We start from the raw sequence: 60,948 nt of genomic DNA on the forward strand, positions 1-60,948 counted from the left end.
ATGCAAGCGTTGCCCCCCAAGTCTTGACCAAGAAAAGGAAAATGATCACGAGGCGAGTGATCAAGAAACCAGCACCAACTTCCCCGAATCCATCAGAGTTTAAAACCAACCAGGTAACTCATTTCTCTGAAACTTCTTTATCTCATACATGTGCACTCTGGTTGAATGTAATTCTATTTTCAGGACGCAGCTGAAGAAATCCCCAATACAGAAAACCTGGATCAACATGAGCTAGCTGCAACCCCTGATGCACTGATAGATGTAAACAAAGAACAAACCAATACGGTCAATGTTCTCGATGTCAACACAAGCTCTAACATGACGATTGCTCCTGAATCGCCCAACACTTCTTCAGAACAGGTAACATCATAAAACCAATTCTGAATCAGCCAATAGCCCCATAAATGCATCTTGCTCTAACTCCAGATATGTCAATAGGATTTTGACATTTCAGGTTTACTTTCCTTTGACCCGACATCAATGGGTCTGACTCTCCCTGGAGCAGAAACATCATCTTTACAGCAATCGGCCAACTTGGCACACCAGCTTCAACTCATCAAGGATCTACTATCTGCTCCGATCACTGCTCTAGTTGATGATTCCAGCAAGATAAAGAATATCTTCGAGCAAATAGAAACCCAACTCCCGGAGCCGTTGCAAATCAAGCTCTGGTCAGCCAGCAACCTTCCATTCTTTCGGATGGAAGTGAATAAAGCACAACAACGAGTGGAAGCACGTCGCTCTCAAGCTTCTCTGAAAGCTGACATTACCCAAAAGTGCAAGGCCCTCAACCAGAAGAAGGCAACTCTAGATACCAAAGCTGACGTGTCTGCTAACAAGAAGCGACTCGACCTCCTGAAGAAAGAACTGGCAGAACTCGAAGAAAAGGTCTGTACCACCAAGAAGCTCATCCAGGCTGAAGAAACTTCCATCGCAAACTCCGAACAAGAGACCCAGGAAATAACCGAGCAGATACAAGCAGAGTTCGCAGAAATAAGCACCTTGAGTCAGCAGATAGTAACAGGCGATGACAAGGATGACGAAGCAATCATAGCACGAGCAGACGCCGTCCGTATAGAAGCCATCCATGTCATAGAAGAATTCCTGAACCAGTAGATAGGCTCAAGATACAATTAGTACTGCCTGTTAACCTGAAACTTGTAACTGTTTTAAAAACATCTTAAGTCGATGGTTACACATCGGCTGTTTCGTTCCTCATATATCTTTTTTTTACCGGCCAACTCAACGTGTTGGCCTATCTCTTTTCTTTTTTTTTCTTTTTTTTACCGGCCAACTCAACGTGTTGGCCTATCTCTTTTCTTTTTTTTTCGCGGCCAACTCAACGTGTTGGCCTATTACACTGCAGCCAGATGGATCTCATCGGCTTTTCGTTACTCGCCTTCCCACATGCTCGGGAAATACTTCTTGAGATGTTGGCCATTCACAGCAACAGGAAACTTGACGCCGTCCAATTCCTCGAGCATGTATGCATTGTCCGGCAAAACCTGATCAACCTTGTACGGACCATGCCATGTTGGAGACCATTTACCAAACTTTTTATCTTTAGTTCCTAATGGCAATACTGCCTCCCAAACCAAGTCTCCAACCTGGAAATCCTTAGGCCTGACCTTCTTATTGTACGCACGAGCAACTTTAGCCTTATTTTCTTTGATCTTCTCCAGCGACCAAAGCCTTAGTTCTGTCAGGTCCTCCACATTATCATTCATCAAGGCTGCATACTGTTCAGCGGATAAATCATTCTGAAACTTGACACGCCTTGATCCGGCCGTGATCTCCCATGGTAACACGGCGTCTTGGCCGTAAACTAGATGGTACGGCGACGGCTTGGTGGATCCATGACATGAAATACGATATGCCCACAAAGCTTCTGACAACACCTCATGCCGGCGCCTAGGATATTCATCGATCTTTCTCTTTATGAGCTTGATGAGGCTCTGGTTGGATGCTTCAGCCTGTCCATTAGCTTGGGCATAATATGGAGATGATCTGATCAGCTTAATTCCTATGTCGTCGGCAAACTTTCTGAACTCCTCCGATATGAAGACCGATCCTCCATCGGTCGTAATAGTTTGAGGAATTCCAAATCTATGGATGATGTGCTCTTTGACAAAGCTGATCACATCTCTTGACGTACTGATCTCATGGGCACTGCCTCCACCCACTTTGTGAAATAATCTGTAGCAGCTAGAACCCATTGGTGACCCTTGCTAGACGACGGGTTGATCTGCCCAATCATGTCCATGGCCCAACCTCTGAATGGCCACGGCTTGATGATAGGATTCATTACTGATACTGGTACTATCTGAATTTTGCCAAACCTCTGACATGCCTGACACCCTTTGTAGTATTTGAAACAATCTTCAAGCATTGTAGGCCAATAATATCCCGATCGCCTAATCAGCCACTTCATCTTATGAGTCGATTGGTGAGTACCGCAAGCTCCTTCATGAACCTCATGCAAGAGCTGATTTGACTCTGAAGGTCCCAGACATTTAAGCAGTAGTCCTTCTAAGGTCCTGTAGAACATGTCATCCCCTATCAGAACATACTTCAAGGCCTTGAGTCTTATCCTTCTGGGTGCCCCCAAGCCGAATCCTTCAAGTAATTGAAGATATCGGCTCTCCAGTCTCCGGGTTCTAGAAACTGAACCTCCACGTCAACTCCATCGGCTGTTTCCCTGTACCCGGAAGCCATCTGTGCCAAATCATTGGCTTCATTGTTCAGAGTTCTGCGTATCCAGTGAAAATTAATGTACCTAAATTGCGACATCAACTCACGGCACTGCATCCATATTGGGAAAAGAGCCTCGCTCTCACATCTATATTCTTCCGTGAGCTGAGAGATCACCAGCTTAGAATCTCCAAAAATTTCCACCGCTTCTGCACCAGCTTCAAGGAGCAGTTCCATCCCTTTGCGAACGGCTTCATATTCCACCAAATTATTTGTGCATGGGGCAGTCATTCTGATGGAAAAGGAGTAAGTCGCTCCACGAGGCGAGACCAACAGAATTCCCACACCGCACCCATCATCACAAGCCGATCCGTCGAAGAACATAGCCCAAGCACGAACAAATAGTGCAGCAATATCCGTGCTGATCCTGTCTGCAACAAGATCCGCCAGTGCCTGCCCTTTGATTGCTTTTGCAGGCTGATACCGAATATCGAACTCTGACAATGCAAACATCCATTTTCCCAGCCGGCCTTTCAGGACAGGAGCTGACAGCATGTGCTTTATGACATCCGATTTGCATATGACAATTGTTTCCGCCGAGAGCAAAATATGGCGAAGCTTTGTACATGTAAAGTATAAGCAAAGACAAAGCTTCTCGATCTCAGGATACCTGGTCTCGGCATCTAACATGCGCCTGCTGAGGTAGAAAACCACCCTCTCCTGGCCGTCGTGCTTCTGGATCAACACCAAAGCAATAGAAGTGTCACCCACGGATAGGTACACGTAGAACGGCCTATCTTGCTGAGGAGGAACCAACACTGGAGGTTTAGACAAATATTCCTTGATTTCATCGAAAGCTTGCTGTTGTTCTGCCCCCCCAGCAAAACTCATCATCGGATTTGATCTTTACTAAACCCATGAATGGCTCTATGCGCCCAGACAGATTAGAAATAAATCGTCTGACAAAATTAATTTTACCGATAAGCCTCTGTAACTCTTTCTTTGTAGTAGGTGGCTTCATCGTCTTCACAGCTTCTTGACTTTTCAGGCCAATCTCGATTCCCCGTTCATGCACCAAGAATCCTAAAAATTGACCGGCCGATACTCCAAAGGCGCACTTCTTTGGGTTCATTTTGAGCCCAAACCTTCGAGTCCGTTCCAGAACTTGACGTAGATCTTCTAGATGCCCTCCCAGCTAATTTGGACTTGACCACGACATCATCAATATAAATCTCTACCAACTTGCCGATGAGATCATGAAAAATGTAATTCATGGCACGCTGGTACGTTGCACCGGCATTTTTCAGTCCAAAGGTCATCACCAAATATTCGAACAAGCCGACCACGCCTGGTATTCTGAACGCGGTTTTGTTCACGTCTTCTAGGGCCATGAAGATCTGGTTGTAACTGGCATTACCATCCATAAAACTCATCATCTTATGGCCGGCAGCTGCGTTGATCAATGTCTCTGCAACAGGCATCGGGTATTCGTCTTTTGGCGTCGCTCTGTTGAGATCTCTAAAATCGACGCAGACACGCCATCGGCGGTCCTTCTTTTGTACCGGTACCACGTTGGAAATCTATTCTACATACCGGCATGGCATGATGAACCCAGCATCCAACATCTTCTCCACCTCTTTCTTGACTTCTTCTAGGACTTCGGCCTTCATCTGATGTGCTCGTTGCTGAAACGGCCGAAACCTTTTCTTGAGTGGGAGCCGATGCTCGACGATGCTTCTATCCAGACCGGGCATCTCAGTATAGTCCCATGCAAAGTAGTCCCGGTACTCTTTCAGTAGTGCAATCATCTCCTCTCGCAAGGCCGGATCCAACTTCTTGCTGATAAATGTCGGCCGTGGCTTATCCCCAAGACCGATGTCAACCTCTTCCAAGTCATCAACTGACGTGAACCCGTATCCGAGTTTGTCGTCGTCTGAAAAATTAGCTGCGAACGCAAGCGAGTCTTCGTTATCCACGAGATCAACGGCAAACACAGGAAGATGACAAGAAAAATTATTTGGCCAACCGCACGGGCTGGCCGCCTCTGTAAATCCATCATCATTCAAAACCAAATAGTCCATGAGTGGCCAACTGCCAGAGCAGGCCATCGTGTGTACATGGTGTAACAATTCCGAACCCAAACAAGATTTTGCTATTTTTTGGGGCCGATCACTGGGATCGGCCTCTCTATTTCTATTACATCCCGTAGCATGCTAGGATGCGTCTACTATGTGAGGCCAGTGGATAAGACCAGCCTCAATCCATTTTTTGTCGCCTCGATCCGATCACAGTCTTCCAGGGCGATGCCTGATATTGGCTCTTGCACATCTGCGTCCCAGGCATTCATATCTGTGAGTGAGACTTCGCTGGAATCGTCTGCAGGGACCACTTCTACTTCATCGCCATCCCATTGGACCAGATACTGATGCATTGTGGAAGAGATACAGCAGTTGGCATGAATCCAGTCCCTCCCAAGCAGTACTGTGTATGTACTCTTGCTATTGACGATGAAGAACGATGTTCGCACAGTCTTGCGACCCACTTTCAGCTCTACATTCAGGACGCCCATTGCCTCTGATGGCTGTCCATTGAAGTCGTTGAGCATCACATTGGTCTTGATCAGATCGGCAGGAGAGCGACCCAATTGGCGCAGCACGGAGTATGGCATCAGGTTGACCGCAGCACCAGTGTCAACCAACATCCTGTTCACAGGCTTGCCATTGATGAAGCCCTTAAGATATAATACCTTCAGGTGCTTGTAGATTTTCTCCTTGGGCTTCTCAAAGATGATCGGCTGCGGGCCCAGATCTAGCTGTGCGATAGCCGATTCTTTCGGTTGGGGTGCCCGAAACTCTGACGAGAGTACGAACACCATGTTCACATCAGCCGATGGCCTCTCATCGGCTTTTGTCTGCTTGGGCGCCATTCTTTTCTGGGAGGGCGCCTTTCCTCTCTTTGCGGTCGCCTAACTTGCTCCACGAGATCCGGACGCGCTTTTCTCAGCACGTCGAGGTACTTTGCTTCTGCCTCATCCAGACTGCGCAAGCGTTGTACTCTGCGCTTCTGCGACTGATTAAGCTCGTCAGGACACCACCATGGGCGATGGTACCTGTCTTCTTCTTCTTCTTGCTTGGAATCGCCCCTGGTTGGCCTCTTCATACGATCATCATGACGTGTTCCAAGCCCTAAGCGCCGGAACACTGATGTTTTGTCCTGCTGGTGTCCTCGAGGCCTGCACTCCAAGCAATCATCTATAGTAGGCAATCGGCTCATACCGGAATTCCAACAGTACCTGAAGAATGGGTAATGCCAGTGGTCGCGTATAGCCTGGCGTCTTCCCAATGTCCTTCCTGAGCGGTGCTCATACTCGTCTTCTTCCGATTCATATTCGCGCCGCAACTTGTACTGGTACTGGTACTTTCCCAGAAGCCGATTAGAAGCTGGAAGCTGATTGCGGATGTGACGCACCTGCTCTTCAGTCACATGCCGCTGTTCCAGCTCACGTTCATCCTGCGGCCGTTTGCCAGAAGCGGCCTCTCTCCTCTGCTTGTCATGGCGGCGCATGGGTCCCACCATGTTGATCTGGAATCTCAAATCCCGGCCCTCATATCCGAAAGCTGACAGCTCCACCATGTTAGCTTGCGGGAAGGGCTTCGTGTCAACCTTCATCGTGTGTTGAGCCAGGATTAACCGGCCTTGTTCGATAGCCGATTGTATCTGACGACGTAGCTCCTTGCATTCACCAGTGGAATGAGTGAACGAGTGTTGCCATTTGCAGTACAGTCTTCCCTGCAGCTCTTGGGCCATCGGCAACTTGTGATTCTCTGGGAGCTTCAGCTGTTTTTCTTTGAGGAGCAGATCAAATATCTGCTCCGCCTTGGTCACGTCGAAGTCAAAGCCCTTCATAAGTCCTTGCTGTTTGACCCACTTGCACGGGACAGGGTTTGCCCCCCGAGTCCACTCTGCCACTGTTACTTCTTGCCCCTCGCTAGAGTCGTCAGATTCTTCCGCTTGTGCCATGTTTACGTGGCGCTTGAACTTGTCCTGGTACAGCTCAGGATGGTAATGTTCGTATGCTGTAAGCTTCTGCACCAGGTGCGCCAGAGATGTAAACTCTAACTGAAAAGCCGCATCCTTGATTGGCTTAGCAAGTCCCAGGACAGCCAGATCGACTGCCTCCTTCTCTGTGATGCGCGACGAGTAGCATCGGTTTTTGACCTCCCTGAAACGCTGTATGTATTCTGACACAGTCTCTCCTCGCTTCTGCCTGACTTGGGCGAGGTCAGCAATTCCAGCTTCAGTAGCCTCCGAATGGTACTGGGTATGGAATTGATCTTCAAGCTGCCTCCAAGTTCGGATCGAATCCGGAGCCAGTGATGCATACCATCCAAAAGCTGGGCCTGTAAGGGATTGGCCGAAGAACCGGACCCTCAATGGATCCGATACCGAGATCATCCCAAGCTGCGTTAAGTATCGGCTCACGTGCTCGATGGAGCTAGCTCCTTCTGACCCGTTGAATTTGGTGAACTCAGGGAGCCGATACTTGGGTGGCAGTGGGATCAAGTCATAGTCGCTGGGATACGGCTTGGAATAGCCGATCGCTTTCCTCTTGGGCAGGATGCCAAACTGGTCTCTCAGTATTGCACTGACCTGCTCCACACTAAGAACTCCTGGGGCCGATGGCTCAGCACTCGGCCCAGTAGCGTACTTTGCCAGCCACGCTTGTTTTTCTGTGTCTGCTCCAGAAGCTCCTGGGTTCACCATCTGCACCGAGCGCGCTGGACTGGCACTGTCAGGAATGTAGGCGCACGTGTAGCCGTGCGGAATCTCCTTGGGTGGCTCGGTGAGGAACTGGCCTTCTCCAGGATCACAGCCGATCTTGTGGAAGACGTAGATCGGCGAGCTCTGTGGTCTGGGAGCTGCAAATGAGAATAGCAGTTGCGGCCTAGAATGCAGTGCAGCTTCCTCTATGTGACTCCCCAGGGTTGGCCCCGATGGAGAGTACTGGTTCTTGATTATCTCCTGGATGACGCGATGCGCCATGCGCTCGAGTTCGTTCATCAGGCTCTGAGAGTGCCGATGAAGCGCATGGGCCACCATGTAGTTCATCTCCTGACGCAGGGCTCTGGTGCGCTCTTCAGATGGTACAGATAGATCTACATTGTCAAGAGCGCCTTCTGGTGAGAACCCCTTCCACCTGATGCCATGGTTGCGAGTCTTCTCAAAAGAGCCAATGACATCGGCTTCCAGCAGAGCATTGATCTCATCATACTTCTTCTTGTGTTCAGGAGGAAGCTCTTCATACGTGACGGGTTTGGGAGCGGGTTCTTGATCTTGAGCTCCAGTCATTGTTGCAGTGGACGTTGTTGCCGAGAAAGCGTCCCACCAGGCGTGCCAGAATGTGTTGTCGGTCGAAACCCACCAGCGAGCAGCGACGGGCAACACGAAGAGCCGGGAGGTCGCCGGGGCGCTGGCAGGCACTACTCCCTCGTCGATGGCCCGCAATTCCGTCACGCGCCCGGGGAATGTGTGGAAAGCCGGACGTGCCACCTGACCTATACCCGATCAAGAGGGTGCGAACGAGCTCCAAACAGTTTTCTGCATACAAAGACACGTGTAAATGTAAGTCCGAGCCGTGGTCAGCTCCCCGGGACGACTCTTGCATCGGCTTTAAAGAGCCGATCGAGTCCCAGTGTCAGATTGAATCTGTTGCATCCAGATATTGATGAATAAAGCAAATAAATATAAAGCTGCTTCAATTAAATCTAGTTAATCTAATCCATGATGGTAAAAGCCTCACTGCTAGATCGGAACATCCTACACATGACTAGGCCTAATGAACGTAACAGATAACTAAACCAGAACCCAAAACAGAGGCCTAAGAACTAGCAAAAGCCGATTCCTGGAACAATCCCTATTAAGGCTAAGATAAAGCATCTACTACGCCACCGGATCATCCAATCCGTTTGCAAGGCCTAACCTAGCAGATATTATGCAAACTCTCAAGATAAGAGCAAACCATAACAGATTAGGTCTACTAAACTTAAAAGAAGCAGGGTGTTGCCTCTGTGCGACTAATTCTATGCAACAAGAACTAGCATAAGATTGAAACGTGACTGCACAAAGACAACATGATATTCGTAGATAATAAGCAACGAAGCACAACAGATCTATTAAAATCCATGCTACGAACATCAGGATAACTAGCATTACTCGCCATAAAAAATGCTTCAGTACGAGTAATACCAAGGTAAAAGCAAGAACGACGTTGCCCTGATCGCGAGAAGTGATCAGGGCAGCATGGCGCTTACTTGGATGAAACCCTAGGATTAGGGGTGGCGATGCACCGAGAGTTATTGTTTGCGAGACGTGATGACGCTCTCCTTTACGAATAACAAAGGATACATATTTATAGTCCGGAGACTTGGGAAACAATCTAGAATAATCTTGTCCCGATCGGACTCTATCTCTAATCTTAAACTAAATCTAAGGATACATGGCCCATATGGCCCAGATGCTTACGCAGGAGCCGATTTACAAGTCTTCTTAGTCTTCTGTTTTAAGCCCATCTTGCTTTCGGCCCATAAATTAATCCTGTTAATTTATGGCGATAACAATTAGAAACCTTGTAATATTTAGAAATTCTCTAGAAGGAGGGCACATGTCACCACCCTATGATCCGTCTAGGCCTACAAATTGAGGACCCCCTCCTTGCCTTGCCATCTATCTAAGTGATTGGTAGATGAGAAGTGTGAGTGCTGGGATAGCCACAAAGAGAGGGTGTGTTGTGTACTCTTGAGTAATGCTATTATGTTGTAATAAAGCAAGTGTTTTTTAAGTGTTAGTCTCCTATTTTCTAAGTACTTAGTCTATAAATTGTGATCTATCGTAGTCTGACTCTGCCACCCGGGATCACAAAGGGTCTGGGCTTCATCGTAGGAACGCTCTGCCTCCCAGAAGCCAGCTTCATCTGTTGGTAGGCTCTTCCACCCGGAAGCGAGAAAGTGGCTCTGCCGTTGAAAGAACCTTATACGCTAAATAGCTAAAAATTAAAAAAAGCTAACCGACTCTAGAGTGGATTGGTGTGTCTTAAATATAGGTTCTTAGCTTAGTGGGTATTAGGGCCACCTCGGTTCCCAACCATTGGTATCAGATCTTGATGGTCCGGGACCGTCTGGAGGATGTCTGGAGGAGGCTTTAGTGAGCATAGCGCACGGAGCAGTTCATTGCTAACTTCTACCGGCAGCTGCAGATGGAGCGGCAGGTGTCCGTGGGATTTGTGGCACCTGCCTCGCGCTGCCCTAGCATTGTAGAGTCGACACTGCCCATGTGCACCCTCCGTCGGCAGCGAGAGAACGGATGTGGATGGTCAGGATGAGTCAAAATTGGTCTCTTTTGTAGATTGAATTGATCTCTTTGGTGGATTTGGGGAGGTCGGGTTGTCGTCATAACAACAGTAGTTTGGCCGGCCGTTCGACCCGCGAGAGACGAGAGGTAGAGGGAATAAGTACCAGTAAAAAAAATAAAAATTGATTAGCTCACTGACACATGGGCCATATATGTCAGAGAGGTGGTAGGGATGGGGGAGAGGTCCCGGTGATACTCTGATGATTTGATGGCTGATGGGGAACTCATTAAGATGGTGTTATTAGATTAACCCTAGGATTATCTAGTTAACAAAAATGAATAGGAGCATGTCTGTCACACTTGGAGGATCTTTCTTAATAAAATAAACTAGTCACTGAGCAAACTACGTCTTGCGCGTTCGGCCTCCTGCAGCACCGAGACACGGTGAGGCTTTAGCCGTATCGATCTCCCTAACTCCAAGTGGTTTCCTTAACCCCTTACTTAGCTGATCTCCTCATTGATCAATATAGCTATGGGCTGACAGTGCATCTTCTGCTTCCGCATTTTTTGTTTGCCCAAGGACCTCCGCGACCACACCTGTGGGCACATCTGTGGGGCCTGTGGGGAGGTGGTTCCTCACCTGAGCACAAGTGAGCCAGCACAACTGCTAGAACACCAGGCTCAAGTTCTGAGTGGATGAGAAGCGTGCTCTCCGAAAGGCCGCGCAAAAGATGGTATCTCTTGAAATCCAGATCAGGATCGTTAGTTGCATCCATTTCTTAAAAGTTGCAACTTTTGTCTCAGAAAAAAACAAAAAGTTCATGTAATCATACGTTGGGTTCTTAGTGCTCATTTATTAACATCCGATGCCTGATACATAGATAAATAAAAAACAAACTTTTTATGGGAAATATTTGCAGTTAATAAGCTCTCCACTCCTGATTTTTTTTTATGATTGACTCTTTGTACTGAGCTATTGTTGCTGCTTACTACACAGGCCCGGTCCTGAGGTTTTGGAGGCCCAGGGCAGAACTAAAAAAGAGAGCTCCAACCTAAAACAATACTTGTGAATTAATAATAACACTAGCCCAATGCAATATTTTATATCAAACAATATATAAATATTACTTTAAAATTTCATCTAGCATTTCTCGATGCGTAATCATCGATGATGGCATTAATGTTGATCTGATCCAATAATTTCTAGCATTGCCCTAACGAATGCTAGGGAATCCTGGTGGATGATGGTTCTATCTCCAGTACGATCTGTGAAGATTTCAAAGAGGCAAATTATCAAGCCAGAGATAGAGGGTAGATGCATACAACATATAGATGAATTTTTTACTTCGAAGACCGAAGATCAATGAAGGGGGCAAGGTGCTAGTATCAGATCGACTTACGATTTCACAATTCACATCAGGCTCTGGCGTAGTCTTGGTCGGTCGCCGGTAGCCCGTGCATCTTGGCAATGCAAACAGATATGGAGTTCGTCAGCAAACCACAGTCGGTGATAGAGGCGAATCGCATGACGCATGTGAGATTGGAATCCGATCGGTACGAGTAGTCGAAGAGCTAGGACGATACGAGGACTCGAGGAGTCAGAGTCGCATGTGATGGAGCAACAGTCTGATATGCGAATCGTCAATTGATCTGACTGATCGGCCTGAGATTAGCTTGCTGCTTCTTGCTTGTCGTTTGGATATAATCCAATTGCAAGTCTACCATACCTATGCTGTGTACATTCATATGGAGGCCCCTATGTTTTGGGGGCCGGGGTGGCCACACGGCTCGACTCCCTTCAGGGCCGGGCCTGTTCCTACACATAGATGCAATACCAGTAAAACAACATTTTTAACCTGAATAAAGCGCAGATTAGGACATTTAAGCGGCAATGGAGGTTCATGAAGCACACCCCTCTTCCTGAAGCCTTGGAAGCAACATCTATGTAAATAGACAAAATCATATAATATATGGGATGGGAGGCCAATGTCACATTCTATGTAAATAGACAATCATATAATATATGGGATGGGAGGCCAATGTCACATACTTAAAGAAGGTTCTAAAATTTTGTTGTACTAATAATTTCTTGATTCAGCAAGGACCTTCTTCTCCGGATTTAAATGCAAAATAAAGCCGTGTCGCCGGCGGGCAGCTCCCGGACGTCCAGGTCAGCGAGCATGGGGACGGCGACCACGCGGAGCCTGTCGTGGCGCAGCAGCGCGGCGTCGCCGGGGGGCTCGAGGAGGACGTTGTTGTCGCCGTCCAGCGTCCGGCGTCCTCGACGGGGGACGACGACATCGACCAGCGCACGGAGGAGTTCATCGCCAACTTCTACAAGCAGCTGCAGATGGAGCGGCAGGTGTCGCTGCAGCTGCGATCCGTAGGCGCATAGCAAGATAGGATTGCGAGGTAGAGATCCGGTAATCCTGATCCTTTCCTTTGCGGAGGGCGCTGGGAATGAATTTAGATGGGTATTTTTTCCCCGTCATTTTTGCACATTCTCTTGTTTTGGACAGTACAGTTTGCGATTTCTTTTTGAACTGATGATGGTTGGGAGAGTGTGTGAATACAAAATACTAGTTGGCATTTGGCCGGCAATATTTAAGCAGATGTTCAGTTCTGAATTTTGGTCAGCAAAAATTATGTGCGGAAAGAAGACTATAAGAGCCAGCGAGCATTGCTAGCATTTCTGTTAAAATAGAAACTGTGTCATAAACAGAAATACTGCTGCAGAAGCCACGTTATATAAGTGTCTCATGGTCTGAATCCAAATGATGAAACTGTCTAAGCAGGAGGCATTTATCTGCACTGCATGCCTGAACTTGACCAAAGTAGTGAAATTTTTCTAGCTTTTTGTCATTTTACCGGTTCAAAGAACTGGCAAAGCCAGCTTGCCACGCCTAAGAACGGCTTCTCCAATTTGCCATGTGACACGTTGTAACTTTGATTGTCCCGCCATCTTGTCCTTTTTATTCTTCATAATATCAATTTCCATATTTGACCGTGTTAAAGGTCCATCTTACCCCTTATCTCTTTGCACGGGTAAATGAAATTGAGAAGCCATCGCCCTCTGTACGGAGGTGCTCTGCAGCCTCTGCTTGATTGCTCGTATCTGCTCCAACGGAAATTAAACTGCATCAACTAGTAAACCAAAGATGGGGATGTAACTCAATTGGTAGAACACTATTCAAATGCATGATAGAGGCACGGGGTTCAATTCCTCGCATCTCCAATAAATTAATCTTTTTTTTTTACTTTTTCTCTTCCTTGACATCCATAAAACTACTTCTAGTGTAAATTTAAAGTAATGTTTGGGTGCATGAATGTTACTCATGGCACTGCACCTTGCCCTACACAATTGTTGTCAAACACGACAGGTAGACTCATGTTGCTTCGCAGAAAAGGAGTCGAAGTTTTTGTGGCCGCATCAGCTGAAGGCCGGGGACTGCAACAGGAGCTCTGCTGCGTCCCGTTCTCCCCCTCCTGTGCGCACATAAGGCAGTCAACTGGGCACTTGCAAGTATTGAACAAACCCATCTATCTAAGCTTCGCTTCGATCATGGAGAGCAGCAATACTGTAACACCACATGTGTTAATCACCTATAATTAAATTAACCACAGTCATTAGTTCAAAACTCATGCGACAAATCACCAACTCAAACTTGATCCTGTCAGTTTGGATCGGACCGGTCTGGGCAACCGGTCTGACCGGTTGGGGCTGACTCAACCGTTTTGTTGGCCCCACATCATTTAAACCTCACTCTCTCTCTCACCAACTTCCTCAGTCTCACCCGTGCCCAGCTCGCCCTCCCGAGCTCTCTCTCCCTCCCCTCTCACCCAAACCCTAGAAATCCAAAACCCTCCCTCTACCCTTGATCCAAGGCCCAAGGGAGCTTCGAATCGGTGGAGGATCAACTTCCCCATATTCTCCTCCATGGGGTGACGCGGGATCGCAAGTTCTTCGTGGGGAAGGAGTCATTCAAAGTAATTTAGGAGTTTGGATCGATCTCTTGTTCTAGAAAGTTTTAGATGGTTTCCTCTGGTCAAAAGCATCCACATGAATCCCTGAACTAGATCCTAGAAGGTATTTGGAGTTGGTGGGCGATTTTCGCCGCGCCAAGGTTTCTAGGTTCTGGTCTGGCTAGGACCGGTGTCACGGTAGGTTGAGTAAGACCGGTCTGACCGGTCGGGTGGACCGGTCTGACCAGTGCTAGCAGAGCTGAGAGGGTTCAATTAGGGTTAGTTGGTGCAAATAGTTAGAATTTAATTTGGCTATTGGTTACTTGTAATTTTTATGAAATCATGCATGCATTTCTCATGTCCTGTGCATATGCATACGTGTAGCAGCCGCGGCAGAGGAGGTCGTATACGAGATGGTTGCGGAGCCACAGGAGCCCCAGGGGCAAGCCCCGCAGTAGGAGGTTCGCGAGGAGTCGGCCCAAGGCCCGGCTAACCCTAGTGTTGAGCAGCAGACTCAAGGCAAGCCCCGGTGCACATCCTATTATTTGAAATTATGACACCTATATATGTATTTATTACTTGTGCATTACATTTCAGGAGTTGAATGGAACCTTAGTTGCATGATCCCTAGGTTTTCCTGAGTTATACTAGCATGTGTAAGACGATAGAAATGCTATGCTTAATAGTTTCCGATAGAAGTCGAGTGACTCCTTGCACTCGCGAGAAATAGGGTATTTAGAAGTCGAGTAATTTTTCAGTTACTCGCGAGATAAAGGTTATATACATTTTACAATATTTGAGTTGTTGAAGTTGAGATGGAAATATGAGACCGGGCGGGAGAGGTGTAGTTCCGCCTGTGTCGATTAAGGACCGATCCGTTGTTGGCCCTGCTGATCATGTTTGAACTGTACTGACCGCATGCCGGGAGTAGGAGGTAGTCGAAACCGGTAAGCCGAGTACTGCTTTGCTTCTAAAGTACACGAACTGGCACCCAACTCCTGGGGCGAGTCGAGTAGTCGCGGAGAATTGGGGATGCATATGTTTACTTTTGGTGGTCTCACGTTGAGCTCGGCTGACCATATGTCGTTGGACTGCTTCCTGTAGTTCGAGGCGGGGAGGGGAAAGGTCGGTGCATGGGGTCCGACGGGGCTTTTGCGCGTCGTATTGGTTAAGTCCACCTTGCAAGATTAAATCGAATCGATTCGCCGTCAGTTGCTCTCGGATATGGGCACCTTGATCACTGCGTTGTAGCGTAGTGTTTTGAGGGAATAATGAGTATACTTGTATATATATATGAGAATGAACACATTGGACTATTATTGATTGCACCACTATGACTGCTATAGTTGGTTTAGGCAAATATTGGACTATAGTTAATTTATATAAAATCTAGAGCTAAAATATGAAAATTAAGGAATTAGTTTAGTCGTTGTTTTCTGCAAAATAACCACCAGCCAAAAGCCTTGCATGTCTAGGTACGTAGGCTAAGTTATACCCACTAGTCGGGTAAGTTTTGCTGAGTATTAGTTGCTCAGGGTTTGTGGCCACCAATTTTTGTTACAAGACCCAGAACGTTGACTTCTGTCCCTGTTGCATCAAATTCATCCGCAGAGATGCAGAGGGGTGGGAAGTGGTAGATCGAGACCCTTAGATTATGGATTTGGCGGGGTTGCACACCTGAGGGCTAAGCCCTCTGTTTTGTTGGACCGGTCTGACCGGTGACCGGTTGCTCTGTGTAGGGGGCGGCCGACCGGTCTGACCGGTTGGTCAAACCGGTCTGATCGGTATGGTGAGAACAGAACCAGAAGCAGGGTAGTTGTAGGGTCTTTCCTTTTGGAACTTTAACTTTATCACATGTAAAGGTTGTAAACTATGTAAAGTATGTATGCATATTTGAACTCGGCCTGGTTTGTAAAAAGTTATGTATTATCTTATGTCCTGCGGTTTTATTTTCAAGTATCGTGTCGTGGTTGTACCATCTGCGCTCACCGTCGCGTGGGACTTTCGGTGTTGTTTCGATCGGGCCGTGGGTTGAGAAAGGATCGCTAAATTAAGCCTTTAAGCTAATGCGCCCGATGTGTTCAAATGACAGCCATTACGCTTAATTAGAGATTTAATTTGGCGGTTCCGCCACAAATACCTCGCCGTGGCCCCCTGGCTTCGGCACGAGGCCATGGCTGATCCAAGCCCATGGAAGACGTTGGGAGGCGCAGACTTTCGTCGACATGCTGGACCGGAGCCGGCACGAGGTGACGATCCCGGAGATGCAAGGCAAGATTTGCCTGGGCTGCATGCACGACGGGAGCTGGCTGCTGATGCTGGATGAGGATACTTTCGACTGCTTCCTCCTGAGCGTCACCCCCGCGCGGGCCAAGATCCCCCTGCCGCCGCTGCGCCTGGCGTCGGAGTACAAGGGGACCTGCGGGGTGCTCGGCTCGGCGCCCGACTTCACCGTCGTGATCGCGAGTCACCCCGAGTCCGACCGGAGCTTCCTGCTCTGCTGCCGCCCCGGCGACGGGAGCTGGACCGATCTTCTGGCCGGCAGCAACGACGCCATCAAGATCGACGCGGACGTCGTCGCCCACGCCGGGAAGCTCTACGCCTCCACTACCTCCGGCGACCACCTCGTGGCGATCGACGTGGCCGGCGGCGGCGTCCGGACGCAGCTCCTGCGCACCGGGAAGGTGGAGGAGGCGCTGCGCGGGTCGCACGCGAGCCGCCTCGTCGAGTCGTGCGGGGACATTTTCGCCTTGCGGATGGACTACTTTGGGATCCGTCCTTCCGACAGCGCGCTGACCCGGATCGTCGTGTACCGCCTGGACCTCTCGGACTGGGTGTGGAGGAGGGTGGAGAGCATCGGCAGGGACCGCGCTTTTCTGGTCTCCGGCGACTACGCCCTCTCATGCTCCGCGGCGGCGGCACGGTTGCAGGGCAACTGCGTGCATGTAATGTGGTCGAGCTGCGACTGCGAGAGGCTCTACAAGTACTGCTTGGATGACATGACCATCACCTTGGATCAGATTCTCCCTGAACCTACCACGCCTACATGCAGAGCATACTGGGTCGTTCCTATCGTGTAAGTTTATCCAACTTAGCTTTTGCTATCTTTTGATGATCACTTAAACTTGTGCTCTGAGTGTCTGGATGCTACAGTTATAGTTGGCCATTGGGCCCGAGAGCCGTGGGCTGGCCCGAGGCCCGACTTTTTGGCCCGATACAAGGCCTAAGGCCTGGCCCGGCACGAATTTAAATAGGCTCGGGCCGGCCCGGCACGGGCGTCGTGCCGTGCCTGGGCCAACCCGGCCCGGCACGAATAAGGCCTACTAATTCTGGCCCATGAAAACAAATTCCTACCACCAAAGCCTATCAATATATATCTATAACCCTAACTTCCCACCTCCCAAATCTCCTCGCTCCTCCCTCTTCCCGACTCCAACGGCGGCGGAGGCCGGCCGTCCGCAGTCCGCCCCTCGGCCCTCCTCCCGGCCGCGATGTGGCGGTGGCCGGTGCGGCAGTGCCCACCACTTCCTCTCTCTCCCAGCGAGAAGGTCTGCCCGCTCTGGCGCAGCCAGTCCCGCAGGTTGCCGGACTTGGAGAAGTCGAATGCTGCCGGCACCTTCAGCTCGCCCAGTTGCTGCGCCCTCACCCGCCTCCTGGCGCCGGAGGCCTCGTCCTCCCCGCCCGGACCCGCAGGGTCATCTCGCCAGGACCTGCCGCCGCTGCTCTCCGGGGCCTCGGCCGTCGCTGCCGCTGTCACACCCGGTTTATGAAGGCAAACCGAATGCATCTCATATGTGCGCCAGGATTAGTTTACACACATATGATTGACCATAAAGTGAATATCACAACTAGTGCAAGCGTAAAGAGAGTATTAAAGACTTTATTACAAAACCGAATATCTTAAGCAAATAAATAAACGTCTATAGAGTAGCAGCGGAATCTTCTTCAGCACAGGCAGATGAGTGGGAGACATACGCCTAGAAATCCTCGAAGTCTTCTGGAAACTCCGGACAGTGGTTATTATGGTCTGAGCAACAAGTATGCAAGGGTGAGTACACTTATGATTGGTACTCAACAAGTGGTAGGGAAACAACTATAATACATGCAAGGCTAATTCAAGGAATAGCTGACACGGTTTACTGCACTCAGCACTTTTAGTTGATCAAATTTTATTAGCAAGCATTAACTAGATATAAATATATACTATTAAACCCATAAGATAAGCATATATGAAGATAAGCAACATAACCATAAGTAAAAGCATCGATTTAGATCAACTTCAAGTTCAATTATCATGTGAGGGTCCAAGCCGCTCTTGACCGTGAGCACGGCTAACCGGTTAGTTTTACACTCTGCAGAGGTTGTACACTTTCACCACAATTCGCGTAAAAGCTCCGAAGAACTTTAAACCCAACCATGCAAGTGCGGGCCAAGCACCATATCACACTTCCTTAGGTATGACTGCATAGGGACGCTACGAGGCCTTTACAAAGATTCCCTAATCTATAACAATCCGCTAAGGTTTCAAGCCAAAGTGGTCATAACACTGCCCTAATGAGGTGATATCTTGCCAGAGGACCATTAAACAATACCAATTGCCCCAAGAGGACTGAGCTATACGCCATCAATGCATCCCCTCTTGCCCTTTCGGTAAGATTGTCACAAGCTAGAGTCTCTAATTAATCAGCCAAGACTAGAGCCATATGGTATTGTGGTTGTACGGTTTTCTTGGGTGGTTCTCCATGTTCCAATTAACACATATGATCTTGATTAACAACATTAAGCCATCATGAACATGAAGTAAACAAATATAACATTTGTAATATTATCCACCCATAACCAAGGTAAAGCAACTAGCATAGCTACCCAACATGAAAATAAACCCAAGTTGATCAAGGAATAAGGTAAACAATACTAGGCATGTCCTTAACTCGGTTCCCATCATATTATAGACACATGAATGAACATAAAAGTAAATGTGATAGATTTGGTGATTTCATGGGTCAAAATCATGATCAAGGGTCCACTTGCCTTCCTCAAACTGCTGCTGGTCCAGTCCTCCGAAGTCTTGATCTTGCCGCTGCTCCTCGAACTACGGATCGTCTATCGCACCGAACACGCACATACAAACAAACAAGTACAAACAATAAGAAACAATACACCAGACAATATAAACAATACAAAAAGAGGTTACTAAACTATACTACTCGTTGCAACGATCGCGTGAGCGTAAAGATCATCGAAAACGGATCTAAAACGAAAAAGTTATGGCTAAAACAAGATCTAAGGGCTAAAACATAATTAAACCTTATACTCAGGGACTAAAACATAAAAGAAAGGGCTTTTCCGTAAATACTTTTCAACAGCAGTGGACGGCGGGTTAATTTTGGAAAAACAGAGGGGCTTAAGTGTAAAAAGACCACGGTTGACCGGTTTCTAACTTAGTTGACTTGGATCCAATCTAATCTAGGCCGTTCGATTTAGATCCGACGGTTAGGGTTCTTTGGGGCGGGCTGGCGGCGGCGTGAGCGGCCGGCGGTGAGCTAGGCGGCGGCGCGCGGCGGCGGGACGGCCGGAGTAGACCAAAACGGCCATCTAGGCTTGGGTTAGGCTCGAATGTGGGTCAGGGAGCATGTTCGCGAAGTCGCGAACTCGATTAGGGGATCTAGACAGCGAGACAACGGCCGGAGCAGTGCTAGCGGCGGCGCATGGCGGAGCGAAAGCTCCGGCGAGCTAATGCGCTGGCAAGAAGGCGAGATAGGAAAAGAGACGGGGTCGGCGAGGTTCCTCTCACCACAGCGAAGCTCCGGAGCAGCGATGTCGTCGAGGCAACAGAGCGGAACGGCGGCGAGCTCCGAACTCGACGAAGGTGGCGGCTTTGGGAGCTAGGGTTAGCGAGGGCTAAGGCGGCGGCTACGGGTTTGGCGAGGTCTAGGGGGGCTCGGGTTCCTTTTATAGGGGTGACCTGGTGCCTGGGTCGGACTCGAGTTTGAGTCCGGCTCGGTCGAGGGAGGGAGACGAACCCGACGGGCAGGGCCCGCCTGGCGGTGAGACAGGGAGGGGAGATGGGCGCCGGGCCGGACTGGGCCCGGAGGCAGGGAACGGGCCGGCGGGAAAGAGTTTCTGGGCCGCGGGGTGAAAGAGAAAAAGAAAAAGATGGGTTGGGCTGCAAGAGAGGGAGAAAGAGAAAGGATTTTCCATTTTCCAAAACGATTCAAACACTTTCAATTTAAATTCAAACTCAAAGATTTGAATTTAAGTTGAACAACAAGCAAATAAAAAAAATGCAACCCAGCATGAAATGCACACACCTATTTTCCTTATATTTATTTTATGGCTAAATAATTTATTCGATTCCCGACAAATGCTCTAAGTTCAAGAAGAAATTAAATAAAACCTTATCGAACCTTTAACAATCCTAATTAAATTTATTTAGGCTCCTAATTTGAAAATATGGGTGTTACAAACCAACCCCCTTAAAAGGAATCTCGTCCTCGAGATTCGGCTGGGTTAGCAAAGAGCTGAGGGAATTCTGCCTATAACTCATCTTCTCTTTCCCAAATAGCCTCATCCTCTGTATGATGACTCCACTGAACCTTACACATCCGTATCCTCTTACTCCGAGTAATTCTCTCTACATGCCCCAACTGCGGCTGCGCGGCGAGATCTGCGGTGGCGGGGTGAGATCTGTGGCGAACCAGCGGCGCGGCAAGATCTGCTTGCACGGGCCGGTCGGGCCGGCCCGGCACGCCAAATAGGCCTCGTGCCATGCTCATGCACAGTGCCTCGGCATGTGGGTTGGCCCGGCCCGACGCGACTACTTAATCGGGCCAATCGGGGCGGGCCTAATCAGGCCCGGGCCGGCCCGGCCCGGCCCGGCCCATTGGCCAACTATAGCTACAGTTGTAGCAAGCAGCCTATATGTCTAAATCAAGTCAAATTTTTAACTTCTCTCACAATGCCATGCCATGTGTCGTTGCAGCATCCTAGATACAGAGTTCAAAGAGCAGCCTCTGATGAATACCCTTTTGTCGAATCAGGTGTGTGAATTCATTCAAAAATGCTCTTAGCAACGTATTCCTGTTTGCATCTGACACGAGTGTTTCTGCATCTTCTCCCAGGTCACCCAGCCACAGGATGTGGACGAGAGCCCGGAGCAGCAGCAAGAGCAAGGCAACTATTTGTCATCAGCATGGCAGGATCTCCCGCTAGAGTTGCTAGAGTCGATTGCCTCCAACCTATCTTTGGTCGACCGTCTAAGATTCCCAGCCGTTTGCAAGTCGTGGAGCCTGATCACCAACCCACTCGAGCACGCCAAGGTCTGGCCCTGGCTCATGCACCTCCCCAAGCCAGACGGCGCGTGCAAGATGTTCGACCCCCTCCGCGGCAAGGAGTACACCTTGCAAGTCGAAGCTTTCGAGACGACCTCCGGCGATCGGCTTCTTTGCCACTCCTCCAAGGATGGCTGGGTGGTCGCATCAGCCGAGGTCCACAGCGAAGACGTCGTGATCATAAACCCTTTCACGCAGGACTTCGTGGAGCCACCAGCTCTAGACAGCATATGCTATCGCTTCCAGGGAGTCACATTCTCGTCGTCCGCACCGACATCGCCGGAGTGCGTGGTCTTCGGCACGTGCAGCTCTCACAGCGGCAAGTACGCCGTCGTGGAGACATGGCAGTCCGGGGAGGACGCGTGGAGCAGGCTTTGGATGGAGCTTGAGGAGCCGTTCCATGTGGCGTACAATAACCCCATCTACTTCCGTGGGGAGTTCTACTGTCTTGGGAGGAAGGGCTGCCTCGCCGTCTTCAACCCGAGCAACAATACCTGGAGAATGCTCGGCAAACCGGAGCCGATCTACGCCGTGTTAGGTTGATCTCCTTCCTAATAGGCCCAACGGCCTATTAGGCCCTTAAACCGCGCCCTGATCGGGGGCGTCCAACCCTTAATGGTTGGTGGGCCCCCGCTGCACAGCGCCAAAATAAAAGGGGTGAGGGGCCGGCGGCACACGGTACGAGGTTCGCCGCGCCGCCTACACCCTCACCCACAGAAACCCTAAGCCGATCTACTAGGGGGCGCTGGAGCAGTGGGAAAACCGCCACCGTACTTCAGCCGACTCCCTCCCGCCGTCGCTGCCACCGTCCTCGACACCGTCGGCCGGCGTCGACCTCTCTGCACTGCTCGTCGCCGCCTTTGAGCGGATCTCCATCAACGAACCCGAGATGGCCGCCGGCTCGAGCTCCAATGGCGGTACAGAAGGTCTCCCTCCCTCTCAGTGTACTTTTGTGTTCTTTACGTTCTAGATCTAGGAACATCTTGTGCTTGAACAAAGAAAAGAGAAAGAGATCCATCTTGATCGTGCACTGTGTTGATTTTAAAACAAACATTGGTATCAGACGCCTACACTAAGTGTAGATCGAGATGGGAAGTGTAGATTCGGTCACGAATCAAAGAATCAAGACACAGAAAAAGCAATTCGATGCAAATCGAAAAAGAAAAGAAAAGTTGAAACCCTAACCCTAACCCTAACCCTAGAGGAAAGGGGACGCCGGACTTACTTGGTCTATGCGTCACCCATGGCCGCACTTGTGCGGGACGGATGAGCGCCGCCCTCGCCAAGCGGGCTCACCACAGCAAGCAGCCGCTCGCCGTTCGGGACGCCGGGGGGCACGAGCGCGCGCGCGCGAGGGCTTAGGGCACCACCGCCAGGCCGCTCGACGGCGGCGCGCTCTCGCACGGGCGGAGCGCGCGCGCCGGCGAGGGGGCCGACGGCGGCGCCGGCCACGCTTCTCCCCAGCCGCCATGGACGCTCGGGTCGCCGCTGCGTCGCGTGGAGAGAGAAAGGGGAGGGGCGAATGACCTAGGGTTTGCGGACGCCGCGGAGTCGTCGTCGGTTTTGATCCGGCGAAACGCGCGGACGGCCGTTCGATCAAGATCGACGGTCCAGATCGCGCCTCGCCTCCTGGGCCGGCAGCCGGCCCATGCGGGCGGGGGGAGGAGACACCGCGGCGGGCCGATTCGGCGGCCCGGCCGTTGGCTGTCGGGCCTCGGGCCCAAGAAAAGGTTGCGAGCAGGCCGCGGGCTTTTTTTTGCTTCTGGGCCGCATGAACAGTGTCTCGTTTTATTGTTTTTTTTTCTATTTTTTCAGAAGCAATTTCAATAGTTTCTTGAATGGTTTTGATTATAGTTGATCTCTATTCAATTTTGCACCAACGTGTATATTGTTTAGAGCTAAAAGTTCACAGTATTGCTTCTGAAAATAGAAATTTTCTACTTGTTTCCGCTGCAAAAGTCATTACAGTTGCTCTTTACTTTAATTCGAACCAACGAGACAATTAAAGTTTAAGAGCATGGTTAAAAGATTATTTTTGAGCATTATGGTATTGTTATTTTTCTGACCAACGTTATTAAATACAATACTGTAATTTCATAGTTTTTGTGCATTTACTTCTATTTCTGCCCAACGGTGATATAGATTTAATTGCATAAACAGTTGTATGTTCTATTTTGACCAACGTTGGAATTTTACATGCAATTATTGTTATGATGTTCTCACTATTTTTTGAAATTTTCAGCGGGGATGAACTTGATGGGATTCATCAGTCATATTCCGACTTTAAAAGGAGACAACTATGGCGAATGGATCAAGAAGGTTGATCTTGCTTTCGTCTGTGGAGAGGTGGATGAGATCATCACCACTCCAAAGCCCACTGAGCCACCGGCTCCAGTGAGAGGGGAATCTGACACTGATGCTGAGTGGCAGAAAAAGCAAAGGGACTATGCTCCCTTAAAGATGGCTTATGATCTCGAAAAGACAAAGTGGAATAACGCCAACAAGAAATGTGTGGCAGTTATAAAGAACACAATTGATCCTAACATTTTGGGTTCAATTAGAGAATGTGATTCAGCTGCTGAGTACCTTGCAAAGATAAAGAATCAGTTTACTGGTTCTTCAAAGACTTATGCTACACAGATCATAGAGCAGTTGATCACAAAAAGGTACTATGGCAATGCCGGTACGATAAGAGATCATATCATGGGGATGTGTGCTTTGAACTCCAAGCTCAAACCAATGGACTTGGATCTCAAAGAAGAGTTTATGGTGCACCTGGTGTTCGCCTCTCTGCCAAAAGAGTTTGCAACGTTCGTTGTAAACTATAACTCACAGCCAGAGAAGTGGAACATGGAAAAGGCAATTGCAATGTGTGCACAAGAGGAAGATAGACTCAAGAAACAGAATGGTGGGTCTGTCAATTTTGTGCATAATAACAAGAAAAGGCCTTTCCAAGCTGCTTCTTCATCTAAAGCTAAAGACAAAGCCCCTATGCCACAGAAGTATCAGCAACAGCGTCAGCAACAGCGCACTCCAGCTCCAGATGAGTGCTTCCACTGTTTTGACAAGGGGCATCGCAAAGCAGATTGTCCCGCTTATTTAAAGATGATAATGGCAAAGAATGGTGAGAATATAATTTCATTTGTTAATGAATCCCTGTATTTAAAGTTTTCTAAATCTACTTGGTGGATTGATTCTGGTGCAACTGTGCATGTTGCAAATTCTTTACAGGGATTCCGTTCGACAAGGACTACGCTAAGAAGCGAAAGACAAATTAAAGTCGCGAACGGAGTACAAGCAGATGTTGAAGCTGTTGGCGATGTCTCCATCGAGCTAGTTAATGGTTTCATGCTTGTATTAAAAGATGTTTTATTTGTTCCTTCGCTTCAAAGAAACTTGATCAGTGTATCACGCTTAGACACAGATGGTTTTGGTTGTCATTTTGCGAATGGCAAATGTGAACTATGGTTTGATAATAATTGTATTGGTGATGCTATCCTTTACAATGATCTTTATTTATTATCTATGCGTGATAAAGTGCATTCTGTATGTAATGTGAATGTGAATGAATCCTTGTCAGAGAAAGAAACAAAGAAAAGAAAGAGAACTCAAGATACTTCATCGAAATTATGGCACTGTCGTTTAGGCCATATTTCGAGGGAGAGAATTGAAAGATTAGTGAAAAATGAAATTCTTCCACAGCTAGAGTTCTCTGATTTTGATCAATGCGTCGAATGCATTAAAGGAAAATTCATAAAGCAAATTAAAAAGGGTGCCAAACGAAGTGCAGGAACGTTAGAAATAATTCACACTGATATATGTGGACCGTTTCCTGTGAAAAGTGTGGATGGCTATGATTCGTTCATAACATTCACAGACGATTACTCCCGCTATGGCTACATTTATCCAATCAAAGAAAGATCTGAAGCATTGGATAAATTTAAAATATTCAAAGCTGAGGTTGAAAATCAGCTTGACAAAAGAATTAAAATAGTAAGATCAGACCGTGGAGGGGAGTACTACGGTCGACATACCCCTTATGGACAAGTTCCTGGACCTTTTGCGAGGTTTTTACAGGAAAATGGTATAGTTGCCCAATACTCTACGCCGGGGGAGCCTCAGCAAAATGGAGTAGCTGAAAGGCGCAACCGTACACTAATGGATATGGTGCGCAGTATGATGAGTTATTCCACATTGCCATTGAGTCTGTGGATGGAGGCGTTAAAAACCGCCATCCATATTCTCAACAGAGTGCCAAGCAAATCGGTGTCCAAAACACCGTATGAGCTATGGACAGGAAGAGAACCCTCACTGACTCACCTACGGGTCTGGGGGAGCCCAGCTGAGGCTAAAGTGTTTAATCCAAATATTGGAAAACTGGATCCCAAAACTGTAAGCTGCCATTTTATAGGCTATCCTGAAAAGTCGAAATGTTTTCGTTTCTACTGCCCAAACAGACATACAAAGTTTGTAGAAACGAGACATGTTGTCTTTCTAGAAAGTGAAATGATCAGGGGGAGCATGGTACCTAGAGAAATTGATCTTGAGGAGAAGCGGGTGTATGTGCCTACTCCTATGATTCAAGAGCCATTTTTCTCACTACCTGTTGATGCTGCACCAAAAGTTCCTGAAATAGTAACGTCAGTACCTTCTTCGGTTGTTGCTGCGCCAACTATTCCAGTTATTACGGTGTCAACACCTGTCGCAACTCCACCCATACCAACAGTGAGCGAAGGTTTGGAACCTGTCATCCAGGAACCGCCTGAACCCGTGGTTGGACATGAGGAGGAGGTGCTACAGCCCCCTATGGAAAATATGCCAGAAGTTGAGGCACAAAATGTGCCACAAGCAGTGGCCCTTAGAAGGTCACAAAGAGAAAGAAGGTCGGCTATTTCTAGCGACTATGAAGTTTATAATACAGAAGAGGTTCATATGGAGGGTGATCCCACTTCATATGAAGAAGCCATGAGAAGTATTCACTCATCTAAATGGCTGGAAGCTATGAAGGATGAGATGAAATCAATGAGTTCCAATGGTGTTTGGGACTTAGAGGAAATTCCTAAAGGAGCCAAAACAGTAGGCTGTAAATGGGTTTACAAGATAAAACATGACTCCAAAGGGAATGTAGAAAGGTTCAAAGCACGACTCGTGGCAAAAGGCTTCACGCAAAGAGAAGGGATAGATTATAACGAAACCTTTTCTCCGGTTTCGTGTAAAGATTCCTTCAGAATTATAATGGCATTGGTGGCACATTATGATTTAGAGTTACATCAGATGGATGTAAAGACGGCATTTCTTAACGGGGATTTGTATGAAAATGTTTATATGGCACAACCAAAAGGTTTTGTCATGAAAGGAAAAGAACATATGGGGTGTCGCTTAAAGAAATCCATTTATGGATTAAAGCAAGCCTCTAGGCAGTGGTATTTAAAGTTTGATGAAACCATAAGGAAATTTGGGTTTAAAGAAAATGAGGAGGACAATTGCATTTATGCAAAGTTCAGAAGTGGAAAATTTATTTTCCTGATCCTATATGTGGATGACATTCTACTTGCTAGTAGTGATGTTGGTCTGCTACTGGAGACAAAGAAATTCTTGTCCTCAAACTTTGATATGAAAGATCTCGGTGAAGCTTCATTTGTTTTGGGAATTGAAATTCACCGAGATAGAACAAAGGGGGTATTAGGATTGTCACAAAAAGCATACTTAGAAAAAGTTCTAAAGAAATACAGTATGCATATGTGCAAGCCTTCACCTGCTCCAATAGTCAAGGGCGATAGATTTGGGAAATTTCAATGTCCCAGGAACCAGTATGAGATCGATCAAATGAAAGCGGTTCCATATGCTTCAGCTGTCGGAAGCCTACAGGATGCTCAAGTTTGTACACGCCCTGACTTAGCTTTTGTTACCGGGATACTTGGCAGATATCAAAGTAATCCAGGACAGGCACACTGGATTATGGTAAAGAAAGCATTACGTTATGTGCAAGGCACAAAAGGCCTCATGCTAACATACAGAAAATCCGACTCCCTAGAGATGGAAGGGTACTCAGATGCGGATTTTGCGGGGGACATCGATGACCGAAAGTCCACATCCGGTTATGTGTTCACACTCGCAGGGGGAGCTATATCGTGGAAAAGCTCCAAACAAAGCGTCACTGCATCATCGACGATGTACGCTGAATTTGTAGCATGTTATGAGGCTTCGGGGCAGGTTGAATGGTTAAAGAAATTTATACCCGGTTTAAGAGTGGTAGACAGCATTCAAAGACCACTCAGAATGTACTGCGACAATGAACCAGCAGTGTTTTATGCTCACAACAATAAGTCAAGTGGTGCTGCCAAACACATTGACATAAAGTTTTATGTTGTGAAGGAGAAAATCCAGAATCACTCTATTACACTCGAGCATATAAGTACAAAGAAAATGCTTGCGGATCCGCTAACTAAAGGCTTACCACCTAATGTGTTCATGGAACACATAGCCGGCATGGGTTTGAGGGAAAGCCTGTGATTTCTGGAAAAACAAAAGGGCCCAAAAGATAAAGAATTTGTTTCAAAACAGTGATGTGTGTGGTAGCTGTCGAGTCTATCGGTCTAGGACTGTGATGATAAGGCATGCTCTATTCATTAATCTGTGATGGAACAACTAAAGGAAAAGTTTCAGGTTAAAGTATAAGGTTAAAGTACAAAGTGAGATCAAGGGGGAGAATGTTAGGTTGATCTCCTTCCTAATAGGCCCAACGGCCTATTAGGCCCTTAAACCGCGCCCTGATCGGGGGCGTCCAACCCTTAATGGTTGGTGGGCCCCCGCTGCACAGCGCCAAAATAAAAGGGGTGAGGGGCCGGCGGCACACGGTACGAGGTTCGCCGCGCCGCCTACACCCTCACCCACAGAAACCCTAAGCCGATCTACTAGGGGGCGCTGGAGCAGTGGGAAAACCGCCACCGTACTTCAGCCGACTCCCTCCCGCCGTCGCTGCCACCGTCCTCGACACCGTCGGCCGGCGTCGACCTCTCTGCACTGCTCGTCGCCGCCTTTGAGCGGATCTCCATCAACGAACCCGAGATGGCCGCCGGCTCGAGCTCCAATGGCGATACAGAAGGTCTCCCTCCCTCTCAGTGTACTTTTGTGTTCTTTACGTTCTAGATCTAGGAACATCTTGTGCTTGAACAAAGAAAAGAGAAAGAGATCCATCTTGATCGTGCACTGTGTTGATTTTAAAACAAACACGCCGAGCTAAATGTTTTCGAGGATGACCATGAGGGTGCCAAGTTCTGCTACCTGGTTGAGCTGGAAGGGGACCTGGTGTCCCTGTTCCTGCGCAACGCGGACGAGCCCCCACGGGTGTTCAAGCTTGACCAGACGAAGATGGCCTGGGTCGGGGTGGAGGATATCGGCGGCGCAGCTCTGTTTCTGGACCACAGGGCGTCGTTCGGCGTGGTCTCGCCGGAAGCTGGGAATGGCAACAAGATCTTTTTCCCAAGGAACTCCGAGGACGGGAAGCAGGCGGCATACTATGATCTGGAGACCAAGATGTACCACCCGGTATTCTATGGGCTAAAACAACCGATGTACTGCGTGTGGGTCGTGCCTAATTTGAAGCCAGATGAATATGCATCTTCAAATTCAGAGCCATACTATTTTTAAAGGAAAGTTGTATTCCCTTTATTTATTTATTTTTTTGTCAAGGCTGTACTATAGTATGAACTAATAGATGTATCAGGGTGTCTTGCTGTAGATCTTTTTTAAGTGAGACAGGAGGGTATTTTTTATTTTAACCCTTTAAATCTACTATTTTAATAATAACCTGTGAGGATCTAAATTTTCAAAAATTAGCCCTTATAATCAAGCCAAACTCGTGCCATGACCGTCTAAAAGGTCGTGTCGCATGCTTTGCCGCGACCGACCTACCACGCTGTTGGACAAGGTTGACCTGCGTCACATACTTTCTTTCCCTCGTGGCGCGATTCAGCCTCTCCTTTTTTGCCTCTGCTACCCCAACCTCCACCATACCTGACCCAAACTCCATAGCACACCCCTCCTCCCCCTCTAGATCCACTCCGTTTTCCATCTAATTTGAAGGGAAAACAAAGGAAAATCTATTCTTCCTTGTATTTTATTATTTTTGATTCGCAAAACTTTGCATGTAGCATAGACGCATGTGTGACACAAATGTGATTTTTAAAACCTAATTAGCTTTTACTTATTTGAAAAAGTAAACAACCTTGTAACAAAACTGGTAAAGTTCAGAAAGAAGAACACATAAAGTTTTAGATTGTATTTTTAGCATTTTTCTATGTTTTTATATTGAATTTACAATCTTGCATATTGAAATCACATTAGAAAATTTTAGTCTTACGAACATGTTCCTGATTTTTGCACGAAGAATCCCAAAAAGAACTCGGCCTAAGCAATGGCATCCCCAGGCATGGTTGCGATGGTGGAGGTGAAATTCCCGGCGACGGAGAGCTTTTCCGGCGATGAGAGGTGGCCGGCAAGCATCGGGGTCTCACCTGCTACCGGTTTGATGCAAGGTTTGGGGATGGAAGGGTCGGTGTAGTAGGGGCTTCGGCAGTGGCGCGACGGTCCTCTGGTGAGGCAGGGGGTCTGGGTTGGGTCGGTGAGGTACGCCATGACATTGGGAACTTGTTCAGAGTGCTGGTGGAGGCAGCGGTTGGCCGGAGTGGGAGCTTGGTTGTCACGGCAATAGCTACCGCCAAGAGAGGTTCGGGCGCGAGCAAAAAAGCTCAGCTGCTGCTTTTGCAGACGCTCCAAAGAAGAGGAAGGTGGTCGAGGCATTGGACGGCTGGGGATAGGTGCGCGAGGGCCGACGGCGTCGTCGGGACGTGCCGGCGAGAATAGGAGGCCGCGTGGCGGCAGCGCAGTGGGCGAGCGGAATAGTGGCACAAAGTCTCCGATACGTAAGGTCAGTCTCAATAAGAGTTTTATAGATAATTTCATAGCATTAAATATCATCAATTTTGCTGACGTAGCAAAAAGAGGAAATGATAGAGTTTCATAAGATGTGAGGAGAATCTCATCACTATAAAACTCATATGACACAGTTATCTAGTTTCCAATTTAAATAATTTTCATTGGGACTAGCCTAAAACAAGTTGGTTGGTTTCTCTCGCAGATCTGCGGGGCCGCGCGCACGGGCTGGAACATGGCAAACTAGAATGATTGGCGCGCTAACGCCGCGCCCGTAGAGAAGGTGCTGATGATTTGTGTTGTCAGAAATAGTGTAGACATTAACTTTTTTATAGGCAATAGACATCATAGGTTTTTTCATGTCAATTTTTGGTTAATTTTGGAATCTTTTTGGTAATTTAAATTTTTTCTATTATAGATATAAAATTGATACAAATTGAATTTGAACAAATATTGCATGAAATAATGGAATATTTTTCGTTGAAGCATCAAATTTCAACTGTGTTGAGTGTATTTGGTAAGGTAATTTAAAAGTACATTCAAACATATAAAAACACGATGTGGAAAAGAATACCCCGAACACTCAGAGAAGAAAATGTCTCTGATTAAACCGGTCAGTGGCCGGCTGACCGTCCGCACCACCTGGCCGAACTGTCCGCATGTAAGAACATGGAAATTCGAATCTTCTGTAGTGAAGTTCGGACATCTGAGCAAGCGGACTGTCCGCCCCCAAAGGTCGGACCGTCTGTAGTTCAACTTTCGACACCCACCAGAAACACTTGTGTCTCTGACTAAAAAACTTCAAAGAGAGGCGGACCGTCTGTCTGTAAAGATGTTGGGACATCCAAACCTTTTGCAGTGAAGTTCGAACGGCTGAGCTAGCGGACTGTTCGCCCCCTAATACCGGATCGTCCGCATTTCAACTTTTAACACCCACCAGAAACACTTATGTCTCTGACTAAAAAACTTTCGGATAAAATAATGGAATAACACCATAAATTGCATCATGCCCTGCATTATGTTTTCATGTTGTCCATTTATGACCATAATTAATATAACTACATATCTTTTTCAATAACCCATCTATTATCATGTGCAATCATATGATTTCAAATGATCATTTACCATGAGCAAAGATTTGGAAAGAAAGATCCGAATAAAGGTAAATAATGCAGCAGCACTGAATGAAGGGAATAGCAAGAAGCAAGAAGAAGATGAAGAAGAAGCAAATCTGCATATCGGAAGAGGAAGAACTGAGAAGGAAGAAAACAGCAATCAACGATACGTACCCAGGAAGGAGATGAGGGGACGAAGCAAGGCAAATCGCTGGAAAGATGTCAGCAGATCTTAGAGTTTAACAAAGAGGAATAAAAAAAAAGGAGAGGGACAGGTGCTTACAAAAGAAGGAAAGAAGAGGGCGCGTGTACTCAGCGATGCAGCTGAGAAACTTCAGCCCTGTTCCCAAAAATTTGCATGCGCTATAATAACTTCGAATGTTTGACCACTAATTAGGAGTATTAAATGTAGATAACTGACAAAATTCATTCCATAATCTCCGGGGTGAAATTACAAGAGAATCTAATGAACCTAATTATGCAATGATTCAACAATATTGTGCTACAGTAAAGAATCTCTAATGATGGATTAATTAGACTTAATAGATTCGTCTCGCGATTTTCCGTCCATCAGTGTAATTAGTTTTATAATTAATCTATATTTGATACTTTCAGTTAGTGTTGCAAATGTTGCCAAAATTTTTTGCCTAAAATCTTTTGCTAACTAAACGGGCCCGCGGCCAAGCAGGTCAAGTGACAGACAGACAGGTGCAAGATGCATGAGGACGACAACATCAAGGAAGCGCTGGCCGTCATGACATACGAAGTACGCTGTCCCAGGCAACGGGCCACTGTCTTGGAGGAGCAATCAATGAAGGGCGAAATAATGAGCAAACACGGGAAACGGAGTGAGCAGCCCACGAATCAGAGACGACCTCCGCTCCGCACAACGTTCAGGCAACGCGACGGCTCGATGGCCACGTGTCATTGACGACCGACGCATGCTGCGGGGCCCATGTGGTACAGTAGCACAGGCCTCCGGAGAGCAGGGTTTGGTTCAGCGATATAGATTTACCTATACAGTAGCACAGGCCTCCGGAGAGCAGGGTTTGGTTCAGCGATATAGATTTACCTATTGGCAGGTATTTATTTCACGCGGCGACCGGTGGTCGGTGGATGGGCGCCGGCGGGCTGGGTGTACTTGCCGTGCCGGCGCCCGCGGGTCAGCTTGGCAGCAGCTGGTACGAGCCGGTGTGTGCGTGCGCGTCGCGCGGGGGCCGTACGTGCGCGCGCGCGCGCCCGGCGCCTGGGCGGGCGCCTGGTGCCGGATGGCGACCACGGTTCCGGTGCTCCGGCTGGCTTCCCAGCACGTCACATGCGGCGGCCAATGGACGCGCGGCGGCGGCGGCAGCGCGTGGCCGCGCGTTGATGGGACAGTGAAACAGCGGCCTCTCGTCGAGCGTCTACTAGTCTGGTGTGCGCGTGTGTTTATCGGTGTGTCAGCTGGACGGCGTGCTACTGGTTTGTGTCGGCGGGATGGTGTCCGCCGGTGGTTATTAGAAAGGCCAGAGCGGTTTTTACTATGCAGCAGATTACGCTTCATACTACCACTTCAGGCACTTGTTTTGTGGATGGGTATTGGTAACTGAAAATGTGAAGTGCGGCTACAAGATTTTGGAGCCGCACGCGTCATGTAGTGTGCAATTTATCAGAAGAAGTTATGTGCAGTTTCAGTCCGCGCGACCAAAACCAAGGCAAAATCCGGAGAGGAAAATCTGAAAGCTCGCAGCGATTTGTCCAGGGGACAAAACTTTTCAAGCACATTATGTAAATCCCATCCATTTTCCTTTTTATATAAAAAAAGGGACACACATGGAGGGAGCACACTGCACAGGGCCACAGATTGTTCTCCAAACCGGCGACGGAGCTAGCATCTCCAACTGGTGCCCATTCCACTCCACTTGTACAGTCCACCACCACCGGAGAGGAGAATCCTCCGCCGTCCCCGACATGCACCGCGTCGTCCAGCAGGCTATTATTGGCACAACGGTGCTACCATTGGTCCGCCTTTCTGTGCCAACGGTGCTACAGAAAGGCGGCTCGTCGCTCGGTCGCTTTTGCGCGCTGCTTACACGCACAGCGCGGTGTGGACGCGCGCATGCACGCACGCGACGCATCCATCCACCCACAGCGCTGCGCTCCGCGCGGCCTCGGTCGGTCGGTCCAGACGGGGCCGGGCGCCCGGGCACACCTGACACGAAGGGGCCGAACGTGGGAATGGTCAGTACGGGGCGACGGGGCAGCACATGCATGCCACGAAGCTAGTTGGGAAAGCGAGGACGGATGGGAAACGGCCGATCCGGGTTCTGCACTGCGGCACTGGATGACTGTGCTGGTAGTGCCAGTACAAGTGTGGCTGGAAAGCACCTGCATGCCTGCTGGATGTGCAGGGATTCTTCCCTCTTTCGGGCACTGCGCGTCTGCGCTACCTGTACACAACGACTGATGCCCAGCCGGAAACTCTTACACTGACCTCAGCAGCTCCCCCACCCGTCGCCTTCCGCGCACACGTGGCCCGGCCAGCTGTCGCCTTCGGCACACGTGGCCCGGCCCCGGTCCCGCTGCGGCCGCCTGCCCGCCCGCCGCGTCACCGTCTCGTCGCGTTCACCGCGACGGGTGGGGACGCTGCTGAGGTTAGTCTTACGGCTGATCGAGTACGCGCTGGAAGGTGATCCAACGGTGGGCAAAACGTGCCACAAGAAAGTTAAAGAACCGAATGAGCGAGCGTTTTTTCGTCCTCTTTAACACACTGAGGTGCCATGCTTCGATCACCCATACCGTCGAACTGACCGGTGCCTAAGCAAGCAACCGACGCGACGGCGGCTGCACACGAAAGGCACCTGTAACTAGAACTCTAGAAGTGCTTGCCGGCCCACGGAGCAAGCCTCCAAAGCCTCTTTTCCGTGCAGCGACACCGCGCGCACCAGAAGTGTCGGTCACACGGAAGACAGTTTGCCGCCTTGCCGGTCACCGCTCGCTGCTCAGATTGGGCGCCATCTCCAGCACACCTTGTCTGAACCCCCGAGGCCCCGACGCCGCCAGACATGTTCTCCTGCCATCACCGACTCACCCCCGGTCGTGATTAGCCGTTGGATCAGTGCGAAAAGCGCGGCCGGACCCGTGCTTATATACACACGCCCGTGCCCCGAGCGGAGCACGCAGCTGCTGCCACTCTCACTCTCGCAAAAAGCTAGCGCGAGTCCATGGCGTCGGCGTCGGCGCCGTCCCCGCGCGCCGCAGCAGCACCTCCTCGGCGCCTTCTCGGGCTCTCGCTGCTGCTTCTGCTGCTAGTGCTCCCCGCCGTCGCCAATGCGCACCCCGTGACGACGCCGTCGCCGGCGGCGAAGGCACGGCGGGAGCCGGGCATCTCGGCGGGGCTGGTCTCCACGCTGCGCGAGACGCTGGACGCGATCAGGGGCGTGGCGGGCATCATCTCGGCGTTCCCCGTCGGCGGCATCCTCGGCGGCGGCGACCTCCGCCTCTCCTCCGCCGTCGCCGACTGCCTCGACCTCCTCGACCTCTCCTCCGACGAGCTCTCGTGGTCCATGTCCGCCACCTCGGCGTCCGCCTACGGCCCCGCGGGCGCCGGGGGAGGGGCGGGCGGCCGCCTCGGCACCGGCGACGCCCGGTCCGACCTGCGGTCCTGGCTGAGCGGCGCGCTCGGGAACCAGGACACCTGCAAGGAGGGCCTGGACGCGACCGGCTCGGTCCTCGGCTCGCTCGTCGCCACGGGGCTCCAGGCCGTCACGTCGCTCCTCGCCGACGGCCTCGGCCAGGTCGCCGCCGCCGCGGGCGAGGACACCGCCGCGTATCCGCCGTCCTCCCGCCGCGGCCTCCTCGGCGGCGGCGCCCGGGCCCGGCCCCCGCGGTGGCTGCGCGCGAGGGAGCGGCGGCTGCTGCAGATGCCCGTGGGGCCGGGCGGGCTGCCGGTGGACGCCGTGGTGGCGCAGGACGGGAGCGGCAACTTCACAACCGTGGGCGCGGCCGTGGAGGCGGCGCCCGCGGAGAGCGCGGCGCGGTTCGTGATCTACGTGAGGAAGGGCGTGTACAGGGAGGCGGTGGAGGTGGGGAAGAAGAAGTGGAACCTGATGCTGGTCGGCGACGGGATGGGCGCCACGGTCATCTCCGGCAACCGCAGCTACGTCGACGGCTACACCACCTACCGCAGCGCTACCGTGGGTGAGTGCGGCCGTGCCCGTCCCTCTCTGTTCGTTCTCCCGTGGCGTTCTGCTCCAAATCTCGTGAAAACTCGACCACGCTGGAGTGGAGCGAGACAGCTAGGGTGTAGACCGTCGTTCAAACAAGCTCATGAAAACTTGATTGCAGATAGCACGTCGTAGGAGACAGACAGGAGTAGCTAGAGGACCGGAGTTGTGGTCCACGCTTTCAAATTGAATGGATACCTGAGCAAGTGCACGGTGAAAGCCAATGCCACTATAGGTCCTTGTTACCACTAACAATGGCTCGATCAGAGCTTGTTAGCTTTGCTAAGCTAAGCACAATTACCCCCTATCGACGTAGCAAGAACTACGTAAGATGGTCAAGGCGCCATCATTGGACCGCGGTATGGCTGGCTACGACCGACCGACCGTACGTTGCGGTGCGCGTCAGGCGTGGGGGCAACAACGGCATGCCGTGGATCCCCGGCGGGCAGCACGGGATGATGGGCAGTCGATCGGCACCAAGTACCAACCGAGGGGGGTGGTGCCGACCACCGCGGATCGCTCGCCCGTGCCGCGGTACCAGTTGTGGATTACTCGATCAGTCGATCGAGGAAGCAACATGGGTTGGCGCGCCAGGGGAGCCTGGCGCGCCCTGGCCTCCGCCAGGGGCTTGCTTGACCATGCACGGTAGAAGTAGAAGCTGCACCTGCGCGTTGCATGGGGGCGTCTATTTATCGCTTTCTGCGATTGGAACTCATCCAATCGCAGAAGCGACTTGCGCCCCCGCCGCCGCCGCCGCCCCCGGCTCCGGCGGCCTCCGCCGCCTCCGCCGCCGCCCTCCATCGCCGCCACGCTAACCGAGCCCGCCGCCGCGCTAACCGAGCCCGCCGCCGCGCCGTCTAGCCACCGCCGCGTCATCTTCTCTTCGCCCCCGCCGCCGGCACCGCCCACCGGAGGTCCGGCCCCGCCCGGCCGGCGGCGCTCCCGCGCCACCACGCCCTCCGCCGGCCGAACCACCTCCGCCGCCGGGCCGCTGCCACCCCCGGCCCCTTCCTCTAGGTCCGGTGATCACGGAGCTCCCCCAAACCCCGGCAACCCCGAACCCTAAAGATCCGCCGCCTCCACCGCCACCCCGGCCGGCGGCGACCTCGCCGCCGGCCGCTCCGCCCACCCACCACCCCTCCCGGCCACCCCTCTCCCTCCCCTAGCTCGCCGCCGCTGCTCTGCCTCCCCCTTTCCCCCCGTGTCGTGAGGTTGAAGATGAACAGCGCCTCTGCGACGCGTCGCCTCCCAGCCGCTCGCGCGATAAATAGCCTCCCCGCGTTGCATGGCCTGGTGCGGCGTCACATCGCTAGAGAGCGCTTGCCTCCGGTGCCGCCCTCCTCTGTTTCCAGTTTCCACGGACACGGTGCCGGCCTGGACAACCCCCACCCGTCCCACACGCTCACACAGTGTGCCTCCAAGTAGTAGTACTGTAGTACTGTGCAGTAGCGCTGTAGCGGTGCACTCAACTGATCAGCTCCCACCCCCTGCCTCCTCGCCTTAAATACGCAACGTGCGGCGTTAAAAACTGGCTCAGGCCGGGTTTTGGAGCAAGGATCCTCTGCAGTACTGCATGGAGCAGTTGGGTCACTGCCGTGTAGGTCCGGCCCCACACATCAGTAACACCACATTACTGCAGAGGAACTACTTCGGTTTTGGGTGGTTGCGTCGCGATGCCAATGCCCAATGCCATGCATCCATGCATGGGCAGGGCAGGGGCTGGCTCCGCGTGCACCCTCACCCCACACGCACCGTGCAGGCGCCGCCGCACACCGGCACGCGGGCACGCGGCGGTGCTCTGGCACTGCCAAAAAGGGCCCACCCCGAGGATTCGTCTCGCTGGGACTGCGAGGACGAGGAGCACGACCACCACGTCATCTCGCCATCATGACCAGTGGTGTGGGTCCGCCCTGAGGCTCGCCTGCCTCTCACATGCTGGAGGGGCACGGCCAGGTGCCGACTACATGCTAATCTTGACCTGCTTACTACATGCTGTACTTGTAATGGTGACCGCCACCGTTCTGAATTTCTGACGCGATTTCATTTCTTCCACCCGCTTCGCCGCCGTCGATCGATCCGCAGCCGTGAACGGCAAGGGCTTCATCGCGCGGGACCTGACGTTCGAGAACACGGCGGGCCCGGCCAAGCACCAGGCGGTGGCGCTCCGGTGCGACTCGGACCTCTCCGTCTTCTACCGCTGCGCCTTCGAGGGCTACCAGGACACGCTGTACGCGCACTCGCTCCGCCAGTACTACCGCGACTGCCGCGTCACGGGCACCGTCGACTTCGTCTTCGGCAACGCCGCCGCCGTGTTCCAGGACTGCCTCCTCCTCGCGCGCCGCCCGCTGCCCGCGCAGAAGAACTCCGTCACCGCGCAGGGCCGTCTCGACGCCAACATGACCACGGGCTTCGCCTTCCAGTTCTGCAACGTCTCCGCCCACGGCGAGCTGCTCGCGGCCGCCTCCGGCGCTGGCGGCGGCGGCAACGGGACCGCCGCCGCGCAGACGTACCTCGGCCGGCCGTGGAAGCCGTACTCCCGGGTGGTGTTCATGCAGTCGTACATCGGCGCCGCGGTGCGGCCCGAGGGGTGGCTCGCGTGGGACGGGGAGTTCGCGCTCGACACGCTCTTCTACGGGGAGTACATGAACACGGGCCCCGGCGCCGGCGTCGGCGCGCGGGTACGGTGGCCGGGGTTCCACGTCATGACCAGCCCCGCGGAGGCCGGCAACTTCACCGTCGCGCAGTTCATCGGGGGCAACATGTGGCTGCCGCCCACCGGCGTCAAGTACACCGCCGGCCTCACCTCCTGATGTGTCTGCTTCGGCGGTGCCAGCTCGATCAGGCCTCACTCCTCAGTTGCCTCAGGGTGTAGAGTTAGTAGTGGTGTCATCCTATACTGCTTATATACTAGCAGAATAGTCCTACATGATGTCCGTGGAGGGAAATGTGTGAAAGAAATGGTGGATTAATTGGTTGTTGAGTCGGATTGTCTGAAATCAGCAGTGCATCTCTGTCACCAGGTGAAATCAGCAGTGAACAATGTTCCAAATGGTTTAGAATCCTGTGCTAGTCTATTAATGTCTATAATACGATTCACGCACCAAAAGGTGCGATGTCATCATGCCACGTCAGCAAAAAAATCGTGGCCGTCGATCTGCCGACGAACGGCCCGCGGCCGCCCGAGCACCTCCTCCCCGCGGCCGGCTCGTCGCGGCCGCCCCCCGCATGCGCCGACCGCCGCCGCAGGCCATGCCTCCCGCCGCCACGCCATGGCCTCCACCGCAGCGCGTAGGCCTCGACCGCCGCGCGCATGGCCCACGCAAGATCCGGCCGTGGACGGAGGTGGGTGGAGGGAGGAGGAAAGACCGAGTAGGGAGGAGGGAAGCCAGCGGCGGGCTCCAGGCGAGCGAGGGGAAACGAGGACAAGGGAGGAGGCCCGCCGCCACCCGCAGGGCCGGAGCGCGAGCGGCGGCCTCCAGGTGAGGGCGGGGGAAAGAGGACAAGGGAGGAGGTCCGCCGCCTCCCGCAGGGCCGCAGCCGCGCTCCGGCCGCCGTGCGGGAGCTTGACCGCTGCCGCTGCCACTCCGCCCCTGCTCCTCCACCTCCTCCACTGCCGCTCCACCCCGCCGCTGCGCTCACGGCCGCAGCAGGGGAGGGCCGCGCCGGCGCTCGACAGGAGGTGCCGAGCTCGCTCACGGCCGCAGCAGAGGAGGGCCGTGGCTCCGCGCCGCCAAAGGCTCCGGCTCCCGCCGCCCCGAGCCGCCTGAGTCTCGCCGCGCGGCCTCGGTCGCCCACGCGCTCGGCGTCGTCCGCCGCGCCCGCCCGCTCCAGCCGCGCCGCCACGGGGTACGCGGCCGCGCTGGCCGACGCGTGCACGCGCGGGCACGCTGCGCCGGGCCGCACGCGACGCCCGCGCGCTACTGTCCCGCCGGTACAGAGACAGAGCAAGCTCCGAGGAGGAGGAGCTGGACGCGCGGGTGGCGGCGCTGGTGAGGATGCTCGTCGGCAAGGGCAAGGCCGGGATGGTCGCCGAGGTCCTGGCCGAGTTCGCCGCCATCCTGGGGTCGGCTCGAGGAGGCCGTCATCTTGGTGTATGCGCGGGACATGGCTGTTCCTCCGCCCCGGCCGGCGCTCGCTATGCTGCAGTGGGCAGGGGAGCGTGTTGGAGGCGGCGGCGCAGGTGTGGAGAAGCCACCAGTCATAAGCACAGCCCCTCTTCCCTTCCTCTGTAAACACGGTCCAGTGAAATAAAGACAGAGAAAGGCAACACCCCAGATCGGCTCATGAGTCCATGGGTCCACTGCCAGTTAACCTGACTCCACTCCGGACCCAGGGTCAGCTGCCGGAGAATTGCTACGAGCACCTGGAAAATGTACACAAGATCGTGAAACTCCATCTTCCATGTATAGAAAAGTTCCCAGAAAATTTGTAAATAAACTAGGTACACCCAAGACTCTACCCAAATATTTCGACCACCATTGCATTCACCAAATTTCCAAAAATATTTCCCAGAGAATATCCCATGTCTCTTTTTCATATTTAATCTTTGAAAAATCATACCTCGCTCATCCTAACTCGGATGATTCCACCTCCATAATTCCTCTAATATCATGCTCCACAGTGTAGTGACTGTGTAGTTTATAATTCTCAGTATTTTATGTTTGCCATAATATTTGAATTACTACTCCATGCTTATTTGACACTTTTCTTTCTTCAAGTGTTCACAAAATGCATCTCCAGATAAACATTCATTGCGGATATCATCACAGCCTCACACTTATATGAATGAAAAACTTATATTCCTATTTTCATTGACATAAACCTGAAGTCTCAACTACTAAAATCAAAGGGTCCTCTACTTGCCAGCGCGGAAGAAATAGGAAAACGAAAAAGGTGAAAGAAAAAAAGAAAAAAAACTGCAACACTGACTTCCGAACAAAAATAATACGAAGATAACGAATTGACATATTCATCACACCTACGTTACAATCTGAAAAAATACATCAAACTACGTACATTCTTATTCCAAGTATTAAATAAATTTACACCAACTAGAATACGTTCCAATCATTACTACTATAATAGCAACACTATACATACAATTCGATCACCATTTTTCTATGGTTTCTCATGCTACGTCCACAATAACGCATCATATTTTAGTATAACCACTAACTTCTAAAAAAAATAACACGTCTACTAATCGCAGCATGTTTCTGAAAATACATTAAGTAACGCACTAATTGCGCTCCGCCCTCCCTAATAAACTATCTTACCTGTTTTTTCATCACAAAAAACTTTAACAAAATAACATATAAAATTTCATATATTACAAATAAAAGTTAAAAATCAGGTCACGCGCAGCAACGCTGCGCGGCCTTTCTAGTAGATAGACTGAAACTGAAATGGCCTAAATTCCTCTGAAGAAGACCGAGATGGTCTGAAACTCTGAATGCATCGGTTATTTTTCCAGGCGCTTATAACCAAATCCCCAGCTGCCACAGGCTGTAAAGTACTGAAGTCCTGAGGTTTGTGACAATCCTGTATCGTGCTTGAGAGAGAGAACATTCCTGTAGCATTTGATATCAACCTATCTTTTTCCTTCTTTTGAGAATCATAATATGGTACACTAAAAACAAAATCTGATATATAAATACATGTACATACAGTATCAAAATCAACACATACAATGTACAAGGATTATGGTCCGTATTGCAGCACCTTGGTCTGTTCATGGATCGGCATGCTCCCAACAACTGAAGCAGATGCGCGGCATTTGAATTGGTAACCGACCTCTGCTTCCGTCGCTGTCGATCGCGTCCTCTGCTAGCTTCCTCGGAATCGGATGCGGGCGCGCCGCGAGAACAGCCTCACGCCCAGAAGCCGTACTTCACCGGCGCGCCGGCGGGCTTGAGCCACGGCTCGGCGTGCAAGAAGCTCTGCACGGTGAACTTGGCGGCCTCGTCCTTGCTGATCACCTTCTTGTACCCGGACCAGGTGACGCGGCCGGCGGTGTCGGCGCCGGGCCCCCGGTTCGCGTACTCGGCGTACCACAGCGTCTTGAGCCCGAAGTCGCCGTTCCACGGCAGGTACCCGGCCTTGTTGATGAAGGCGGGGATCTCCGACTCCATGATGAGCGTGCGCGAGAACTCGCGCCAGGGGCGGGCGAGGTAGCTGCGGATGGCGGGGCGGGACGCGTCCCTGAGCGCCGCCTCGGCGGCGAAGCGGCAGTACTGGAACACGAAGCCCGTGCTCTCGCGGCCGTCGGCGCGGCCCTGCGCCGTGGCGATGTTCTGCTGGCTGTCCAGGGGGCGGCGGAGGACCAGGACGCAGTTCTGGAACACGGCGGCCGCGTCGCCGAAGACGAAGTCGATGGTGCCCGAGATGACGCAGTTGCGGTAGAACTGCGCCTTGGAGTGCGCGTACAGCGTGTCCTGGTACGCGTCCACGCGGCAGTTGAGGAAGATGGACCTGTCCGACTGCACCAGCAGCGCCACCGCCTGGTGCTTCGCCGGGCCGGCCGTGTTGCGGAACCCCAGCGCGATGGCGATGAAGCCGTCGCCCTGCGCGTCTGCACGCGTAGTCCAGATTGGTGTCAGCGGTTGACGAGGCCAGGCGGGCAAAGGCGGCGGCGGCGCTGCTTCTTACTGAAGGTTGCGGTTTTGTAGGTGGTGAGGCCGTCGGCGAAGTTCCTGCTGCCGGTGACGATGGTCTTCATGGCGCCGTCGCCGTACATGGTCACGTTCTCCATGGCCCTGGTGATCGTCACGTACTCCTCGTACACCCCCTGCTTCACGTAGATCAGGTACCTGTCCCGCGCACGAGAGAGCAGAAGCCAGGGTCATCGGCGTGTGCCCAACAGGCTCTCCGCAGCTGGATCTGACGAAAGAAAAGAGGAGCATGGATGAATGGATGCACGCGCGTGCGCGTGCGCCGGCACCTTCCGGTGTACTTGGCGGGCATGGCGTTGAGCGCGTCGTTGATGGTCTTGAACTTGCCGCTGCCGTCCTTGGCCACCACCACGTTGGGCGTGAGCCTGCTCTGGAAGTTGTTGCCCTTGAGTAGCCTCCTCTCCGGCCCGTCCATCCACGGCGGGGTGTCGTCGTCCTCGACGCCGAGCAGCCTCCTCCGGTAGCTTTCGGGCGCCGGGCTGTCGCCGCGCTCGCCCAGGAAAGTGCCCGAGTGGTTCACTTTGGGCTGCTTCTCCACGTCTTCACCTTCCCGGATGCTGAGCAGCCTCCGGTGGCTGGCCGCCGTGATGTGGAGCGCGGCGAGGAACGACGAGGCCTTCTCGATGATGGCCAGCGCGTTGCTGGTCAGCTCCTTCCCGGACTCCATCGTGGCGGTCATGTTCCTCTTCAGGTCCCCGTCGGGGAACCCGTCGATGCACGTCTCCATGTGCGCGATCACCGCGCTGAGCCAGACGCGGAGCTCGTACCCGCGCCTGGTGACCTCGTCCATGCCGCCGGCGTCGATGCCGCGGAGCGTGCGCGCCAGGTCGGCCTTGGCGTTCTGGTAGATCTCCTTGCAGTCCGCGATGGCGGCCTTCACGCGCGGGTCGTCGCTGGTGGCCAGCGCCGACCGGTCGAACGCCTTCCCGACGGCGTCCCCGATCACGGCAACGGCGGCGCGGACGATGTCCTTGGGCGACGACGCGCTGGCGTTCGTGGCCTTGGACAGGCTCTTCTCGCAGGCGTCCCTGTGGTCGGTCTGCGCGCACATCATCTTGACGCTCTTGGACACGCTGATCAGGTTCGACCCCGAGCCGCCGCTGGAAGGGGAAGAGGACGAGGAGGACGACGACTCATCCGACGATGACTCGTCGTCCTGGACGCTAGCGTTGTACGCGACGGCGGCGCCGCCCATGACAATGAGGATGAGGACCACCGACGCGCCGGCAGCGGCGAACATGACGCGCCTGCGCTGCTGCCGCTGCTTCTCAACGCGGCGCCGCTCCGTGAGCGGGCCGAAGTCCGAGAATGCCGCCGACATGGTCGACGGCGTTTAATTTCCCCCCTCCCTCTCTCTCTCTCTCTCTCTCTCTCTCTCTCTCTCTCTCTCTCTCTCTCTCTCTCTCTCTCTCTCTCTCTCTCTCTCTCTCTCTCTCTCTCTCTCTCTCTCTCTCTCTCTCTCTCTCTCTCCCCCTCTGCCCTTACCTGGAGAGAGGCAGAGAGGACGGAGACAGAGCAACCGAGCGAAGGGACGTGGCCTCGTTTCCTTGTCGTTCTGGAGAAACAATGGCGCTGAGAGATTTGAGGAAGTTTGGTTAATTTGGGAGTTGGACAGTTGTTTGAAAGTTGCAGCTTCTCGCATGTAACAACAATGGGCGCTGCCTGCATGTAAAATTCTAAAATCTTATCTCCCGCCTGCTGGTGTTTTGCATATTCAAGAACAATCAGGTCGAGGCTCGTCGTGCTTATTATTTTATTTACTCTAGTAGTTATTAGGCTTCCACCAGTTGACGATTTCGGGCCTGTCATCATCGAGCCCAACTCAGATTGTAGGCCTGATGGGCCTGCTTGTTCTATTTCTCGTTCCAGCTATCAATTGACTCTTCCCTCAGAACCGGATTGCGGCAACGTTGGTCGGCGATGCTGAAGTTTGCTGGGTGCTCCTTTCAAGAGCTTATATGTAAATTATCTTGTACTTTGGGGGTGCCCTTTCAGGGGGCTGGATGTAAAATGTTATCAATAAAGTCCAACCCTTTTTCTCAAAAAAAAAAGACTCTTCCCTCTCTCTTCTAAAAAAAAAATTCTTCCCTCTAAAAAAGCTATCAATTGACTCGCTCTGAAAACGACGTGTACCTAAGCAAGTCATACGTGGACAAGCTGTGACCTCAGATGCATCCTAGCACTGCAAGTGCAAATCTTGGGGTAGTTGTTATCCTACAGGACGACACAGTTTTTTTGGTGCTGGTTCATGGAGTCATGTTACGATGGAGTTATATCCTATCACATGGACCCTAAACCATATCAATGGGGCAAAAATTGTTACTGGAATAGTGATAAGAAAAAAATATTGCATAGAAGGGTAGTGATAGGATCCTAGGGGGAGAGTTAGGATGGGGAGGCAATGGAGTAGGAAGCCAGGAAGACTAAGGGGATATGAAAACCACTAATGCTAAGTGCGATGCCCCGATGCTAATTCTACCGTCACCCGTAACCTTTCTTCCCAGCGGTGGATTCACTCAACCCTTGTCACATGACGGGACCCACTACCAAATTTTTTATCCCACCAGCGGATCCTCCCATTCTCGGTCTCCTAGATCTAGAGTGGCAGAGCCCATCATCTTTCCATTTCACTTTTCCTGGAGACGGTCGCCCGAGCCTGCGGGATGCAGCAGAGCAGCAGGAGAGCTCCCTGGCGACGACGGCGCGCTCGCCCGCGGCAGCGGCAGCGCGCTTCTCAGGAGGAGTGGCGGCGACCCTCCTCCGGGCGAGCTCGGCGACGGCGGCGACTCGCTCCTCGAGGGAGCAGCGGTGGGCGGCTCGCTCCTCAGGGTGGAGCAACGGCAACCCCCAGGTGGAGCGAAGTTTTGGATTTTTTTGTCTTTTTAGGGAAAAGTTTTTCACGAAATATTTTTAAAAGTTTTTTTTATTTTTGAGGGAAAAGTTTTTTACAAGACATTTTGCAAAAGTTTTTTCATATTATTTAGTTGCAAAAGTTTCACTGAGCATCTTTTTAGAAAGAGTAAATTGCATCTCAGACCCCCAAACTTATATTGAAATTTCACCTTGGTCTTAATTCTCAAATCGTTCATCTGAGTCCCTAAACCATGTTAAGAGGTTCAACCGAGATCCCAAACGCGCCACACAAGCAACAAAAGTTGATGTGGCATGCCACATGGCACCACGGCGGCAAATATTTGCAAAATGACTAGCCTTTCATGTCATATTACAAATAGGCCCCTGACTTTTAGCACTAGGACCCTATAACTAAAACATTTCTATATGTCATTCGCGCACCGCTCCGAGCTCAACCAGGCTGGCCATGATAGCAAAATTAATTTGGGCCGCCCGATGCGCATCATGCAGTCGTCGTTGCTTATGACCTCCCGGAAACACGTCATGCCATTCCAGTAGACGGAAGGTTCTGGTGCCTTCTGAACAGCCCGTGAGCCTTATCAAAACACGCTGCTTTCTCCTTCATCTCCTCCGGCTCGGACCGAACCGAGCTCCCTTCTTCGCTGGTCGATTCCGACCATCTCCAGCAGCCCCTTCTCGATTCTTCACGTGAGCACCTCCCTCGCCACCTCTTCCAGCTTCCCAAGCCCCTGGTCAAGCTGCTCCCCGGCCGAATCCGCCAGAATCGATCCTGCCACTGCCGGCCGCCACTAGAGTTTCGCCCGTCGCTCCGGTCTGTCGTTGACGACCCTCCTCCAGCCCTCCTCCTTGCCCACCCACGTGCAAAATCGAATACCCGGTGAGCCTTCGATCCGTCCGGGTTGTTTCCCTCTGTTTCGCACATCGCCGGCGCCGAAACGCGGTCGCGCCGCCATGGTCGACCCGTCGCCGTCGCTGTTGCCGCGCTCCTCGTGAGCCGCAAGCGTCCAGAGCCGTGCCACGCCACCGAGTGCGCCGGCCCCTCCCAGGCTCGCTGGCCACGGGCCCGCTCTGCCCCGCCGCCGGCCGCGGGCCCTCCCTGACCCGTCGGCGCCGACCTCATCCTCGCACCGCGATGAGGTGCCTCTCCTCTGCGGCGCAGAACCCGTCCCCTCGCCTCGTCCTCCACTCCTCCCACCCCCTCCACCTCAACTTCCCCCTCCCCCTACCCATGCCTCTCTGCCTGGTCCCCCGCCCCGGCCAGCGCGGCGACCTCCGCCCGAAGCCCTTAGCTCGACGTCAACGACCGGCGCCTAGATGCGGCTAGGCGGTCGGCCTCACCTCACCTCCACCACACCTCCCTTTCCGCGTTTCCATCTCGCCTCCCACGCCGCCTCTCACGACCCGGACAGATCGTACCCTCCCGGCACGGCGGCCATGGAAGGCTGATCTCTTTCGTCAACAAGCTGCAGCGGGTCTGCGCGGCCCTCGGCGACCACGGCCAGCAGAGCGCCCTACCAACGCTCCAGAGCTCGCTGCCGGCCATGTAGTCGTTGGAGACCAGGTGATCGGCTCCCCTTTCTTTGCATGCATTTTGGGTTGGTTCCTATCGGATGCAATCACAACTGCGCGGGGCGACTATCACGGGTTGCTTGTGGCCATGGATGCCCCGTCCTCCCTCTCCTCCATTCCCTTCATCTTCCTCACCAGGCAAGGTAAGTGTAGGAAGGATAGAATTGGTGATTGATGGATTGTATTAGCCTGAGCCTTGGGGCTGAATATATATGGGTACATGACTTGGAGGGCAAGAAGACTCTCCTACATATCTGGTAGGATACGGATACAATCATAATCTACCTAATATAGAGATATCCCTAATATACTCTAACATCCCCCCGCAGTCACAGCGGGAGCGTCGCAGACGGTGAGACTAGAGAGAAGTCGATAAACTGACATCCCCCCACAGTTACAACGGTCAGTGCGCCGCAGATGCTGTGGCTGGAGTGGAAAACCATAAGGTTGCTCAACCAGATGATAGCCCTTTGTGCCGATGTCGAGGTAGCCGAGGTGAGGATGAGTAGCCATGGTCGATGATGCCGTACGTAGAGTAGTCGTGGTCGACGTAGCTATGTCGAGGTTGCCGAATACAAGGTAGCCGCACATGAAGCCGCGGGCGCACGAGGAGGCGCCATGGTGGTGGCGTAATGGAGAAGATGCCGGAGACGAAGATGGCGACGCGTTGAGGCATTCGTAGAGGGAGCGATGCCGAAGTCGAAGCAGTCAGGCCATCGGGCGACACATGCCCGAGCTTGCCAGGCTCGGGAACGCTTCGGGGACGATGGGCACGCACCGGTGTTGCCAATATCGAACGTGCAAGGGAGGATGCACAACCAGATGCCGTCACCGAGGGGGACCAGCAGAGAAGGCCTCCATGGCAGTCGCAGGCGCAGAAGAAGGCGAGGTAGAAGATGCCAACGCCTGCTGTTGCTGGAGTAGACGAAGTAGTCGGGGACGAGATGGCGACGCTGGCGACGTGGTTGTGCTAGACGAAGCGAGGAGGGGAACCCAGATTTTCCAGCACAAGGCCGAATGATCCGGTTGACGCGACGGCGGCGCTCGAAAGAGACGGCGAAGAACTCGTACAGCTTGACGAAGACCATGCGTGGTGCGCGCAGCGATGAATCCACGATGAGGTCGGGGACGTGGTCGACGGCGGTGAGGAAGCAACGGCGAAGAAGACCACGGGGTGACGCCACTGCTGCCCGAAGAGGCGACGCAGCAACAGCCCTCCGTGCTCAGTGAAGGGCGCGCTCGATGAGGACGGACGTCACGGAAGCCGGGTGGATCACGCACATCGGCTGATCAGACCGTGTAGCGTGAGGCGAGACGACAGTGGGGGAAGTCGGTGAAGGCGTCCCGGTCGGTGAAGGCGACGACGAGCCGGCGAAGGTCGACGTGCGGATGAGGCGGCGATGTAGGCGGCGGCGCAAACGAGCGCCCCCTAGGGTGCCGGCCATCTCGCCATGCCGCAGGGTCGGAGAGGAAGAAGAGGCCGGTGAAGTCGACGCCGTCGTCGAGGTAGATGCGCGAAGTCGACGGGCGGTGGGCGATGCAATCCCGATCTCTGATCGGGCAAAAGAAAAATTGATACAGCAGCTTGTGTAGTACCTCGGGTGCACGTAGCAGAACCCCTCATCCTCTTTATCTCTTGCCACCTCTCACGTCCACGGTCAAGAAGGCCATGGGAGAGAGGGAGAAGACAAAGAAAAGGGCTGAGCGTGCGGCGATGTGGAGGAGCGGGGCGGATCCGGTCCGGGGGCGAAGGCAAGCCGGGGCGGAGCCACACCGAGGCGGTTCCCGCTAAGCGCGGTGACGGATCCCGCCAGATCGGGCGGATCCCCGCCTGGATCCGTGGAGCGGCGGTGGACCCGCCCAGAGGCGGCGGCGGCCAGCGGTGGATCCCGCCAGGAGGCGGCGGCGCCCGGCGGCGGATCCCGCCAGGGCGGACGGCGAGGCAGCGGCGCCCGACGGCGGAGGGACGAGGTGAAGCTGGACGCCGCCAGGGGTGTTCGTCGGCGACGAGCGTAAGCAGCACTCGGCAGCCCCTGCTGCCCCCACGGCAGCACGGGTCGGAGGCGGGTGCTGCAGGAGGCCGCGACTGCCACCACGGCAGCGCAGGACAGTGGTGTTGTCGATGATTCCCTACGGATGACGAGGTACTTCCCAATCTGCTGCTGCTTGACGCGATCCGGCGGCGGATTAAACTGATCCGCCGCGGAGAGGGGCGCTGCCCCCGGTGGAGGTCATGGGCGACCTCCCCGGGGGCGCGCTAGGAGGCCGTCGAGGGGGCGCTTTGGAGGTGCGCCGTGGAGGACGGCCGGCGGCGCGCGGAGGGCGGTGTGCGAGAGGGGCAGCGGAAGATTAGCCTAGGATCTCAAACCCTAATCTCTGATACCATGTAGGAAGAATAGAATTGGTGATTGATGGATTGTATTAGCCTGAGCCTTGGGGCTGAATATATAGGGATACATGACTTGGAGGGCAAGAAGCCTCTCCTACATATCTGGTAGGATACGGATACAATCATAATCTACCTAATATAGAGATATCCCTAATATACTCTAACAGTAAGATTCACCTCTGTGTTTTAGCTTTCTTTACGCTTTGGGTGGACAGAAGATTGACCCAGTATGCAGTAGTGCGATTTGGGCGAGGAACAACTCTATGAGAACACAGGGCAGCAGCCTAGCAAACCAGTCGGTCAATGCTTGCATCCTGCAGTGTAGCCACGGAAGTGGTCCTCACCACTGAACAGCAACATTCAGGTATGCATACTATTCAAAGTTCTAATACATATTTTTGCAACTTTTTGTTACTGCATTTAGACATCAGATTTATGTATTTTAGCTACTCACCGTATATCCATACATTTGCAACAAAGAGGAAAGAAAAAGAAAATTTTTGTTCTTTAGCTTATACGGTCCTTCAATATTCCAAAGAATCTCAATTTCTCTTTCCGCTTTATTTTGTATACCCGCTGGGTTCTTCATCTTTATTGCTTAGTAGATCAGAATGACAAAGACTCTAGAATCAAGTTATTTGCACCGTTTATATCAGAAGTGTGCTATCCCTTGCAGCATAATTAAATCCAATTGCTTTGCATCGATCACAGCAAAACAAGATGCCTAGGCGATAGATAAATGATCCTTGAAGGAATATTGGTTCAGAGTCTACACAAAAACAGTAGGCATGATACTAATAGTGTGGACTTTACCAAGTTACAGGTAAGTGACTGTTTAAAATTCTAAGCTGGCTACCCTTTTACTCTTTTGACAATTACATGTCAAATAGTTTTAAATCACTGAAACCTTTAAAACAGATTAATCATAGTTTGAAATTGATGTGCAGCACATGCCTCACCAGGGTTTGCTCTTTGTAGAAGGTTCCAGTTCTGTGTCCCAGCAGGTTTCCTATATACTCATTAAGCATTTATTTTTCTTCAGTTAAGTTTTGCGAAAAAAAAGCTTCAGGCAAGGTACAAAATTTGTTTCAGACTTAATGAAAAATATAAAACTAGATTAAGTATGCTTTTGATTTCGGTATCTATACTACACTTTTTCATTTGGAAAAATTTTGCTTCGCCAATACCTACTGTGCATGTAGTTCTGCAGTAACAGAAATTAAAAAGCACATTTCAGGAACTCATCTGCTGTCTTTATCATTTATGTAGGCTATTCAGGAGAGAAGCAGGGTTGAGGAGATTCGAGTGCTGTTCAAGTTTAGCTGCTACTTGGGCGCTATAGAATGTCAATGGATTGAACCAGTTAAGTATTTTTCTTTCTCCTTTCCATGTACAGTTAGAAAAGCTATCTACAGACCATGCAGTCCTGATGTGCACTACCTTCTGGGATGATTATTTCTTTTCCCATGAGGCTATGAACAGCTGCATGCTCTCTTAGTTTACTACATTATAAAATATATATGCCTGCCCATGTTAAACTACCACCTGTGTCTATCGGTTTTTAGGGTATCCAAAACAATGTACTGTGTCATTATTTTTTTGCGAGTATGTACTGTGTCATATATGGCGTGATGTGTATTACCATGGATAGACACTGATCTACAGGATACTTCATCCAGCCAAGATCCATGTAAACAAAATAATTGCCTATAGAATTGGTATTCACCGTCCATTATTTCTTACCAAATGCTAATTATCCGCATTTATTTACAAAAATGAAAACCATATCTCTTCGAAGATCCAAATATGGTTGCAGAAACTTTTGAGTAGAACTCCAATTGTGAACCGATACTAGAGATGATTATTACACTATAGATAAGATAGATTGGATGACTCATCATGTTTTTTTAGCCTTACATTAACCATTGTATTTTGGATGATACACTATAGATACAGATATATAATCTATTCCACCTATTCAAGCTAAATTTATACATTTGTTAATTTGCAGATTCTAATCGCGAACCCGGAGAATGGAAGTGCAAATGCTAGGTAACTACTCAAACACAATGGCTCTGTTCTCAAATGTATAAAATCATAATAATAAATTTATTTTGTTTCCATTCATACAGTTCCAAACTTACACAACTATATTTTCCTTCAATTATATCGACCAGCATGCCTAAAACTTGGAAGTTATTCGATAATTCACCTTTTTCCCTCACTGCCCATCATTAGCTGATTCCTCCTAAAATTTAAAAAAGAATATGCGTGCAGGGCAATCACAATCAAAGAAATACGAAAAGATTTATTTGTTTAATCATAGCAATCACATTTGCAGCCCCTTATATGGTGCCCATTTTCAAAATGCTTCATCAGCTATATTGAAACCTACCTCTCTCCCATACCAATACACCCTCAGCTATTCCATGGCCATAGCTCTACCAGCCAATACCATTTGGAAAGAAAATGGAACAGCTTCTGTGTAATATCTTATACAGATTATTAGGCACTCTTATCTCACCAACAACAGTATGAACCATTGTATTTTGGTTATGTGTCCCGAGGTTAGGAGGTTCCTTTAGTTTCAGAGCCCCAAAACTCTTTTCTACTGCACCTATTAATGACATATGTACTGTATTGTGCTGAAGTCGTTTACACAGCTTGGGATGCTACCAAAAATTTTCTAAATTCAAATGTTGCCAAACAACTTCTACATGAAAAAACATACCTCTTTCAGTTCAATTCAACCAATGATATCCTTCCAGCCTTCATTGCCAAAAAAAAAAGGAAAATCATGTCACTTCCTAGAGCACTAATAAATATAACCTTATTACAGGTAATATCACACTCTGTTACCTATTTCAGAAGCACAACTGAACTGATATCTTATATTTTAAAATTTAAATGGCCTGCAGGAGACCATGTGCAACAAATGCTTTATGAAAGCAACTGGAGACTCCAGGAACTTTATAATCCAATTTCTCAGTTACCAATAAAATATTTTAGTGTAGCTACTAGGGGGAAAACATAGTTGTTAGCTTTATTACCATTGTAAACAAATCTACCTATGTATTTAGATTCGTACTAGAAGACTAAATGATACTTCTCTGTAGATCACATGTGGCATTATAAATATATGATTTCTATATTTACTCATGTTGAGAAAAAGAAAAAAAAGGAGCGCCAAAGCCTACAGGTAACAAGAGCTGCCATAGACCCAAAGGACTTTATGATCGAATGTATCAGGACAAAAAAATGTTTAGCTATAGAATCTCCCTACTGATATGTACTTCTGCATTTAAATTTCAATGCAAATCATCATAGATGTCAGCTTTAATATCATTATGTGCAAATGTACTTCTTCGTTTAGATTCCTATAGTATAAATAAATAGTATCTGTGCTGCTTAAATGTTCTATTACAAGCAACGGCGGATCCAGCAGGGGGGCTCCAGCCCCCCTAAGCTCCCCTAATTACACGTAAAACACTGTAGCAAAGCATCAAATCACCATTAAATTTTCACACAAATCAACATCTCCATTGTTTCAGCCCCCTTACCTCTCATCCTGCATCCGCCACTGATTACAAGCATATAAATTTAAGATTTACTTATATAAAAAAATTAAGCCAAGGGCGCGCCAAGTACTCGTAGATCACAATGTGGCCCTCAAACCCACCTATCCGAGCTCCCATGGCGGAGCCGCCGTCCTGGGCACCGGCTGTCCGGTGTCGGCTACCTACAACCCGATAGCAGCGGCGCCGCTCCGCAGTCCCAGCACAGGTGCATTTGGGCCCGGATTGCCTCAGCATCGGGTTCAGCACCATCATCGGCGGTGCGAGACAGAGTAGATCGGGCACGCCAGCAATGGCGAATGGTGGGGCAACACCGTGGTGGTGGAATCGCGCAATTGATGGAGGGGATATGGAGAGGGAAGGTACGAGATGTTGTGGCAGAGGAGAATTGAAGAGTGATGGCTCGTGCTACTCGAATTTAGCCGGCACTCGAGCTTGGCTCTGGAGCAGTGGGTGGCGACAATGGAGGCCGAACTTGGCCTTTATAGGCGAACAACATAGGGGGAGGGGGGAGCGCGGTTAGGGGCAAGCCTAGGATGCATGTGCGAACCCCGCCCCCGGCCGCGCCAGCGGCGTTGCTGTAGAGCTCGGCGATGAGGCCGTAGTAGGCCTCGAGCTCGATGATGAGGCCGAATGTGTCCTCCTCCCGGACGGCATGCTCGACGCACGCCAGCGCACGGTCGCGGCGGCCTAGCCGAAGCAGCCATTCAACGTCCCCACGCGCCTGCGCGCACTACACCTTGCAGTGGCTGGACCACGCCCAAGCACGTCGCCGCCAGCCCCAGCAGCAATTGGAGCCGCATCGCCTGCTTCGTCATCCGCCCTAGCAGCACGTCTAGCCTCGTCCCCCTCTCCGAGCACTGAGCTAGAGCAACCGCCCCCTCCTATCAGCGCCGCCACGTGCCTCTCCAGCACGTGCACCTCCTCCCCTGCGGCCCAGGGCTCGGGGTGAGCTAGAGAGAGATTGGAGAGGGAGAGAGCAAGGAGCAAACGTGGAGGATAAGATTATGAAGAGGTTGTTTTGCAAATATTTGCCACAGTGGTGCCACGTAAGCTTCGGGTGCTCGCGTGGTGCTTTTGAGATTTCGGATGGAACACTTAACATAATTTAGGGACCCAGATGCACGATTTGAGAGTTTAAGGATCTACGTGAAACTTCAGAATAAGTTTGGAGACCTGGAGTGCAATGTACTCTGTCGGTACCTCTGGACTAGGGTACCCCCTCTTCTGTGTCAAGACTCGTAGTTATCCGTAACTACGCCCAAAGGAGCTGAGCAACCGGACCCCTGGGGTCCGACTCCATCTCACCGGACCAACGGTCTCGGACCCGCATCCCGCTCAGGGTCGGGTCCGGTGTCACCACGTGTCCCGGAGAAGGAAGCACTCAGACAAAACAGCCGGGGGCCCGGACCTCCCACGGGGTCCCGGACCCCCATATACTATCCGGACCCCTTGGCAGGGAGGGAACACACACCCCGCCTGGGGGGGTCCGGAGCCGCCACGTGTCCGCAGACGCAGATACGCGCGCGGCTGCCAAGCTTCCTCGGGAAGACTTGGCCACCTACCGCATTCAATGCGGGAGGCGTTAAGAGCGCTCTGCCACAGCAGAGCCCGAGGAGACTTTCGCCAGGCTGTACTGTTGACCGCGCGTTACCAAGGTACACTGTACAGCCACTGGCGCCACTCACGCCACGCACGTCAGTTTGCTACACCAGTTAGACACGACAACTCGGCGACGGAGTATCATAACGCCTAGATGGTAGACCCAACAGTCTACGCCGCAACCTACACTGTCTCAACGGGCGCCTCGCCGATGAGACAGGAGAAGACCCCCCTCGGCCAGAGAGTCTACAGGACGATGAAGTGTATCCGGCAAGAGATTCTCCATCACTGTAGCACCACTACTGTCTAGTAAAATATACATCCTTGTTGGGCCCACCTGTCGGGGTCCGACGCCTGTGTACGCGTCCTCCTTGCTCTATAAAAGGGAGACGCCCGTTAGAGAAGCCCTAAGGTCCAAAAAAGGGCCAGAGGCAGAGGATAGACTCATCTACCAACACAAGAGCAATACTACTCTCAAGTGGACGTAGGGTGTTACGCTCCGGCGGCCCGAACTACTCTAAATCTGTGTGTTCTTGCGTTCTTGCCCCGAAGCTAGATCGGCCTAATAGCTTAGCACTTCCCCGAGTACTCCCCCTCGGGGAATAGGCGGGTGCGTTCCGCCACCCGGCTGTGGGTACCCCCAAAAGTCCACCACATGCTCTAATTTTTTCCCAAACTTTTTTTATGTTGGATGCAAAAGCTTTTCCTTCAATGTTTTTTTTTATTTTTTCTCAATTTTTCTCTTTCAAATTTTTTCACATCAAAGTTTTCCAGTTCTCTCCAAATATTTTCTTGAAAAGTTTACCCAAAAATTTTTTATCAACAAATATTTTTCTAAAAGTAGAATGAATTGGGTGGGTGCATACATATTAAAAAGGGAAAGATTATAGTTGTCGGAAATTAACCGTACGAATGGTTACTTTCGGACGACGTAAATTAGAATACCCCATGCGATGCTCATCGTTGTCAAGTTCAGAAGCAAAGAAGAAATAGATTGAGAGACATGATGAAAGTGGAGGGTTACGAAGAAATCAACAATGATTTCCATGGAGGAGTAATTGACCCACCCATTCAACTGCTCCCTCCATCCAAAAACAAATCATTCTAGGAGTTCCAGTACAAATTAACAAAGCTAAAATGACCATATTTGCCTCTATTTATTATTCATATTTGGTACTAATTAATTCTCTTACATACACATGTACTTTTTAAATAAGGTAAAATAACTTTTTTGTGACAAATTTAAATCCTAGAGTGACTTCTTTTTTGGAATGGAAGGGATATCTTTGAAGTCACAAGGGACGTTTCCTTCAGTTCAGAACAAGCTTTTGAGGCCCTGTTTGGTTCCTCCACGCTAAACTTTAGCGTGGAGGAATCTTTCAAGCATGGAGTAATAAACAAAGTTTATTTGTAAATTTTTTTCACAAATGGGTACAACTTTTCGAGACAAATCTAATAAACCAAGTTCCACCATGATTGAGTACAATGATGCTACAATAATCATCTTCTAATCATGCGGTCAAATGCCTCATTAGATTCATCTTGCGAAGTAGCCCAAGGGTTGTGGAGTTAGTTTTGTAAACTGTCTTTTTTAATATCCTTAATTAATTGTTAAAGTTGTGAAAAGTAACTTGCGCTACAAACCAAACAGAATAGCGGTTGCTCCATTAATATATTATTTATGTGACGAAAAATTACAAGTTAATTTATCTGACTACGAATTTATTAAAAACATCGATTCTATGTCTTAAAATATGTACTAACAACAGAGTGTTGTTAAAAAAAGGAAAATTACACTAGGGAGACGAAACACTCCATGCAAAGATTTTTAACCGCCAATAGTACCTCTCTTTACCCAAGCTATTGGAAAAGAAACTTGTTCGGCAGCTCGTAGTGAGTATTCAGTCGATAGCTAGCGAGCATCCCTCCCTTTTCGCGACGAGCCATTCATTCTAGGCCTTGAATTTTCTCCGTGCGAAATACACTCACGCGCGGGGAGTGTCATTTTCGGGCGGCCGTCCATGTCGCCCTCCGGCTGCAAGACATCTCCATACCATATACTCTCCTCCACATCACATCAACGGCGCAAGGGACACACCGGCGTCGCGGCCCCGCTCGGTTACTTGCACAACTAGCGCTAACAGAGAATCTTATATGCATACAGTACTAAATAAAATCTATTTGTAAAATCTCTTTACGGATAGATATAATTTTTCGCGACGAATCTAATGACGGTAATTAATTGATGATCGGCTACAGTAATGCTATAGTAACTATTCTTTAAATTTGCGGTCAAAGGTCTCATTAGATTCGTCTCGTGAAATAGCACAGGAGTTGTTGAATCAATTTTGTAAACTGACTTTATTTAGTGACTCTAATTATTGTTCAAAGTTTGCTACAGTAGCTTATGCTACAAAACCAAACAGACAAAAAACATGATGGAGATGAAGGAGCTGCTGAGAAAGAAATGGCAGAGCACAACCCCGCTGCTGCCGCCGCCGAAACAAACTTGACATGAACATGATGCTCCATTTTTAGGCTGTGTTTAGATCTAAAATCTCAAGAATCAAAATTTTTGTAAATCGTCTGCATAGTATATTAAATATAGTCAAAAAATAAATCGCATTACACAAATAGACTGTAAATCGCGAGACGAATCTAACGAGCCTAATTAGGGCGTGATTAGGCACTAAATTGCTACCGTAAATCTACAGAAACCATGCTCTAATGATGGAATAAGTAGACTCATTAGATTCGTCACGTAGTTTACAGAGAAGATCTATAATTAGTTTTGTGATTAATCTACATTTAATATTTCAAATGTGAAAATTTTGCTTTTAAAAATCCAAAAATGCAAAATTTAAAGTCAACTAAACAGACCCTTAGTTTGATGCCTAGTGCTATGTAGGCCCTGTTTGTTTCCGATTATAATCAGCTTATCGGTGAAAATAAGTGATAATCCCACCAAACGCCTCGATTATTTTCGCTTCTTTGGCAATCCGCTTCAGAGATTTGAACTACGATAAGCGAGAATCGAGAAGCGAGAAAATCTTTGTTTCTCTCGGCCACGCTTAGATTATAAGCTAAGCGAAAACAAACATGGCCTAGTATACGGGTCTACCATGTGCCCATGTGGTACTGCATCCAGAAGACCAGAACGTCCCATGCATACTCTAACTGCCTAACACGAAATAAAAATATACAGGCACCTGCCACCAGCCCCCTTGTCTCGTTCGAGCAACTGCATGAGGAGCACGTGTGGTGGAGGCGCGGAGTGGGGCAGAACGCATCGGCCTCGCGGCGGAATGTGTGTTTAGATCTGCGAAAATTTGGTAGAAAAAAGTTGACACTGTAGTATATTGTAGTATTTTTTATTTGTTTGTGATAAATATTGTTCTATTATAGGCTAACTAGGCTTAAAAGATTCGTCTCGCAACATACATCAAAACTATGCAATTAGTGGTTGTGCCTCCAAACTTTCCAAACTTTCCATCACATCGAAATCACATCGAAATATTAAATATAGCAAATGACCCATGCATAAAATACTAAATGTAGATAAAATACTTTCCAAACATTGCGAGACGAATCTTTTGCGCAAAAACAGAGCTGTAAGAAATCGCTGCAGCGGGGCGCGCTATGCCATACTGTACCGTCCAGAGCGAGCTCCCGCGCGGCACATCCAGTGCTGTACGAACGACGCAGTAAACTGACGTGCACGGCCCCCAGGTCCTTCCCGCAGTCGTTCCCAACCGCCCGCCGCGACAGAGCTCCCCCCACCCACCTCCGCGCCGCCTGCTGGAGAGGAGCCCGGGCACGACCGCAGCTGCTCCCCGCCGCAGCACCAAGCAGCTCGCCGCGGGCCATGGCCGCCGTGGCGCCCGCTGCCGAGCTCAAGCTCGAGTCGTCTTGCCTCTGCCGCGAGCAGATCCGGTCGCCTCGCCGTGCGCAGGGGAGGAGCCCCGCTGCCGCGCAGGACACGGTCTCGCCGTTCGTGGTCCTCCTACCGCCGCCCGTGGTCCTCCAACTGCCGCGGAGGAGGAGCAGGGCGTCCGCGCAGCCCTCCGCCGCCTCGTTTCCGCCGTGGCACCGCCGGAGCGCTCGCCGTGGGGCAGCTGCCAGAAGGGCGAGCGCCTCCTTCTCATCGTCATGTCCGAGAAGCACGGCCGCGGCCGTCTGTGTGGCCTCGCGCCGGTGCCCGCTCCAGCACCCGCGGCCGAGGCTGAGTCCCCGCTGGCCGCCAGCTTCATCGGAGGCCCCGCCGCCCGCCACCGGAGCTGCCAGGAGGACTGCGTCTGCCGGGACCGGCGCTCGCCGCCCGAGCTCCCGCGCCCCGCAGACCTCCGAGGGATGCCTTCGCGGACTCCGCCTCGCCGCCGCCGTGCGCGCCCCGCCCTGCCGAGCGGGGGCCCGCCTCGCCGTCGCAGCGCGCGCACGGGTGCGCCCTGTTGCCGCCGGCCCCGGGCGCACGACCCCCGCCTGCGCGCACCCGCCCCCTGCTCCGCCCGCCCGCGGCCCCGCGGGCTGCTCCGGCCGTGCGCGCTCCGCGTCAGCTCCTTCCTCCTGCTGCGGCTGGAGCATGTAGCTGTTGCCGCCGCCCGCTGCCGCTGGAAGGAGGCGCGAGGGGGGAGGAGGTGGCCGGGAGGAGGGCGGTGTAGCGGGGCGGGCCACCGGCGGGAGCAGGGCGGAGGGAGAGAGGAGGGAGGGAGGGAGATAGAGAGAGATGCCGGGGGAGAGGGGGTAGAAAAGAAAAAAAAATTATGACATGTGGGCCCCACGCCTTGGTAGTTGGTATGGAGTAGAAATATAGAGAGTGAACGAGCGCGGAGAAACTGAATGTAGAGTAGAGAATCTCGATGACCAGGATGGAATATTCTATTTAGAGAGTGAATTTGGAGAGTGACGAGTGCGGAGAGCCTTAGGAACTTACCGGCGGGACCACCTCATTTATGGTCGACCGTAACTAGTCCTGCGAGCGGTCAATTTTCCAACCAGGCAGAGACACCCGCGTCGCTCTCCTCGGGGGCGACTCAGGCGGACCCGAGCTCCCCGCGCCGCCACACCCTTCCCGTCGCCCCGCTACCTCGCCGCCGCCCGAGCAGGGCGCGGAAGTCCGCCAAACTGCTGCAAGGAAGACGGGGTGAGGCTCTTGTCGCCCTCGCGCTCGGGACGCCGTCACTCGCCGCGCTCCCGGTGGCAGATCCGTCGTCCTCCTAGCTTGATCTACTCCCTACAGGGTTGGATCTGGGCTACAGGCCGGGGGGTCGACGCAGCGACCTCTGGCTCCTTCACCGGCTGTTGTGCCGTCACCGCCGAGCGCCGCCCACCTGCCGGGCCAGCGTCCTCCCGCCCCGGAACCGCGCTTCCTTGCTCGGATCCGCTCCCCGCCTTCCCTCTCTCCCAGTGAAGCTGTAGGCGATGATGTGCGGCGGCGGCCCCAGCCGGCTCTATTCGGTGTCGGCGGCACTAGCACGAGCTGCCGCCAGTGACTCTGCTCGTGGGCGCCAGTGGAGCCTCTGCTCGGCCTCTCCGGGTTGGGCCCCCTGGACCAGCACCGGCACCCTTCTCCTCCCTGATGTTTGTGCCTGCTGTTCGCGCAAGCCGCTAGGGGGCTCAAATAGCAGGCCCGAAGTCCCCGCCGCCGGCAGACCGCCTCCCCGCTTCTTCCTGTTGCCGCCGGTGCCCAAGGCCGGAAGTCCGTGTTGCCTCGTCTTGTGCTTCAGTTGGATTCTACCGTGGTTCCGCAAAGGGTCCGCTGCTGGCGTCTCTACTTCGTCGGCGCTCTCCTTGTTGATGAAGACTCCAAACCAATTGCCGGGTGGTGAAGTTCGCCCTTTTCCGGCTCTCCCCCCTTTGGGGCTTCCTCCCCTCAAAGGGTGTTGGATGACGATGGACGGCGCCCGGATGTGCCTCACTTGGTGTCGTTGTCAGCTCGAAGGGAGGTCATTGTTTCCGGCGACATTCTGGGCAAGTTGTCTCTCCCAGCCTTAGCCCCATTCTGTTGGGTGAGCCCTCCCAAATCGTAGGAGGGTGGCTCATAGGGCGGCGTAGCTGCGAGGGGTGGGTGGATGCAATTTGGCTCTTGTGAACTTGGCAAACAAGTTGTTCGGTTGCGGCTCCCATTGACAGTCATTGGATTCTACCGTGGCTCCGCAAGTGCCTGCTGCTGGCGCCTCTACTTCGTCGACGCTCTCCTTGTTGATGGAGACTCCAAACTATTTGTCGGGTGGTGAAGTTCGCCCTTTGCCGGTCCTCCCTCCTTTGGGGCTTGCTCCCCTCAAAGGGCGTTGGATAGCGGTGGGCGGCACTCGGATGTGCCTTACTTGGTGTCGTTGTCAGCTCGAAGGGAGCTCGTCGTTTCCGACGACATTCTGGTCAAGTTGTCTCCCCCAACATTAACCCCTATTCTATTGGGCGAGCCCTCCCAAATCGTAGGAGGGTGGCTCATAGGGTGGCGTAGCTGCGAGGGATGGGTGGATGCAATTGGCTCTTGTGAATCTGGCAAGTAAGTTATTTGGTTGCGGCTCCAATTGACGATCGGTAGAATGCAGTCTCTACGTTGTCCTCTATTTCTCAATTTTCTCTCTCGCTATGTGTGAGAGCTCATGTAATCTCATCCTGTAATGCCAGAATTATGTTTTGTATTAGGCTGTATTACTTTTCATGAATGAAATGAAGTAGG

General features: G+C 51.4%; 3 protein-coding genes across 8 annotated transcripts; 2 read left to right on the top strand and 1 right to left on the bottom strand.

The window, feature by feature from the left end:
* Positions 1-34,503: 34,503 nt before the first annotated feature.
* LOC120679983 (pectinesterase-like) lies at positions 34,504-38,648 on the top strand. Its single transcript, XM_039961636.1, has 2 exons — positions 34,504-35,560; positions 37,669-38,648. Exons 1-2 carry the CDS (start codon positions 34,585-34,587, stop codon positions 38,394-38,396), a joined length of 1,704 nt encoding a protein of 567 aa, XP_039817570.1. The 5' UTR covers positions 34,504-34,584; the 3' UTR covers positions 38,397-38,648.
* Positions 38,649-41,193: 2,545 nt separating this feature from the next.
* On the bottom strand, positions 41,194-43,578 carry LOC120679404 (pectinesterase-like). The gene is made up of 3 exons (XM_039960991.1): positions 42,527-43,578; positions 42,235-42,395; positions 41,194-42,157 (listed from the first exon to the last, which is right to left on the bottom strand). The coding sequence occupies exons 1-3, from the start codon at positions 43,576-43,578 to the stop codon at positions 41,457-41,459; spliced, it is 1,914 nt and encodes a 637-aa protein (XP_039816925.1). The 3' UTR covers positions 41,194-41,456.
* A 1,127-nt stretch (positions 43,579-44,705) lies between these two features.
* LOC120679249 lies at positions 44,706-52,269 on the top strand. Of its 6 annotated transcripts, none has more exons than XR_005677061.1 (7): positions 44,706-45,108; positions 49,280-49,453; positions 49,801-49,912; positions 50,037-50,163; positions 50,359-50,451; positions 51,101-51,141; positions 52,008-52,269. XR_005677061.1 is itself a non-coding variant. In XM_039960800.1 (7 exons), exons 3-7 carry the CDS (start codon positions 49,829-49,831, stop codon positions 52,033-52,035), a joined length of 303 nt encoding a protein of 100 aa, XP_039816734.1. In that variant the 5' UTR covers positions 44,746-45,108; positions 49,280-49,453; positions 49,766-49,828; the 3' UTR covers positions 52,036-52,269. The 6 variants fall into 6 exon arrangements, 4 of the variants coding, with proteins under 4 accessions (XP_039816734.1, XP_039816733.1, XP_039816732.1 ...); XM_039960800.1 differs by having other exon boundaries at positions 44,746-45,108; positions 49,766-49,912; positions 50,037-50,093; XM_039960799.1 differs by having other exon boundaries at positions 44,747-45,108; positions 50,037-50,093.
* Positions 52,270-60,948: the final 8,679 nt, after the last annotated feature.

The sequence above is a fragment of the Panicum virgatum genome, chromosome 6N, assembly GCF_016808335.1.
Source record: "Panicum virgatum strain AP13 chromosome 6N, P.virgatum_v5, whole genome shotgun sequence".
NCBI classification, from domain to species: Eukaryota; Viridiplantae; Streptophyta; class Magnoliopsida; order Poales; family Poaceae; genus Panicum; species Panicum virgatum.

Bases quoted from the DNA above. Each gene is read 5' to 3' on its own strand.
- LOC120679404 (XM_039960991.1), bottom strand. From the start codon at position 43,578: ATGTCGGCGGCATTCTCGGACTTCGGCCCGCTCACGGAGCGGCGCCGC. The intron at 42,396-42,526 runs GTGCCGGCGCAC...TGCGCGGGACAG, and splicing joins CCCGCCAAGTACACCGGAAG to GTACCTGATCTACGTGAAGC. The intron at 42,158-42,234 runs GTAAGAAGCAGC...CTACGCGTGCAG, and splicing joins CTACAAAACCGCAACCTTCA to ACGCGCAGGGCGACGGCTTC.
- LOC120679983 (XM_039961636.1), top strand. From the start codon at position 34,585: ATGGCGTCGGCGTCGGCGCCGTCCCCGCGCGCCGCAGCAGCACCTCCT. The intron at 35,561-37,668 runs GTGAGTGCGGCC...ATCGATCCGCAG, and splicing joins CTACCGCAGCGCTACCGTGG to CCGTGAACGGCAAGGGCTTC.
- LOC120679249 (XM_039960800.1), top strand. From the start codon at position 49,829: ATGATCCTTGAAGGAATATTGGTTCAGAGTCTACACAAAAACAGTAGG. The intron at 49,913-50,036 runs GTAAGTGACTGT...ATTGATGTGCAG, and splicing joins TGGACTTTACCAAGTTACAG to CACATGCCTCACCAGGGTTT. The intron at 51,142-52,007 runs GTAACTACTCAA...AATGGCCTGCAG, and splicing joins AATGGAAGTGCAAATGCTAG to GAGACCATGTGCAACAAATG.